Genomic DNA, 60,510 nt, shown 5'->3' with positions numbered 1-60,510 from the left:
ATTACACGTTAACTTACCATTTGTTGTTTTGTTTTGAGAGAGTGTGTGAACTGGGGAGGGGCAGACGGAGAGGGAGAGAGAATCTTAAGCAGGCTCCATGTTCAGCACTGAGCTTGATGCAGGGCTTTAATATCCCATCACCCTGGGATCATGACCTGAGCCAAAATTGAGTGTCCAATACTAAACCAACTGTACCACCAGGGTACCGCTTTTATTTTTTTAAGAGCTTTATTGACGTACAATTTACCATAAAATTCAGCCATTTAATGTGCACAATTTGGGGTGCCTGGATGGCTCAGTCAGTTAAGCATCTGGCTCAATTTCAGCTCAGGTCAGGATCTCACAGTTGGGAGATCAAGCCCAATGTTGGCCTCAGCAGTGGGCATGGAGTTTGCTTAAGAATCACTCTCTCCCTCTCCCTCTGGCCTTCCACCGCACACACATACACACTCTTTCTCTCTCTCAAAAAAAAAAAGTGCATAATTCAGTAATTTTTAGTATATTCAAGAATTGTACAACCATCATCACAGTTAATTTTAGAACATTTTCATCACCCCAAAAAGAAACTCCGTACTCTTTCCTATTATCTGCCAATCCTCCTTACCTCCATCCCTAACCCTAGGCAACCACTAATCTGCCTTCTGACTATATTTGCCTATTTTGGACATTTCATATAAATGGAATTTTATAATATGTAGCCTTTTATGGCTTTCACTCAGCCTGATGTTTTCAAGGTTCATCCATGTTGCAGTACATGTGAGTATTTCATTTCTTATGGCCAAATAATGTTCCATTGTATGGATATATCAATTTTGTTTATTCATTCATCTACTGATGGACATTTGGGTTCTTTGTACCTTTCGGTTATTATGAATAATGCTGCTCTGAACATCGATATACAAGTTTTGTTTGGATGTCTGTTTTTTTTTTTTTCACATATGGTTAGTGGAATTCTTGTGGAATTGCTAGGTCCTATGGTAAATCCATGTTTAACTTAAAAAAAATATTTTTAATTAATGTTTTATTTATTTCTGAGAGAGAGAGAGAGAGACAGATACAGTGTGAGCAAGGGAGGGTCAGAAAGAGAAGGAACTACAGAATTTGGAGCAGGCTCCAGGCTCTGAGCTAGCTGTTAGCACAGAGCCCAACGCAGGGCTCAAACCCACGAACCGTGAGATCATGACCTGAGCTGAAGTTGAACACTTAGCCGACTGAGCCACCCTGCCACCCATGTTTAACTTTTTGAGGAACTGCCAGTTTGTTTTCCAAGGCTGCTGTGCCATTTAATATTCCTATCATTAGTGTATGAGGGTACCAATTTCTATACATCCATGACTTTACTTACTATTAACTATTTTTGATTCTAATCATTCTAGCAGGTGTGGAACGGTATCTCATTGTGTTTTTGGTTTGCATGTCCTTGATGACTAGTGATATTGAGCATTTTTCTTATGCTTATTGGAGAACTGTCCATTCAGATCCTTTCTCTGCTTATTAATTGGGTTTTCTTCTTATTTTTGAGCTATAAGCATTGACTGTTTATATACTCTAGATAGAAGTCCCTTGTCAGACATATGATTTGCAAATATTTTATTCATCTGTGGGTTGTCTTTTTTTTTTTTAAAGCAGGCTTCACACCCAAGGTGAGGCTTGAACTCATGACCTTGAGATCAAGAGTCACATGCTCTACCAAGTGAGGCAGCCATCCCAGGCATTTCATTTTCTCCATAGTGTTCTTTGAAGCACAAAATTTTTTAAATTTTGATGAAGTCCAATTCGTCCTATTTTTCTTTTGCTGACACTTTTGGTGTCAAAAGTAAGAAATCTTGTCTAGTGACACAATTCAGTTATAGAAATTTTTATCACTCCCATAAAGTCCCTATATTTTGTTTACAAGGAATCCCCCATTTCACTGTAGGCCACTGATCTGTTTTCTGTTTTTCTAAATTTGTCTTTTCTGAACATGTGATACAAATGGAATCATCAAATATGTGGTCTTTTGGTCTGGTTTCTTTGATGCATGTATCAGTTTTTGCCACTTTTTATCGCTGAGTCATATTCCATTATATAGCTATGATAAGCCATTGGACATTTGGATTGTTTTTAGTTTTTTTGTTTTTTTTTAGCTATTATGAATATTTTTGTAGCTGTTATTAGCATTTGCATACCAGTCTTGGTGTAGACATAATTTTTTTGTTTTTTGTTTTTCTTTTTAAGAGAGAGAGGGCGCAAGTGAGCAAGGAGCGGAGAGAGGGAGAGAGGGAGAGAGGGAGAGAGAAGCTCACTCGTAGTGGGGCTCAAGTTCACCTGACGCAGGACTTGAACTCATGAATGGTGAGATCATGACCTGAGCTGAAGTCAGATGCTTAACTGACTAAGCCACCCAGGCACCCTTGTTTTTGTTTTTCTTGAGAGGATTCCTTGGAGGGTTATTGCTGTATGATTTACTTTTTTTAGAAATTGCCAAACTATTTTCTAAGGTATCTATAATGTTTTATGCTCCCACTATGTATGAAGGTTTTAGTTTCTCCACATCCTCACCAACAATTGGTATTATCTGTTTTGTTTTGTGGTAGGTTTTTTGTTTGTTTTGTTCTGTTTTTTAAGTAGGCTCCACACCCAATGTAGAGCTGGAACTCAAGACCTTGAGATCAAGAGTTCCATGCTGTACTGACTCAGCCAGCCACACGCCTTTGGTATTCTCTGTTTTTGTTTTTTTTTGTTTTTAATTTTTGTTAATGGTTTATTTTATTTTTGATGAGAGACAGAGTGTGAGCAGGGGAAGGAGAGAGAGAGAGAGAGAGAGAGAGAGAGAATCTGAAGCAGGCTCCAGGCTCTGAGCTGTCAGCACAGAACTAGATGCAGGGCTTGAACCCAGGAACCATAAGACCATGACGGGAGCGGCCAGTGTGTTTTCTTATTGTAACAATGTGTGTATGTGTACAATGGTATCTCAGGATTTTAATTTGCATTTCCTTGATGGCTAATGATGTTGATCATCTTTTTATGTGCTGCTTAGCCATTCATGTATTGTTTTTAAATGCCTATTCATATCTTTCTGTCTTAAAATGGTTTATTTTTATTATCAAGCTTTGAGAGTTATGTATTGTGGATACAGATCTGTTATGAGGTGTATGCTCTGCAAGTAATTTCTCCACTTTATGATTTTTCTTTGAATTATCTTGATGGTGCCTTTTTGTAGCACAAATATTTGTTTTTGTTCTTTTATTTAAGTTTATTTATTTTGAGAAAGAGCGTGCGTGGGTTGGGAGAGGCAGAGAGAAAGAGAAAATATCCATAGCAGGCTCTGCACCAGTAGCCCAGAGCTCTACCCCAGGCTCCATTTCTCCAACCTGAGATCATGACCTGAGCTGAAACTAAGAATCTGACGCTTAACCACTGAGCCACCCAGGCGCCCCAAGAGGTGTGTGTTTGTTTTTGTTTTGCCCCAAGAATTTTTAATGTTAATGAAGTTCTACTTATCCATGTTGAGTTGATTTTATCTATGGTAAGGGTTACAGTTTTGTTTTGTTTTGATATAAGGATATCCAAGTGTCCCGAGTCCATTTGTTGAAAGGATTCGGAGGTACCTTTCAGCAGTGCGGATTGCTCAAGCCCAGGGTCACCGGGGTCAGCAATCAGACTGCACGAGGTTGAGCAGAACGTGGTAGCGTGTTAGTGGAAGGAAGGGCTGGTTACCAAAAGCCTTGGTCTCCTTTCAGTTGCTTTTGGAGATGGCTTTGTGCTCCGTCTGGGCTTTTTGTGGCGGCTTTCGGCTGTACTACGCTTCCCAGCATGCACTGCTTCGGCCTCCCTTCTGCGGGGCGGGCGCAAAGCCAGACAGACCTGGGAGTTTGGCTGCTAGGGAAAGGCTAACCCACGGGTTTTGGTACCGAGATAGATTTCTCTGGGTTTTGGCCTGAGCGAGGGACTGGCCAGCAGAACCTTAAGAAGTACTACTTCCCCTCTCAGATACACCCAATCTTCTGACCCGCCTTAGCCTTTCTCTTGGGTCGGGCCCGGACTCGTTTCTTCCTCAAGTTTCCCGCGGGGACTAACCCTTGAAGACGACCAACCGCAGCCGAGAGTTTTGACCGCCGGGCCAACCAGAAACTAGGGGGAAGAGGCGGGGTGGTAGCCGGCACAGCGTCGGGCAGAGAGTTTTTCCTTTTCCATTTTTCCCGTAAGGGGCGAGTCGCCCCTCCTGGGGCCCTAAGGGGAGCAACGGAGTCACGAGGGGATGCAGAAGCGCACAGACCCTACCCTGCTCCGGTGGGGACCTCGCCGAAGCCGGCCTTACCCTTCAGCAGGCCCCCCCAGGGGTCCGGGCCCGACCTCGGCAACCTCGTCGCATCAGACCCCTCTGAGCTGCTTAGGACCACACGCCAGCTGCCTAGACCTGTGGAGGGAAAAGAATGACCAGCTAGTTCGACAGGCCAAGGTAACGTGGTTGCTGGGACTCTCGTTTTGCAGCCCCAAAACATCAGAAGGAGGGTTTCCCGTGGACTTACTGCAGCTGACGGGGAGGTATAGAGTTTGACCTTCTCCCAGGAGAGGAGCCAGAAATGACTGGAAAAGACAACCCTTGCTACTGTTGAAACGGGAGAAATAAGGATTGATCCTCAGTGATACTCCCCATTCCACATTCGTAGGTGGCTCAGGACTCGCGTCAGTTTCTGAGGCGACAGCAGTTGGCTCAAGATGCGCTGGAAGGATTCAGGGGACTCCTCCATAGCCTGCAGGGTAAGCAGGATCCTCCTCAGGACGGTCAGTTATCCTCCTCTACAGCCAGAGACCAGTTCGGCGTTTCTGGGATTGAGAAAATTACTCAGGGGGGCAGGGGATCCTGTTTAAGGAACAGACAAGACTGAAGTGGAATTCTTTTTGGTACAGGTGAATCTCTGAGCCCTGCCATGCCCCCTCCCTCACTCCCCCCATTCCCACCAGCATTTGAAGAAATGGTCTCCAGAATGGTCCAATCTGAAGAACTTTCTGCCCTTTCCCAACTCTGTACAAAGGGTGATTCTTTATTGAGTCCATTTTGGTTGGGATGATGTGATCTTTGGGTTTGGATCTTATCTGGGGAATCTGATGGGAGAGTGGTCAGTGAGATCAGGATGGGTTTGCTCCAGGTCTCCCTGCAGCTGTTCCTGTTCTCCCCTTGGAATTGACTGTAACCTGCAATTTCATTACTGTGAAGGCAAGTCTGGCCCAGGGTTTCACTGAAGACCAAGCACAGGATATCCAACAGGGCCTGAAGAGAGGTGAGGGCTAGAGATTGCTTTCCATGTCCCTGCCAGCCTGTTAGGGTTTAAGTCCCTGCAAAGGGAATGAGAGGAGCAATAAAATCTGTCACCACCAGGGAGAGAGATGCCCTTTTTTATCCTCCAGGTGCTCCTTAGACCAGGAGCACCTTTGTGACCTCTGGGCTCCTGAAGAAAAAGAAAATCAGAGATCAAGTCCCAACCTCAGCTGTATGTGTGTGTGTGTCTTCTACAGTGCTGGAGACCCAGGAGCAGCTTGGGCCCAGACTGGAATGTGGGTTCAGGGGGCTGTGGGACTCTGTTCTTCATTATTCCTCCGTTCTGCGGGAGCTACTTCCTGCCCTTCACCACCTGGCTGGCCTGCAGGCTGCCCTCTGGCTAAGCACTGACTGTCTTGGGGACCTGACCTTGCTGCTGCAGACCTTGAATGGTAATCAGGTAATGTGGGAAGTAACCTGGATCTAAGGGCCTATTTCCTTCTTTCACCCCTCTCAGCTGCAGTAGCATCATTTTGTCCTGGGAAGGTTGCTAGGTTGGTGGTCAGAAGACCGGGGTTCTCACCGGGACTCTTGGTGACCTTGTTTTGCTTGGTCCCTCATTGGGGGGATTCTCTTTAGTGGTTTTTTAAAATAGCTTAATGACCTTGGATGGGGTTAGGGCTTTTATGACCTTGCTGAAGTCATCACCCAGCCCCAGTCTTCTCATCAATAACCCAAACATGGTCCTTGTCCCATGTCCTCATGGGCTTATACTGATTGAGACGGTGCACTAGAGTAGATCATCTTTGCCCCAAGTTTTTCTTTCTCCCTTTATCTTTACTATCTCTCTCTTAGAGTTGAGGGAACAGGAGTCAGGAGGACCCTTGATTTCAAGGTCCAGCCAGGATAGACTGAGATAGGAGAAGAGGTGGTTATAGGCTTGGAACTTCTCATCACCCTTCTTTCCTCAGAGTGAGGCCTCTGAGGATCTGCTGCACCTTCTGAAAACTTGGAGTCCCCCAGCTGAGGAGTCAGATGCTCCATTGACTCTGCAGGATGCCAGGGGCTTAAGGGATGTCCTTCTTACAGCTTCTGCCTATCGCCAAGGTCAGGTAGCAATCTGACTCATCTCTTCCTCCCCACTCCCTGTCTTGAGGGGTCCTTTGGCTCATGCCTTCTCTGTCATGTCCCATTTAGTTCTGTGCTCTTGTTCCCTATCATGCCCCCTGCCCTGATAGGCTTCTTTAAGTTAATACCCTGATTGCCCTCAGGCCTCCAGGAGTTGATCACAGGAAACCTGCCCATGGCATTGAGCAGCCTGCAAGAAGCAGCCTCAGGTCTGTGCCGAAAGCCTGTGTTGGTCCAGGTGTACACGGCCCTGGGGACCTGTCTCCGCAAAATGGTAAAGACAATCTTAGGGTCGGTTGGGGAAACCATGGGTGTTATGGATAGCTTTCTGCTTTGTGAGGATAGCTAAAGCTTGTGTCCTCTCACCCCTCTAGGGCAATCCACAAAGAGCCCTGTTGTACTTGGTTGCAGCCCTGAAAGGGGGATCACCCTGGGGTCCTCCGCTTCTGGAGGCCTCCAGGCTATATCGGCAACTGGGGAACACAGCAGCAGAGCTGGAGAGTCTGGAGCTGTTGGTTGATGTAAGGAACTGAAGATGTGGGGATGGCTGAGCTGCTTGTATTAGGGAGACTAATCAAGTTGTAAATAAGGAAATATGGCTCCCACTTTTTTCTTTGTGTCCCTTTTAGGCCTTGAGTATCACTCACAGTTCTGAAGCCCCCCATCTTCTAATTGAAGTAGAGTTACTACTCCCCCAACCTGACCCAGCCTTACCCCTTCACTGTGGCACACAGAGCCAGGCCAAGTACCTACTAGCAAGCCGATGCCTACAGATAGGAAGGTGAGGTTCCAGTGCCTTGATCATCTGAGTTCTTCCCATTTCTGATACCTTCCCTGGGATGTGACTCTGTTTCTGTTCTTTCGGGTCAGCAGTATGGACAAGTCAGTGGTAGAACATAGGTTCCCACTCTTCAGCCTCTTGCCTTGCTGCTGGACCTGAACTTAGGACTCTTTACCCAGAACTAACTTCCTATATCTTAAAACTCTGAAATCTCCTCCCAGACCCATTCTGTAAGAAGGGAAGATCCATAGTGAGCTAGGATTAGAGTCCCAAGACCCCACTCTTCCCACTCCCCAGGGTCCTTGAGCATCCTTTTGTTAGCTATGAGCCTTTGGAGGGCCCTGCTAAGGCCCTAAGGTGAAGTTCATGGGCTATGACTTCTTAGGGCAGAAGACGCTGCAGAGCATTACTTGGACTTGCTGGCTCTGTTGCTGGATGACTCTGAGCCAAAGGTGGGTATGTCTTCAAGATTCTCTACAATGGGGTGGGAGGGTTGGAGCCTGACTTTGGAGTAGAGCAGGGCTACTATTTTCTCTTTTTTCTTCTGCTCTTCTGTCTGTCCAAGCTGGAAGGCCAAACTAGGAAGGTTCTCAGAGCAAGGGGTCCAGGGTAGCAAGCAATGGGTGGTCTCTGTGTGGTACCAGAGTCTGGTGAAGAGGTTGGGGATGGTGGCTAATGTCTCTTCAAGACACCGCATCCTCCTCCCACCCCAGTTCTCCCCACCCCCCTCCCCCCCAGGTCCCTGCATGCCTGAGGTGTTCTTGGAGGCGGCAGCAGCACTGATCCAGGCAGGCCAAGCACAAGATGCCTTGACCGTATGTGAGGAGCTGCTCAGCCGCACGTCATCGCTGCTTCCCAAGATGCCCCCGCTGTGGGAAGATGCCAGAAAAGGAACCAAGGAATCACCGCACTGTCCATCCTGGGTCTCTGCCACCTACATGCTTCAGGGTCAAGCCTGGGTGCAGCTGGGGGCCCAAAAAGAAGCAATTAGTGAATTTAGCCGGTGAGCCCAGGAAGCCACCCAGGATCCTAGGGGAAGTGTGGAGGGATAATTTGCTGATTGGGACCCGAGTTGGTAAGCTCCATACTTAACCTACTCATCCCAGAGTTATTGAGGTTGACTCCTCTTCCTACGTGTTCTTTGTCCCGCTTCAGGTGCCTTGAGCTGCTCTTCCGAGCCACACCTAAGGACAAAGAACAAGGTGATCTAGACTCTCGGTTTTCCTCTTTCCTCCTGGAAGTAGGGGTGGTGAATGTGTTGCCCCTCTGCGTCCTAGCCCATTATGAGGTTTAAAAGAAAGGGACTGCAGACACAAGAAGAGAAAGAGGAGTACTCGGGGTTTTGGTGACTGTGTAGCAGGGACACTCTTGACTTTGTGGGTGGTCCCCAGGTCCTGCTTCCAACTGTGAGCAGGGTTGTATGTCAGATGTGGCACTACAACACCTTCGGGTAGCTGCCCTGATAAGTCGTGGACTGCAGTGGGTGGCCAGTGGCCAAGATACTAAAGCCCTACAGGACTTTCTCCTCAGTGTGCAGATGTGCCCAGGTATGTATATTTGCGTGACATCGGTTATGCCCAAATGCACAAGGACAGCAAGGCCCATGGGGGACGTACTTGGGGATTAGTGGAAGAGTGATGTTCCCAGATAGAAGGGAATGAATGAGATTATACTATATAGACCTAGGGATATAGCAGGTTTGAGAACATGTGCAAGTGTGTATGAAGGCCTCTCAGGTGTTCCTCAATCTTCCCAATGTCCTCAGACACAAAAACCAGAACCAGTATGTTAGGGGGTAGCAGGGTCAGTTGAGCCCTTTGTCCTGGGCAGCTGTGCTCAGAGATAGGAATGGTTGGGAATGAACTACTACTGGTTCCATGGGTGAATGTAGACAAGAGTTTCTTGCTTTAGACTTCAGTTTCTCCTTTTATAAAATGATGCTTAAGGATGTGTCAAATTCTAAGACTCCCTACTCTGGGGTGGGGCTACAGGTCATCGAGATGCTTCCTTCCACCTGCTTCAGACTCTAAGGAGGATGGATCGGAGGGATGAGGCTATTGCTCTCTGGTGGAGGCTGGAGGCCCAAGATAAGTTGCCACAGGAGAATGCTGCATGGTGAGGCTGAAGCCTGTGGGCGTGGGGCCCAGGGCATTTGGCATTCTGGAGTACCTGAATCTATGGAGGGTGGTGATGAATGGAAGGGAGGGAATGGCTGCCCAATTTTCTGCCTATCCTTCACCCTTAGACATCATTCTTTTTGCTCTCCAGGTCTCTCCCCCTGTACCTAGAAACCTGTTTGAGCTGGATTCGTTCCCCTGACCATGAAACCCTTCTTGAGGAGTTTCAGACATCTCTGCTGGAACCTTGTGACCCATAGCTGCCATGTTTTAAGAAGTCTGAACTGGGGCCCCTGGGGCCCCTTTCTCCGGGGGAGGGGGGGGCTTTCTGCTTTACCATTTTTGGGGAATGTGGATGAAACTAATCTACCTATATAAGTCTGGTACTTAAGAGGTTGGGAGTAGTCCCGCCAAATTTGGCCTAGTTACTGCCATTCTGGTTCGAGAGGGAGGGGTATGACAGCCTTTTTCCTTTTCTCCTTTTCTTGTGTTGAGTAAAATCTCATATTTATCTCTTGTTTGCCTACTACCTATACTTGAGTAGGAAGGCTCTGAGCTATCATTCAGTTGAGTGCTGGTTGTTTAAGATGCTCTCTCCCAACATCATCTACCTTATGAGATTGAGTTCTGGGTGGAAGAAAGGGCTACAGGAATCCTTGTGGTGGCTTTGGTTCTTTCTGTTGCCTAAAAGCCACGGAGTCCCAAAGCCTAGGATCCTGTGCGAGGTGACAGAATTTCAGCTGGGTCTGGAAGGTGGTCTGGGTGGGCCTCTCAGGACAAGGGCAGGTATTTGATTCTTAAGAGGAAGGACAAGCATACCTCTGAGTCTCTGAGTGACTCCTCCAATCCCACATTCTAGAAATTCTGACAGTCATCTCAGGCAACTGTGTCTGTGGATATGGGATGGAGGATTAGTTAAGTCAGCATATTAACAAAGCTGTTTATTTTATTATTTTTTAAAAGTAGTCTCCACACCCAACCTGGGGCTCAAACTCACCACCTGGAGATCAAGAGTCCCGTGCTCTACCAACTGATCCGGCCAGGTGCACATCCCTGCGCCCCCACCCCCTTTTTCCCCTAAAGCTGCTTATCGAATTTAGTCAGGTCTAGCTTGCATTTGGGGCCCAAGAACTTCAAGTCTCATAATGCAGTTTTCTTGCTGCTTTGGGTTCTGTTGAATCTACTGTGTTCTGTGACTCTGGACTTGAGTGCCCTACCTCCTCTAGCCATTAATATTAATACTCAGTGGTAAGAGGAAGCATATACCTCTAAGCCTGAAGAACTATAAAGCCTATAGGATTGGGGTTACCAGAGGGTGCCACGGCAATACGGTGCAGTGGATTAAGAGTTGGGTGCTATTCAGAGGGTTCAGAATAGGGGTGGCTGGAGTCAGCATTTTGAAGGAGTAAGGAGTGGGGTTAGGGTGGATCCTTAGATTTTGGAAGAAGATGGGTGTGTAGGTTATCACTGCAAATAGGACTAGACTAAAACAAGGGTTCAATCCATTGTGCCAGGTTCTTCAGCAGGGTAAGATCAGGAGCCAATGAACTGGAGCCAAGTGGGAGAGTCCGCCTCCCAGGGATTAAAGGCTCTTTCTCCGGTATATCTGGCCCCATACTTTACGTTGATTGGTCGCGAGTCTCAATCCGTCGAGGAAGCGTACCTCTGCGGCCAATTGACGTGGCGTTACTAGGCGTGTTGCATCCCTGAGGCGGGAGCCAGGCCGCAGGCGAATTTCCTGATTGGCTCTTGTCCGCGGGTTGCTGGGGAGAGGCGCGGAGAGGCGGGCGGGAGTCCCCAGAACAGACGCTGATTGGCTGAGGTGAGAGCACCTCTCCTTCCGATGATTCGGCTCTTCTCGGCTCAGTCTCAGCGCAGCGTCTGCAGCCGTCGTTTGAGTCGTCGCTACCGCTGCCCCCTCGCGGATCAGTAGCCAGTGTACCGTCCGCCCACCGCCCCTGTGCCGCTAGGAGGAAGCGAGAAGGAGGCCGCCTGCGGGTTTGTCGCCGCTGCTCGCCCCCCGCCTGGGAGAGCCGAGCCCCGGCCCAGTCTGTCGCCTGCCACCCTTCGTAGCCGTTACCCTCGGGCCGCCACAGCCGCCGGCTGGAAGAGGCGCGCGCCATGGCCTCTGGAGCTGAGTGAGTGTGTGCGCGCGCCCGCCCGCTCGCTGCGGGTGCGCGCACCTGGGGACTCGCAGTGCTGGGTAGGCCCAGCCCGGCCTGGCCGTGGGCGCGTCTAAGAGGTGGAGACTGGGAAGGAAGGAGAGGAAAGAGGCGAATGAGGGGCCGCGGTCCGGGCTGGGCCTCGCAGCGCAGCCGCGCGCCCCCTAGGCCGGGCTTGTGTGGGGCCTGGGTCGGGGCCTGGGCCAGATCGTGCTGTGTCATGCAGGCCTGGCCGGCCAGACTGGCTCCCTGGGAACAACTCTCCCGTTTTTGTGAGGTCTACGGGCCCACATTGCCGGCGCGGAGCCCCGGGGCCTTGGGGAACCCACCTGCGATCAGGTCTACTATGCGCTGAAAGCGTTTAGTCCCCGGAGAGACCAGGCCCCGCGGGCCTGAAGCCCTAACTGGGCCCGGTGGGCGTGGACTTTGGGCCACGTGAAGGCCTTAGAAGGCCGGAGACTGAGGCGGAGGCTGGAGCCGGGAAGGCTTGGAGAGCTAGGGGAAGCTCACGGCCGCCCTTTTGGAGCCGGGTCGGCCTGGTCCTTGGTTGACATCCTCTCGACCTGAGTAGTGAGAGGATGTTAAGGAGAGGGCGAAACCTACGTTTATGTTTCTGACCTTCGTTCTTTAGGCTTGTTGCTATTCACGTGAGAAAGCTTTAGTCAGTTTTTCTTGATGTTATGAAACGGGAGCCGGGGGAAGGAACTTTTCTCTACTGTTTTGGGCTTTTGCAAAAGTTCCAGTCTCGTTTGGTATTTTACGGGCCTTCCTCGATTTCAGCCTTTATAGTGTGAAGGCTAGAGTTGACCGAACTCTTTGAACACATACTGCTACTTTAACCAAACTGCTGTGTTGAGAAACCTTGGGCCCTCTACCCCTCACTCAGGAAAGCATCAGATAAAACCCGACCACCTCTGCTCGTTAAATTTAGAATCAAAGAGCTTTAGATACTGAAGGGGGAGAAAGAAAAAAAAAAGACAGCCATCCTGTGGAAACTCTTCTATGCAAATCACTTTCCTGACTTGAAGAAAATTTAGTTTTTTGAGGTGTGTTCCTTTTTTTTTCAAGTTTCTAAATCGAGACGCAGTATTACTTTCTAAAAGGATCCCTACTTATTAATACTGATTCTCTTAAGTTAGTTATTTGTTTTCAAGACTAAAAGTAAAAATTCAAAATTCTTGGAACCTGGCATCATAGATGGTTTCTAACCTCTAGGTCATCTTGATGACTCTTACCTGAACTCCCTCCAAGTCCCCTGTTGCCCACTAGAATTCTGGAAGGGGCCTGACTCATGCAGGAGACAATGAGGGATGTCCCCAAAGAGCCTCCAGGTCTGCTATTGGCTCAAGATCAGGCTGAAGATCTCTTTTAGAGGTTACTTCGTTTGATCTCAGTATGTGTGGAAGTAAAGAACTTTAGGGAAGAGCATACTACCCATCTCCATTGCTGGAGTTAGGAATGGTAGGCAGATAGGCAGTTTTCCTAGAATGCAGCTTTTGGGGTAACTATGCTGAGTAGAGACATTTGGCACTTTATTTTTTCTCTAGTCCCAGTCCTATAGATCAGACAGGAGGGTGGTCAGTCCTTGAAAGGTATTTTGATGTGTAGGAGAGAAGGAGAATTGGTGGGTTTAAATTGCCTTCAGCTGCCACATTGACCATGCTTGTTCTCTAGGGTGTTGATAAGCACCCTAGAAGAGTCTGCCTGCTCCGCAGCATTGTGCTCAGAGTGCTACACTTTTATGTTGCAGAGGCAAGGTTAAGCTGAGAAAACACTCCACTCTTGGAAATTAGTTTTTTAAATTTATTTTTAAAGTTTATTTTTGAGAGAGAGACAGAGTATGAGCAGAGGAGGAGCAGAGAAAGAGACACAGAGCTCTCAGTACACTGAGCTGTCAGTACAGAGCCTGACGCCGGGCTCAAACTTCTAAACTGTGAGATTGTGACCTGGGCCGAAGTCTACCGCTTAACCGCCTGAGCCCCCCAGCTGCCCCTCTTGGAAATTAGTTTTAAGGTGATGATTAAAGATACAGCCTATGTGAGAGGATGAGCAGAAAGACTAAAACTTTGTTTAATGAATGGGATTTGTATTTTTGTTGGGTATATCAGGATCAAAAGATGAAAAAGTCCCTAGCTGTTATTCTGGAGCATAGGCATCTGTTTTTCTTTCATTGTAAGTATATATCCAACAGGAATACTATTTTTTGACTGATATATTTTGAGATCATAGGACACTACCCGGCCTCAAATGTATACTTGCTAATTTGTTGAGCGAAGGAATAATTCATGGAAGAGATTACATTTTATTTCTTCACTTTCTCCATTGTCTGGCCTTCCTATATTGGTTAATGTTCAGGTTTTTCTGAGCCTTAGTAAAGGAAATAGCTCTTCAGACAGAGCCCACTGAGGCTAGTTAGTGATGGCTGGAGATGAGCTAGGTAAGAAGTTGGTGACAGATGAATGATCTTCAAGGAAATGATAGAAACTATTTAGACGGTTTAAACTGAGTTTAGACTTGGGCAACCTTAGTTTGGGTAAGGGATTTGGATTTGCTCCTTGTCTCTGCATTTCTTGGTTTTGACTTTTTGAACCAACATTGTGGAATTGTATGTCTTTGCAGAGTTTTGTAAAGCCCCTTTTGAGCTTGAGGTTCTTTTTGAAGGTCCCAGGTCCATCAGTTTAGTTTAGTTTTATCCAAATATCATGGTCTTTATGCTTGGCATTTCTGTGGTATACAGAATGCTCTAACATTCAGTAGGTTTAGCCAGTAAGGATGGTAGCTAATGATTCTGCTTCATTGTCCTCAGGCTTGCTTGATGGGGCCTCCCTGAGCCCTACAAGAAGTTGTCTTGCTCACTTCATTCTCCAAGAAGGTTAGCAAAGAAAGAGCTTATGCTTTGTTCTGCAGTGCAGTCATTATGACCATTAAAACCATGTGCCGGGCATTGTATTGAACATTTTGCATTCATTATTTCACTTAAGACATTAATTTTCTAGGATAGGTACTGTGGTATTTGGTATTCACTCTTCACATGTGAGGACATCAACATCGAGAGAGGTTGAGTAACTTGCCCAAGATCACAATTAAGCAGTGGCAAGGTTGGGATTCAGACCCAGCAGATCTGATAACAGAGATCCTTTTCTTAATTGCTGTTTCATAGTACAACTATTGTCATTTCTCTAATTGTTATTCAACCTCTACTTCTAGTTAGTCTTCTCAAGTCATAGTGTCCTGACTAAGGCAAGATCACTTGGGGCCTTGACAGCTAGGATACCAGTGCTCAGAATACCAGGAGCTGCAGGAATGGGAATTGTGTGTGCTAAATGTTACTCTTCATGACCTTGGCTCAGTATCCTTTATCTGACTTCTCTGGTATAGGACAGTTTCATTTATCCACTATTTCTTCCTTAAGTGTGAGTTTGAAAGACTGGTGGGGCCCTTGGGGCTGGATTATGTATTGGGACTAACTTCATTTTCTCTTCTAGTTCAAAAGGTGATGACTTATCAACAGCCATTCTTAAACAGAAGAACCGTCCCAATCGGTTAATTGTCGATGAAGCCATCAATGAGGACAACAGTGTGGTGTCCTTGTCCCAGGTACGTTGGGTCCAAGGTCCAATCTTTCTTTAATGTACTTAACTGGAGGGCTTGTCCCAGGTTTCTTTCCTCATTTTTTTTTTTGCAGTGACCACAGATAGAGTGGGGTTTACTGGGAATTCCAGCCTCCAGGGCTGCTGCTTACACCATGGCCCAGTGACCCAAAGGCCTTAACCTTCTTTCCTCAGCCCAAGATGGATGAGCTCCAGTTGTTCCGAGGTGACACAGTGTTGCTGAAAGGAAAGAAGAGGCGGGAAGCTGTGTGCATTGTGCTTTCTGATGACACATGTTCCGATGAGAAGATTCGAATGAATAGAGTTGTTCGGAATAACCTTCGTGTACACCTAGGGGATGTCATCAGGTGTGTGTGGGGTTCTTAGCCCCTCAGGGATGGGAAGCCAGAGACAGCCCGAATTATATAAGTCAGGACTCTAACAAAGGCCTTGGCAGCTGCCACTAGCAGAAGCCTCCTAGCCACGGGAGGATAGGGTTGTTTTTAGGTTTTGATTCTGCCTCCTTGGGACTTCAAACTTTACCTCTGCATTACCTTGGTATTTCTGTGATTTTCATGATGCCTTTACTTATTTATTTATTTATTTATTTAGCCAGAGGTATATCTTGGTTTAGGATGCCATTTGAGGGTATTTGTATACCAAATGATCTCACTATTGGGTTGGAATAATGGCTTGTGTTGGGGCTGGAGTGAGGTGGGAGTGTGGGCATAGAAGGTGGACTCCAAGTAGGTTTTTTTTTTTTGTTTTTTTTAAATGTTTTAGAGAGAGAGAGAGGTGCGCACGTGCACAGACACACAAGAAAGGGCATGTGTGTACACAAGCAGGGGAAGGGCAGAAAGAGAGGGAGAGAGAGAATCTTGAGCAGGCAGCGCAGAGCCCAACATGGGGGCTTGAAATCACAAAGCATGAGATCGTGACCTGAGCCAAAATCAAGAGTTGGATACTTAACTGACTTAGCCACCCAGGTGCCCTTCTAAGTAAGCTTTATTTTTTTTTTTTAATTTTTAAAATTTTTATTTATTTATTTATTTATTATTATTTTTTAATATTTTTATTTATTTCTAGAAGAGAGAGAGAGAGACAGCGTGAGCAGGGGAGGGTCAGAGAGAGAGGGAGTCACAGACTGAAACAGGCTCCAGGCTCTGAGACGGCAGTCAGCACAGAGCCCGACGCGGGGCTCGAACCCACGAACCGTGAGATCATGACCCAAGCGAAAGTCGGACACTTAACCGACTAAGCCACCCAGGCGCCCCTATTTATTTATTTTTTTAATGTTTATTATTTTTGAGAGACAGAGAGAGATAGAGCATGAGCAGAGAAGGGGCAGAGAGAGAGGGAGACACAGAATCCAAAGCAGCCTCCAGGCTCTGAGCTGTCAGCACACAGCCCTATGTGGGGCTCGGACCCACGGACCACGAGATCATGACATGAGCCAAAGTTGGAGGCTTAACTGAGCCACCCAGGCACCCATAAATAGTCTTTATTTTTAAGGATCCAATTTAATCTAGGAGACAGGCATAGTTTGAGCCAGATACTGAATAACTTCAATCGGAGTGAAGTCCAAAAGGACTTAACTTTAGGCAAGAGGCTTCCCTAACTTGGAGTCATCACTGGCCACTGCTATCCAACCACCTGTCACCTGGCCAGGAACATCTCAGATTTCCATTTTTCATGGATTCTATGTTTCATGTAGTCTTCTTCGTGGAGGTGCTTAGTCACTTTCTCAAGATGCTCTGACTGCTTGGTTGAGGTGATTCTTTTCTATTCTATTTCTCTGATCTGACACTTGTCTGACTCAGGCCTCCCTTTATAATAGTGGGTTACTGATGTTAGCAAAGGGTCATCTTTGGGTACCTCTCACTGAAGACCCTCCCTCCTCTTTCCTCATTTTGGGGGGTTTAGATGCATGGATCTTCCTTTTGGCTCACTGATTGGGAGTGAGCAGCCCCAGTAGCTTATGTTTTTTTGTTTTGTTTTGTTTTTATTTAAGTAATCTCTATACCCAACATAGGACTCAAACTCACAACCCCAGAGTCACATGCTCTACCAGCTGAGCCAGCCAGGCACCCTTCCTGGTAGCCTCTTCTAATGACTCCAGCTGCTACCCCTCCTGAGTATGATTTGTCTTAGTTCTGCTTGGCTGCTCCTTTGTCCTCACTCCCACAGTACCTTCCTGCCTCTCTTCAGCTAAAGCCATCCCTGCCTTTTCTCTTTCGCTCGCCATCAGCTCTCTGTGCCAGGCCCTTTCGGATGCCCAGTGCTTGGGGCTATAGTGTGGTTGGTAACATGGAGTCTGCTTGTCATCCTCAGCATCCAGCCGTGCCCTGATGTGAAGTACGGCAAACGTATCCATGTGCTACCCATTGATGACACGGTAGAAGGCATCACTGGCAATCTCTTCGAGGTATACCTTAAGCCATACTTCCTGGAAGCTTATCGACCCATCCGGAAAGGTGAGAGATAATTCTAGGGACTGAGCTTAAGCATGGTTATTTGTAGGGGTACCTTGGAATGTCTTTATCCCATTCTCATATTTGTGCTTACACACACATTCTACACATATGTGCATGTGTACTCTCTCCTTCCCACTTCCTCCCTCCCGTTTCCCCATTTCTCTACTACCAGTCCCTGCTCCAGTAGAGTAAGTTATCTTAAATTTTTTTTTAACGGTTATTTATTTTTGAAAGAGAGAGAGCGTGAGTGGAGGAGGTACAGAGAAAGGGAGACACAGACTCTGAAGCATGCTCCAAGCTCTGCGCTGTTAGCACAGAGCCCGACACAGGGCTCAAACCCATGAATTGCAAGATTGTGACCTGAGCTGAAGTCAGATGCTTAACTGACTGAGCCACCCAGGTGTCCCTCTTCTTTTTTTTTTGTCTCTAAAGGAGGACTTGGGCCCTTTTCACTGTGTCAAGTCTAAAGTGTATTTTAATATTTAGCACTGCCTGACCATTGATGGTTGTTGAGAAAGCTTGGGTTATCTATAGCCCAGAAGTCATAGACTTTATGGGCTTCTGGATAAAGACCAAAACCTGATGTGCCAGAATCCCATAAGGTTTTGCTCAGTGCCCTCTTAAATGGCAGAGGGACTCTTCACAGTTCAGCTTTCTCCTCATGCCTCTCCTCTTGCTTAATAATATAGAGGTAGGAAGAGAAAAATGGCAGAGTCTAGTGAATGTGGCATTTTAGACCCCAGGTTCTGATGAGGAATTCCTCACTTGGTTTGGTATTTGACATCTCTGTACTGTACTGATTGCTCATAGGAGACATTTTCCTTGTCCGGGGTGGAATGCGTGCTGTAGAGTTCAAAGTAGTGGAGACAGATCCCAGCCCTTACTGCATTGTTGCTCCAGACACAGTGATCCACTGTGAAGGGGAGCCTATCAAACGAGAGGTGAGTTCTCTCTTTCATGCCAGTACCCAGTTTCATGATTATGAAGTGGCGCAGTCATGAGTTAACTACTAAAACTGTGTACTGTTTGGAACTAAGCTTCTTTCCAGAGATGGGAAATCTCACTTCTAGACCTACATGTTTCTTAGAAGTATGTGATAACCAGTGGTTTTTAAAATCTGGATTGATCTCAGACGATCTAAGTAGTTGGAATAATTTTTGTAGAAGTGGTATTGATGATGGCATTCAGACCTTTGCCTGTTTCCCAGAGTTTCCAGCTTTAGGTATTAGGGGAGCCCTTCCCAGTAATACTAAGGACAGTGTGAAAGGGAAAAGCTATGCTAGAAATCTTTGCTTTGGGATTTTTAGAGTGATTATTTGAGGCAGGATCCCCTTAGAGGGGAGTCTTCTTGTAGAACAGATTTCTCTATACCAGATTGTAAAAGGATTTAGAGAAACTCAACTTTTCTGATATTTAATATTCCTGTTTTCTTTTTTCCTTTGTCTCCTCTACATTCAGGATGAGGAAGAGTCCTTGAATGAAGTAGGCTATGATGACATTGGTGGCTGCAGGAAACAGCTAGCTCAGATAAAGGAGATGGTGGAGCTACCCCTGAGACATCCTGCCCTTTTTAAGGCAATTGGTGTTAAGGTGAGCATCTTGGGCCCAGTGGGAAATAATCTAGGCTGGTGATTAATGAAGGCACAGTATCTAATCCCAGAACCTTTTTTCATATGTATTTTTGCACTATTGCCTTGGAATTAGAGAGGCAGTAATATATTCTTTGTGTGAAGAGACTATAAATTTATTAAGCTACTAGTGGTCTAGAATAGACCAGGTCAATTAAGTTCTTTGTTGCATATCTTTTTTTTTCCTCTCATAACCCTTTAAAAATGGAAAAACCATTTTTATGTCATGGACTCTATAAAAACAGATCTTCATAGTTTGCCAACCTGTCTGTAACAGTGCCATCCAAAAGAATTAGAAGTTTAAGGAAATTTGCAGTTTGAAGGGTCTCGAGTCCAGCATTTGAGAACTGCAGATCTCAATGTAACTTCTTAACCATTTCCATATCCTGGAGCATACTGAAGGTGGAATTTTCCCTTTCTCTATTATGTACCATACAAATAATTTTATCTTCTATGTGGGCATTTCCCATGTGCAGCCTGTGGATGAGGCCACAGAACAGACAGCTTCAAAGAGGAAAACTTGGGGTTGGTGGTAAGGAAAAGCATTCCAATGTGATCATAAATCCTGGAGGGTTGTGATTATTAGAGTGAGTGAGTCTCTGGCAATACTCTTTCTTAGATGGCTAAGCTAGTCCTGGTCCTTGTCTGTCCAAAGTCAAGCTCTTTTGGCCTAATGGCCTCTTGATGTTTCCTAGTCCCAGGATTTTCAGACTTAGCCACACTAGAATTTCTTAGGGTTTCTCTGCTCTTAGTCTCTTATGTAGCTTGTAATCATAAGTGTCAGCTTTCTAAGCATATTTTCTCTAATAAGAGGAGTGAATATGGTCTGCAGTAAACTGTCTTCCAGCAGCTAATGCTAAGGACTCCTTACTGATGTCAGGGTTAAGCTCTGATTCTCACCCTCTTTAGATAGAGCCATAGTCAAATCATTTTAGAGTGGGTGGGGTTGGGAGAAGGTGGGAGTCTGAACCTAACCATTCCCTCTGTACTGGTTCTCAGCCTCCTCGGGGAATCCTGCTCTATGGACCTCCCGGAACTGGGAAGACCCTAATTGCCAGAGCTGTGGCAAATGAGACTGGAGCCTTCTTCTTCTTGATCAATGGTAGGAGACTTGGTTCACCTTGTGTTTGGCTGGACCTTATTCTGAGCTGAGCACAATCATCAGTCTCATGAGCTGAAAATTCATGGACACGTATATTTGCACACATACCCTCATGTATATTTCATCACCTTTCTTCTGCCGGGGCACATTATAGACAGATAAGCAATAAGGGGAAGGTATTGTACTCTGGTGCCCCCTGCTTTATCTACCCCTCCTCCCCCCTTTAGGAAAGATTGTAGTAAGGCTGAAGATACTTAGGGGGAGCAAGTTAGAATAAGAACTTAAAATTTTTGTTTGCTAATTTATTTGAGAAGGTTTAGGGGAGTATTGGCTGAGATCAACTGGCTCTTTGAGAACGATAGAGTCCAACTGGTATGTTGCTGCTTCTTCTCTGGCCAGAGGTCCGAGAGCATGTGCTGTCATTTTGACACTTAGAGCTTGACTGTGAGATAGTCCTGAGCTTGGATGATAGTCTGAGTACTTGGCTTCTCTCTAGCCTAATCTGATGGCTACTCTGGGATAGTGCCTGGTAGACTTTATGAGAAAGTAGACAGAAGTTAGCACATTTTTGTACAGCATTTGTCTCTGGGCTGGGCATATAAGGGATATGATTTCTTTTGGGATTGAGGAAAGATATAGATTTGTCATTGTTTCTATTCCATATCCTTTCAGGTCCTGAGATCATGAGCAAGTTGGCTGGTGAGTCTGAGAGCAACCTTCGTAAAGCCTTTGAGGAGGCTGAGAAGAATGCTCCTGCCATCATCTTCATTGATGAGCTAGATGCCATCGCTCCTAAAAGAGAGAAAGTAGGAACCTACCCAAGGGGATAATGGGGGTTGAAAGGTCCTCACTTCACTTCTGACCAGACATCCTGTCCTAACAGACCCATGGGGAGGTGGAGCGGCGTATCGTATCACAGTTGTTGACTCTCATGGATGGTCTAAAGCAGAGAGCACATGTAATCGTCATGGCAGCAACCAACAGACCCAATAGCATTGACCCAGCCCTTCGACGATTTGGTAAGGACCCCAAATTTCTTTCAACCCTGTTCTGAGAGATTATAGCTCTACTGACCTTAATCTTTTTGATTCCGTGTCTGTCCTTCTTCTAAGTCATCTAATCCAGAGGATTCCTTTTTTTTTTTTTTTTAGTGTTTATTTATTTATTTTACTTCTGATAGAGCATGAGCAGGGGAGGGCAGAGAGAAGGAGACAGAGGATCCAAAGTGGGCTCTGCACTGACACACTTTGAGCCCGATGTGGGCTCAAACTCACGATCCGTGAGATCATGACCTGAGCCAAAGTTGGACACTGAACTGACTGAGCCACCCAGGTGCCCCAAATCCTGAGGATTTCTTAAAGCTCCTTGGAATGATAGGGCCCAGGGGTCCTTTCCCTTACCCCATGTCCTATCTAGGGTGACCAACCATCCTGGTTTGCCTGAAACTGAGGGGTTTCCCAGGACATGGAACTTTCAGTGCTAACACCAGGACAGTCCTGGGCAGACTAGGATGGTGGTCACCTTAGACCTGTCCCTTTCTCCCTCTGGACGAAAAATGAGCCCTGTCTGTGTTCATACACTGTCCTGCAGGTCGCTTTGACAGGGAGGTAGATATTGGAATCCCTGATGCTACAGGACGCTTGGAAATTCTTCAGATCCATACCAAGAACATGAAATTGGCAGACGATGTGGACCTGGAACAGGTGCAGTGACAATGAGGGCTGGCCCAGAGTTAGGATATCTGTTTCTAGGCAGTTGAAGGGAACTGGCTAGGGACACAAGCTCAAGATGTAAAGAGACTGATTTTGATTCCTGGGTGGGGGGAAGGGAAGTGATTTGAGATTGAATCCAGGAAACTGGAGTTGGTGTGTTCTCGGTTGACACCACATTAGAGTAAACCAGAACTTTGGGGTCAGCTTTATTTCTAGGCCCCAAGTCCAGGCTTGACTACTTAAAACCCAGCCAGCAAAAGAATTGCTAGTATGTGTTCAGGGAAATGGGAGGACCCAAAGATAGGAGTCAGGGGAAGAGGCCAGGATTTTGTTGTCTCTGAGCCTCCAAAGTAGTTAGGTCTTTAGACACAGAGTAGTGAGTAGCTCTTCTCTCTGCAGGTAGCCAATGAGACTCATGGGCATGTGGGCGCTGACTTAGCAGCCCTGTGCTCTGAGGCTGCTCTTCAGGCTATCCGCAAGAAGATGGACCTCATTGACCTAGAGGATGAGACCATTGATGCTGAAGTCATGAACTCTCTGGCAGTTACTATGGATGACTTCCGGGTAAGGCCTGCACCCCTATCTCAGGTACACAAACCTGCACATTTTGACCTCTCCCCTGGCAAGTCTTATCCCCAGTTTTGTTTTTTTTCTTCTTTTTAGTGGGCCCTGAGCCAGAGCAACCCATCAGCACTGCGGGAAACTGTGGTGGAGGTACCACAGGTAACCTGGGAGGATATCGGGGGCCTGGAGGATGTCAAACGTGAGCTTCAGGAGCTGGTCCAGGTAGGGTAACTTGGTCCAGGGTAAGTTACTGCTTCAGAACATTGTAATTGAGTTTAGATGGTCTTAGGGTGTTGGTAGTTATTACAGGAATTCTGAGAACATAATTCATGAACCTGTTTTTTCTCATTTTGGAGACACTAAGGAGCCTGCTCCTAGAGAACCTGATCTTATACCATGGTGTGGTTGGGAGGGATACTACTATTCATTAGGTTTGTTTCAAACTGGGGTAGGGGCTGTGGAGTATCCTGAACCCTCTTTCCTTTTCTTCTTAGTATCCTGTGGAACACCCAGACAAATTCCTCAAATTTGGCATGACACCCTCTAAGGGAGTACTCTTCTATGGACCTCCTGGCTGTGGGAAAACCTTGCTGGCCAAAGCCATTGCTAATGAGTGCCAGGCCAACTTCATCTCTATCAAGGGTCCTGAGCTGCTCACCATGTGGTTTGGGGAGTCTGAAGCCAACGTCAGAGAAATCTTTGACAAGGTGAGTTACAAGCAACTGATTTATCTGTTAACTTGCTTGGCAGCAAGGTAGCTATTTCTTTGGGAGAATTGAAGTAATCTTGTTCTGGAAGCTCAGCTGGGGCAGTAAAGGTCACTTTAGTTTCTTTTCCTTCTCAGGTCTGAGAGACCCAATTGTGCTAATGCTTGAGTCCATTTGTCTCTCCCATAGGCTCGCCAAGCTGCCCCCTGTGTACTATTCTTTGATGAGCTGGATTCAATTGCCAAGGCCCGTGGTGGTAACATTGGAGATGGTGGTGGAGCTGCAGACCGAGTCATCAACCAGATCCTGACAGAAATGGATGGCATGTCTACAAAAAAGAATGTGTTTATTATTGGCGCTACCAATAGGCCTGATATCATTGATCCTGCTATCCTGAGACCTGGCCGTCTTGATCAGCTCATCTATATCCCACTTCCTGATGAGAAGTCCCGTGTTGCCATCCTCAAGGCCAACCTGCGCAAGTCCCCAGTTGCCAAGGCAGGTGCAAGGCTGTTGGTGATGTGGACTTCTATGAGTGCTCAGCCTAGTATGCAGTTTTGTTCCTGGAAAAGATTCCATTGGGGATTTCTGGGGTTAGCGTTGTAAAGGGAGGATGGAAGATTTGACGAAAGATGGGACAAACTAAAATTAGGAGTGCTTGGGTGGCTCAGAGATCAATGTATTACAGGGGAGGTGAGGCTAAATGCTAAGGTAGTTCTATTTCTTTTAGGATGTAGATTTGGAGTTCCTGGCCAAGATGACTAATGGCTTCTCTGGAGCTGACCTGACAGAGATATGCCAACGAGCTTGCAAGCTGGCCATCCGTGAATCCATCGAGAGTGAGATTAGGCGAGAACGGGAGAGGCAGACCAATCCATCTGCCATGGTGAGTCTGCAACTTTTTCCCATATGTGCCTGTCATCAAAGAGAATGAATACTGAGGGTTAATCTCTTCAGTCTGAAATTATAAAGGCTGAAAAGAGATAAGTAGTCTATATATATTCACTTTGAAGTAAGCTCTATGAAGGAAATCAAAACATGATTGTGCAGGTAAACAAATAGAGCAGGGTTTAGAACCTGGGATCCATAGACCTGTCCTTCTTTGGTGATCCATGGATCTCCTAAAATTAAATGCAGAATTTGGGGTGTGTGTGTGTGTGTGTGTGTGTGTGTGTGTGTGTGAGTGTGTGTATGTAAGCTTTATAAAGTAAGGAATCTATATTATCCTGCATATTTCCCACTGTACCTTGGCACCATGATAGAAACTTAATGAATGAATGAATAAATACAGGAATGAAAGGCTTCTTTACCTTTTGTAGGGGTTCTGAGATATCCCGTTTTCTTCCCATAAAAGGTTAGAATGTATTGATATGGTTAATGCTATGGCACACTCTCATAAATCACAGCAATTGGAGTGGCTCCTCAGTGAAAGATAGGGTTTGAGCCAGGTTATGAAGGGAGGGTGTAAAGGCTAAGGAAATAAGTAGCCCAAATAACTGGCTCAAGAAATGGGATTGCAGGAATTGGGGAAAACCAGGGTAGATTTAAGAGGAGCTATGTTACTGGAAGTAAGGCCACTAGGTAAGGCGTAACCTGGGTATGGTAAGCACTTTTTTACGTTTTTAAAATTTACTTTTTTCTTGTTGTTAGAAATTGCTTATTTTTAAGAGTTTATTTATTTTGAGAGAGAGGGTGAGTGCACAAGTGGGGGAAGGGGAATCCCAGGCAGGCTCCGTGCTGCCAGTGTAAAGCCCACCGTGGAGCTCGAGCTCATGAACTGTGAGATCATGACCTGAGCTGAAATCAAGAGTCAGATGCTTAACCAACTGAGCCAGCCAGGTGCTCCTGTTTATTTTTGAAATTTGGGTTTATTGAGATGTAATTCACACATAGTAAAATTTACCCTTTTAACATATGTTGTGTCTGTGCATCTTAACAGATGTATTTTTAAGTTCTATAACTGCTACCACAGTTAGGTTAAATTTCTGTCATCCCAGAAATTTCCTCCTGTCACTTTTTAGTCACTTCTTTTTTCTAGCCTGAGCCCCTGGCAACCTCTCATGTGGTTTTTGTCCATACAGTTTTGCCTTTTCCAGAATGCATTGACAGGTTTTTAAACAGGGCACTGATGCAATTTTATGAAGATTGGCCTTACAACTTACTCAGGTTGGATTAGAGAGACCGGGGACCAATAAACTGCTACAGTAATGGGGGGGTGCGGGGGGGGGTGAGGAAGGCCAGGGAAGGAATCCAGGCCAGACTTTAGCTCGGTGGTCTGTGTTTACCAACCCTACAGGAGGTAGAAGAAGACGATCCAGTGCCTGAGATCCGCCGAGATCACTTTGAAGAAGCCATGCGCTTCGCCCGCCGTTCTGTCAGTGACAATGACATCCGGAAGTATGAGATGTTTGCTCAGACCCTTCAGCAGAGCCGGGGCTTTGGCAGCTTCAGGTAATTATGTTGCAGTGGGCAGTACTTAAGTTGTCTTAGGAAACTGTTCAACCAAGGTTGTGGGAGTCCTAAGGAGGCTAGAGGGTTAATTGTGAAAATTCTGTACAGGTCCTGTCCTAACCCTCTTTTTTGGCTCTGCTCTTGTGCATACAGATTCCCATCAGGAAACCAGGGTGGAGCTGGCCCCAGTCAGGGCAGTGGAGGCGGCACAGGTGGCAGTGTGTACACGGAAGACAATGATGATGACCTGTATGGCTAAGTGGTGGTGGCCAGCATGCAGCGAGCTGGCCTGGCTGGACCTTGTTCCCTGAGGGTGGGGGCGCTCGCCCAGGAGGGACCAGGGGTGTGCCCATGGCCTGCTCCATTCCTCAGTCTGAACAGTTCAGCTACAGTCAGACTCTGGACAGGGGGTTTCTGTTGCAAAAAAATACAAAACAAAAGTGATAAAATAAAAGTGATTTTCATTTGGGAGGTGGAGAGTGAATTACCAACAGGGAATTGGGCCTTGGGCCTACGCCATTTCTGTTGTAGTTTGGGGCAGTGCAGGAGACCTGTGTGGGTGTGAACCAAGGCACCACAGCCGCTCCCCACAGTAAAGCATCTGCACTTCACTCAGATGCTACACAAGCCGTCCCTTCTTCCCTCTACCCAACCTGGGCAGGAGGATGAAGGGCCACAGTTGCTGGGTGTTTATATAGAGAGTAGGTTGATTTTATTTTACATGCTTTTGAGTTAATGTTGGAAAACTAATCACAAGCAGTTTCTAAACCAAAAATGACATGTTGTAAAAGGACAATAAACGTTGGGTCAAAATGGAGCCTGAGTCCTGGCCCCTGTGCCTGCTTCTTTTCCTGGGAAGGGCCTTGGGCTACCCCTTACTATCAAGGCACTCTACAAATGTGAAATCCTGAAAGTAAGATTGCACCCTCTTCCCCTTCTGAAAACAGTGGTATGAACTGCTGCCTTGTCCCATGTATGCATTATCACTGTATAGGGGACAGCAGTGGAGGGGGGTGCAGCCTGAAGGAGCTCTTGTTGTGGAGAATATGGCATTCTCCACCTGTGTTTGATGTGGATGGTAAGGCTAAGCCTGCGGAGCTCTCTTTTCCTGACCAAGGACTGAATTGGGATGCCCTCCCCAAATCTTAAGGTTGCAGAAAGAATTTCTGTCTGCGGTGGATGTTCTTTTGGGCATCTGAAAATCCTAAAAGCTCATGCTCTGGTTGAGGATCACGTACAATTATGTCCACTTTATGTAATTTGTGTTATAAAAAATAGTTTTTTTCTAATATAAAATTCTAGTATTGGATATGTTTTTTTCTAACCTTAACATCCTCTGCTGCTCATAGTTTTTCAGATGATTGCTTGCATAGTTTTGTCCACTGCCAGGTATAGAATATCCTTTTTGTACAACAGGTACCAGCATAATCACTTAGTGCTTTTGGGATCAATACTGTGATACTGTAATGCCTTACCCAGAGAGGAGTATGGTGCAGAGAAAATAATCCTGAGTCAAAATTTTATTGATCATTCTAGTACTTAACACCAGTGTCAGGTATGGGTTAGATAATCTACAAGGACACGAAATCATTATATTGGCTGATGAAATGGGCCATTTTGAATTCATATGCTGTGAAATAGAGATTTTTGCACATTGGAGATTTGGGTTGACTTTCCCTTGTTTTCCATGACACTTTCTCTACCACATTCCATCTTTGGTCCTCTTCTGGTTTTCCCACCATTTAGGTGTCCTGATGGCCAGCCTTCAGTCCTGTTTCCACTTTGAACATTGTCATTCTGTCTCATCCATGTGGCTTATCCCTGTGGGATGGCAACCTAACCTCATTGTGGGTCAAAGACAAGATCTTTTGGGGGAGAGACATTTGGTTGGTACCTCTGCATCAAGTTGTAGGAACAGAATAGAAGGCAAGTGCTATTACCCCTTCAAAATATGAGAGATACTGGTTGATATGTGAGAAATTTGTGTTGAAATGATTGGTTTGCTTTTACATGTCACACAAAGCATGTCTATTGAAGACAGAGCTCTGTAGACTCTTTAGGAAAAACCAAGAGCAGACTTGAAGTGAGAGGCCTAGTTTTAATTCTGGCACTTGTGTTTATAGCTGTGTAGCTTTGAACAAGGCACTTAGTTCTTATGGAGCCTCTGATAAAGTGATGAACAGTGCTTTGTAAACTGTAGAAAGCAGTGTGGGACACTGTCAACTTAACACCTGCAGATGCCTGTGTGCTTAAACCAAGAGGCAGGTCATATAGGCAGTCCATCTTTTCCCTTGCAGTGTTCCTAGAAAGAAATTGATTTTGTAACTTTACTGTAGCTAGTAATTTCTTCCATAGGACAGATGCTACAATTTGAAGGTGGATTTCTTTTTTTTAACGTTTGTTTATTTTGAGACAGTGCGAGTTGAGAGAAGTTGGAGGTGGTGGAGGGAGACAGAGAAGCCCAACCAGGCTCCACACCATCAGCACAGCCTGATACGGGGCTTGATCCCAAGAACTATGAGATCATGACCTGAGCTGAAATCAGGAGTTGGACACTTAAGTGACTGGGCCAGCCAGGCACCCCTTGAAGGTGGATTTCTAACAAAGAATATGGCATGAAACATTATAGAGTAACAACAGTATATCACAGAGGTAAAAGCAAAGATGGAATTATAAATCTGACATCTTCAGATACATTTGGATCCAAGATACTGATGTACAAGTTGCTCTGAGAGGCTACAGTCATGCAGTGCCCATGGGGAACACAGGCCTGCCAATCATTAATTAGACTGAACTGAGTTATTATTGTCCAGCCATATAACCTACTGAAGGCTTAATTAAAAAGACTTACATAGCACTTGGATTTTTCATAGAACTACCCAGATATGTATAGACTCATGAAATGTCCCTGTGTCAAGTAGAAATTTAGAATTGCATTGTCTTTGGGGCGATGGCTGGCTCAGTTGGTGGAGCATGCAGCTCTTGGTCTCAGGGTTGTGAGTTTGAGGCCTACGTTGGGTGTGGAGCCTACTTAAAAACTTTTTAAAAAATTGCATTGTTGAGACTATTTTGGGGGGATGGTGAGATAGGTAGGAAGAAAATACCTTCAGTTCCACTCCTGGCCAGCAGGTGGTGAGTTTTAGACTTAGACTCTGTAGACAGGTTTGGGCTAAATAAAGCTTTGGAACAAAAAAGAGTGACAGGAAGCAGAAGGACAGCATGTACCTTCTGTTTTTCTCAACTAAATATATACAGTAGAGGGAATATTGTAGACTGGAAAGAGCACTAGATTGGGAATGTGGATTTGATCTCCTAGAACCTTACCTTTTTTTTTTTTTTTTTTTGAGGGGCTTGAGTGCCATACTATCAGGGAATTGGTGTGGTCAACAAAGTACAAATTATGGGCCTGCAAGGAATTTGAAACCATACCGAGGCAGGAGAATCAGAAGGCTCTGGAGGTTAGTCTGAGCTGGGCATTAAAGGAAGGTGGGAGACTTGATATGGAGAAGTAGGGGAGAGCAGTGTGAACAAAAAGTACAGAGCATGCATAAGAAGCATCAGGTTGACTAGCAAGAGAGTGTATTTGGAGAGGTCAGCCACCTCATGAAGAATCTTAAATTCCAGGAGTGAAGTTTATTTTTTTTTAAAGATTTCAATTTTGAGGCAACTGGGTTGCTCAGTCCATTGAGTGTCTGACTCTTGGTTTCAGCTCAGGTCATGATCTCACACTTTTCAAGACTGAACCCCGTGTGAGGCTTGTCAGCTCAGAGCCTGCTTCCTCTCTCTGCACTTCCCCTGCTCATGCACATGTTTTCTCAAAATAAATAAACTTAAAAAAAATTTTAAGTAATCTCTACACTGATTGTGAGGCTTAAAGTTACAACCCCAAGATCAAGAGTCACATGCTCCACTGACTGAGCCAGTCAGGCACCTTAAGTGAAGTTTATTAATTTTTTTTGGTGTTTATTTATTTTTATTTTTTTAATGTTTTTTGTTTATTTTTGAGAGACAGAGACAGCACAAGCAGGGAGGGTCAGAGAGAGAGGGAGACAGAATCTAAAGACAGGCTCCAGGCTCTGAGCTGTCAGCACAGATCCCGATGTGGGGCTTGAACCCACAAACTGTGAGATCATGACCTGAGTTGAAATCGGACGCCTAACTGACTGAGCCACCTAGGTGCCCCAAGTGAAGTTTATTTTAAAGATGTGGCTTTCTGTGCAGTTTAGGGAAGTGACAAATTTCAGTGCTAGACAGTTCACTTTTTTTTTTTTTTGATTGTGGCAAATAAAAACCCAACACATACCTATCCAACAATTTCCAAGTGTATAGAGTATTGTCAGCCATATGTGCATTGTGGATGGGCAAAATTTTTTTTAAAGTAATCTTCAGCCCAACACGGGGCTCCAGTTTACCACACAGAGATCAAGAGTTGCACCACCCTCCTGACTGAGCCACCTAGGCACCCTGAAAATTCACTTTTTATGGAAGTAGTAATGTGCATTGTAGAAATTAAGAAATATATAAGCAAATTTTTAAAATTAGTATTCCCAGAGATCATGTTAATGACTTTAGTTCGTATCTTTTGGTGCATGTATATACATGGCATTGTTTTTTGTAGGAGAATGATGGATAAGATGGGGTCTTTTTTTTTTAAGATGGATTCTTATAATACTTTCTTTAAAATGTTCATAAAATCACATGCTTCCATGTCATGGAATCATTGAATTATATTTCAAGAAAGCATTTAGTAATTATACCATGACAGAACAAACAAATTTATTTAACAAATGGAATCTCAGATACTATATTCTAAAATAAATCTACTTCATCTGTTTCTTTAATACCTAGTCTTCACTGTTAACAGTTTCAACCGTTAACTAGAACAATCATTATAACAAAAAATTTTGAAATTAGGGATGACATAGGAGATTTCATGACTGTCGTTAGCATATATTTAACCAAAACTGTATTTAGGTTTATAACAGATGGGGCGTGCAATCTCTTCTGCTATAGGAACTTGGCCCCACTTGACTGGCGTTTGTTCATTGAACCCTTATGGTCTATGTGTGGTTTTTTAAAAATCAGAATGAGATCATACTGCTTTATATATGTATTTTAAGTCAGTCTCCACCATTTCTTTCTTTTGAGCAAACTTAATTTAATCTGATACTCATACCATATTCAGTTTCCTAAATGATCTATGTATGTCATTCATATATGTATGCGTGTGTGCACACACGCACACAAAAGGAATTTAATCTTCCTTTTAAGCACTCTTATTGGTGGGTTTTGTCATTCCCACTTCTTGACCAAACCAATATCCAGTCTAGGATCATAGGTTGCATCCGTTATGTTCCTTTATTCAAACCTGTATGACACTTGTTGAAGAGATTGGGTTGGTCAACCTCCAGACAATTTTAACCATGTGGAGGATGGATTAGAAAGAAAAGATAGGGCAACCAATCTGGTGAGAAATGACTGAACTAAGACAGTGATGGTGAAATTGGAGAGGTAGAAATAGATTTGAAATGCATTTCATAGGTATCATTGACAAGGTTATAGTTGACTAGATTAGGAAGTAAGGTAAAGGGAGAAGTCAGAGATGATAGTCTTCGGACTTCACTATTGGGATGGATGTGATACCCTTCAATAGGAATGGGCACATTGGAGGAAAAGGTTAAAGGGGAAATGAATTTTGGACAAGTTAAATATGAGATAATATTTAGTTGGCCACTGGATATGTGGATCTGAAGCCTAGATAGAGATGCTTTAAAAATGACCCATGTTTTGAAATATGGCACTTAATGGGATGAGTTCAGGACATTTTTTAAAAAATGATATTGGTAAAAATGGACCTGTATTTTGAGGTGGGGGTGGTTAGATTCTCACATCATACTCAGAAAATGACAATCTAAACATAAATATGTAAAACTGTAAAGGTGCCAGAAGAAAATATTTTAGAAGTCATGAGAATGTTGGTCGATTTAATTACTTAAAACTTTGGTACAGTAAAAGTCACCTTAAACAAAATTAGAAAATAAGCCACAGATTGGGAGAAAATATTTGCGGTATACATCATAGGTTGATACCCTGGTAAGCAGTAATATTCCTTCCAAGATGTTCACGTCCTAATCCCTGGAACCTGTGAATATATTATTTTACAAGGCAAAGAAATTAAAAATTGCAGATGGAATTAAGATTGCTAACCTTAAAATAGGGGACTTTAAGATAGGAGGAGTATCCTGAATTATTCAGATGGACCCAAAGTAATTACAAGCGTCTTTAAAAGTGTAAGAGGGAGGCAGAAGAAAGTGATGTGATAGGAACTTGACTTGCCTTTGCTAACTTTGAAGATGAAGAGGGCCAGTATCCAATGAATATGGGCAGCCTCTAGAAAGTGGAAAAGACAAGGAATGGATCTTACTCAGTACCTACAGTAAAGAATGCAGCCCTGCCAACCTTGGTTTCAGCTAAATGGGACATGTCAGACTTCTGACAGATTTGTGTTGTTTTGTGGTAATTTGTTATGGCAGCAGTAGAAAGATGGGTAAAGAATATGAACAGGCAATTATAGAAGAAATCCGGATGGCCACTAAACATGTGAAAAGGCACTTGTTTTTGTAGTCCTGTGAATGGATGAATGACCCAGGGAGAGAAAGCAGAGGTTTGAGAAGAAATGATCAGATGCGTAGAGAACTTATGGAACAAATGGGTAAAGAAGGGGACTGGATCAAGAACAGCTGCCTAGACTCAGACTAGTTGTGTTCATGTGAATGGATGTATTTTTTTCTGTTGACTTGATGTGCAAGTTTTTCTCAAGTGCAACATTGGACTGTGTTCCCCTGGTCTTACAGCCTCACCCTGTAGAATAGGGATATGTGGACTCCAGGATGATATCTCTGAAGGGCTTGAAAAGTTACACCTGCAGAATCCTAAGGGAATATAGCTATAGCAGAAGTTAATAGGGAACTAACATTCCCAGTACCCCAAACTCCAAAGAAGACATGAGTGGAATTTATCTAGTTCAGCGAGTTTATTAGGATTTCCTGTTTGTCTCCCTACTCCACAACTGGTTTGACTTCAGGTTTTGGGGTATTGGGTGCCAGTGCTACCAGCCTTTCCTTTGCTTATTGGATTTGGTGGGCAGCGGCCATGGTTACTCAGAAACTTGGCTAACATTCTTTGGAGACCCCTAGTAAGGGGAACGTGAGGTATGGGGGAGGAGAGATGTTTTTCCATGTGGGCCCAGGGGCAGTGCTTAGAGTGTTGAGGAGTCAAGATGTCACCAGCTCCCAGCCCTGCCTTGTGATAAATTTGGGGACCTGCTGTCTTTGAGTGAAGCTGCTGAGGGAGAGCAGTGTGTTGAGAGTTCTGGTCCTCGTGCTGAGATCTTTGGGAAAGTCTGCTTAAAGAGGTTTCCATTACTCTTCCAGTCTGAGCTGGGTGGCTCTTCCCTGTTACTGTGCGTGACCCCAGTCTTACATCCCCTCCTCTGTGGTCTCTTGCTTTGGGTTTCCTGGGGCTCTCTTTCTTCTTGGCTGAAGATAGGGCTGAAGCCTTGTGTCTTTTGCCTGAGGCTGGGACCTCAGGGTTTGAGGGCTTGCCCAGGCCTGGGCTGTTCTCACTAGCCTCCATGTGAATACATGGCTCTTGGGATGAGATCTGGGCCACCATCTTCACCTTCATTCTTTCATCTCTCTGAGACCCTTTTTCTGCCCTGCTAGACCCTTGTGGCTGAGGCTGGGATGAAGAATGGGAGTGATAACAGTAGGAGACCTGGATAGGCTGAGTTACTGTGCTCTGAACTTTTGGGGGATGATAGCTTGAAGAGTGGGGACACAAATTAAAGGGATGAATCTGCTGTGGTGGGAAAGAAGAGAGTCTCCAGCTATCTGGAGTTGTGGAGCTCAGGGCAGGGGAGCTACCAGATGAATGACTTGGGTCAGGGGATCTGGAAGCAGGGCTCTGCTGTAGTTTTTTCAGCCTGAGTTCCAATTCTCTACTCCACTGCCAGACCTGGATCCCAGAGTGGGTGGGCACCTCTGAGACAGCGTCTCCCTGGGAGGATGGAGTCTCTACTTTAGCCCCTGGGAAGAACTCTTTCTTGGGTAGGCCAGGCTGGTTGGGCTCAATTTTCAGAGCTTTAGCTAAGGTGGAAGGCCAGGGTATTGGCTGCAGGGGATCCACTGCTGGAGGGCTGGAGCCCTGGGGGATCCCTCTTGGTTGCACATTCCTCCACACAAACTCAACGTCAGTATGTGGGTCTGGTGAGGGAGCAGAGACTGAGTTGGCGGTTGGGACTGGGAGCTCATTGGCCCAGCAGTTGTCTCTCTGCTCCACTGCTTCCTCTTTAGGCTTACAGGTACATTGGTCTCCAGTAGGCTCACTTGTGGAAGACTTTGACATAGAGTTTGGAGGTGGGCTGGGACCCCCTAGTGGGGACAAAGGAACACAACAAATATCTTTCTGCTCCTTATCCCCCACAATAGGCTCAGAGTCAGACAGGGCTCCCAAGAATTTGACTCCATTTGGGTCTTGAGGTAAGCTGCGAGCTGGGAGTTTAGAGGCCCGGGAGTTCTTTCGCCTTTTTATGTCCCCACATGTAGCCTCAGAATCAAACAGGACCGCCATGGGGCTACCTCTGAGGGGTTCCACTGTAAGAGCTGGAGGTGAGCTGAGGGCCAGAGATGGGAGCTCAGAAGCCCTGGAATTCCTAGAATGCTCAATGTCTTTCCATGCAGCTTCTGATCTAGTGAGGCCTCCCCTAGGACTGACTCTGTGGAGTTCTAGAATGGGAGCTAGAGATAGGCTGTGGGCAGGGGCTGGGGACTCAGAGGTCCAAAGGTTCTCTCTCTGTCCCATGGTCTCCCACATAGCTTTGGACTCAAACAAGACTCTTTGGGGACTCAGAGAGGATGAGGGAAGATTGGGAGAAGAAATTGGATCTGCAGAGACCCAAAGATTTTCTCTACTCTGGCTGCCCTTCCATGGAGCCTGAGATCTTGGTGGGACACATGCAGGGCTAGTTTCATAGAGCTGCGGGTTGAGGTTGAAGGCTGGAGACTTACAGGCCCAAGAGTTTCTTGAATTTTCTCTGTGTCCTCGTTGGAACTTATATCCAGATAGATCTCCCAGAGAACTGCTTCCCTGGAGTTCTGGCAGAGGATCTAGGGGAGGACAGGGGCATGGCATTGGAAACCTAGAGGTCTGAGGGCTCTCTCTGTGACTCATGGTTCCCCAGAAGTCCTTAGGTGCAGAAAGTCCTCCTTCAGGGATGACTTTCTGGAATTCTGACAGAGAATCTGGAGGTTGGCAGGGAGCTGGCATTGGAGGCTCAAAGTCTTGAGGACTGTCTATATGTCCTATGGTTCTCCACTGAGTCTTATATCCAAGTGGAACTCCCAGGGGGCTGGTTTCTTGAGGCTCTGTCATGGGGTCTACAGATTGGCAAGGGACCAGGATTGAAGGCTCAGAAATCTTAGGATACTCTCTTTGCCTTGTGGTTTCCCAGAGGGCCTTAGATTCAGACAGGCCTTCTATAGGACTGACTGCTTGGAGTTCCGGCAGGGAGGGTGGAGTTGGGCTGGGAGCTGGCATTGCTGGCACAGAGGCTTTGGGGGCCTCATTTTGCCCCATAGTCCTCCATGGGGACCCAAGCCTTGTCAGGACTGCCAGAAAGCCAGAAGGATACAGCGGAGAGGCAGAGACTGAATCTAGAATGTGTTGTTGGAGGCTGGGATCCTGTGGTACACTCCACCAGACCTCAGATAAAGGGGAGAGCTTGGAGGAGCTGGTTCTTTGGAGTTTAGGCTGTAGGTGCAGGGCTTTATCCTCAGAGACCCAAGGGCCCTCACTCTGCTGCATAAACCACTGCGGATATTCCTTAGCACCAGGTAGGACTCCCTTGTGGTCCATAGGAAAGGACTTAAGATGGAGGGGTGATGATGGGACAGAAGGGGATGATGGGGGAGGACGTTGCTGGGGATTGAGGGCCATTCCTTCCAGATCTTCTCTAGTATGGATTTCATGAGTAGGAGGCTGAGCTAGGGAGCAATATTGGGGAAGCAGCAGGTTGGATCTAGGCAGGAAGGCAAGCTGGTTGAAGAAAACAGATGGACCAACAGACAACTTAAGGGGAGAGGGGCCAACTGAGCTCAGGAGGATGGTGTCCAAGGACTCACTGTGCAGAGAGGGGAGACCCCAGAAGAGCTGGCTTTTTCTCTGATGTAGACAGCTTCCTGTTGCTGTTTTGTGCTTCACAGGCAAGTTGGTCAGGACCTGAAATGTGAGGAAGGATCTGGAAGGGCTTGGGGTCTGTGTATGTACTTGATTTGGTGTCTCTGTGGCTTTGTGGAGGTCTTCAGGACTACAGGATGGTTGAGATGGGGCTGTGGTGGCTTGCCCTCCAGTAGGAGCTTCTTTGGGAAGAGAACATGGCTTCAGTGGATCCAGAGATGCCTCCTCTTCTTCCTCCTCTTCCTCCTCTTCTTCTTCCTCCTCCTCTTCTTCTTCCTCTGACTTCTGCTTCCACAGGTGATCAAGGCAAGGCAGACGGTACAGATATGGTTGGCTCTGAGGAGTGGAGAAAGATACTTTAGGCATGAAGCCTTTTCAGAAACACAAGGCTCTGGCTTCAGGCCTGAAGCCCTCAGTCTCTGTTCCACATCCAGAGGGAAGTTACTTATTTGGCCCCACATCTGTGGTCAATAGTCACCTACCTATCTAGTGTAATGGCCATTACCCAGCCCATGTTTGGAGATCAGCATTCCCTTATGTAACTGTAAATCTAGGGTCGGTACACCTACCTGGCTTTCAAATCAGGTGTTAATGATCACTCATCCAACCTCACGTTTAAAGTTTATAGTCATTCACTTGGGCTTACATCTATGTCAGTGATTTTTCACCTGAACTCACATGTGGTGTCAAGAGTCATTCTCCCAACTGCACATCCATGTCACCCACCTTGCCTTGCATCATGTCCCCAGAGTACCACGGTTGAAGCTGTCGCCACCTCCCAAGCTGCCACCATTTCCGGATCTGCCAAACCATGAACAAGAACAGTGTCACCAGATTCCCTGGGCTCTGGAGGCAGTTGCTGCCACAGTGTCTGCAGGCCAGGGCATGGGTCAACTGGCCCCAGAGAAGCTCCGAGTCCTCTTCAGCCCCAAGCAGGCCTTCTATCCGCCATTCCATTTTCCTCAGCCTAGTGGCAGTTTACCCCGAGGTCACCAGTGCATCACAGAACAAAGAACTCCCATCCCCCTCCCCCCCATGCCTAACAGACTTTTCCCTGAATTTAGAGCCAAAAAATTACTTCTGCCAGGCAGCCAATTGTCACTTCCGCAACAGTGAAACCTTGAATGATTCCTTTTTGTCTTGATTGCCAAGGCCAAAATTATGCTTCAGGCATTGTCATTAAGGACATGGATTCTAGCATCAAACTGCCTTATTCAAATCCTAGTTCTGCCACTTCTTATTTGTGAAATCTCAAGCTATTTAATCTTCTAGTGCCTCAGTTTTCTCACCTATAAAATGGGGATGATGTTATTACTTACCACATAGGGTTGTCTTGAAGATTAAATGAATAAATTCATATGATTAGGATAGTACATACTATATGCGATATTAAAAATTCTTTTAAAGTTTCTGATTACAAGCCTTGTTCTATCTTTGATATTTCAAGTCTGTTCCCCGTCCCCTGCCTCACTCTTAAATCTTGTCAGCTATGAACTGTCTTACTTAAGGTTGTTTGAGATCTTTTTGGTAAGCATTGATGTTAAGGATGCCAGATCAAATGCTCTTGACCATTTTTCTTCATTTGCCCCTTTTTTCCTTAAAACCACTACTCTTTGCCACATCAACTCTTTCTTTTATTTTTTATTAAAAAAATTTTTAAGCTTATCTATTTATTTTGTGGGAGAAAGCAAGCAGGGGAAGGGCAGAGAGAGAGAGAGGGAGGGAGAGAATCCTAAGCAGATTGCACACTGTCAGCCTAGAGGCCGATGGCAGGGCTTGTTTTCATGAACCGTGAGATCATGACCTGAGCTGAAATCAAGAGTCAGATGCTTAACTGACTGTGCCACCCAGGCACCCCATATATCATTTCTTTCTTTTAGGGCCAAACTTTAATCTCTGCCTTCCCAGTACAATTTAATGCCTCTTTTCTCACGCCACCCCCATCAAAGGCCAGCTTAGTCTGAAAGAAAGAGCATGGAGCTGAAATTAAGAAGACTTGGGTTCTCTAAAATACTCACGGATAGGCTATGTGATTTTGGACAAGAAAGATTTCTTCCATACATATCATGAGTTGGACTAGATTCATTCATTCATTCATTTGTTCAACATATATTTATTGAGTGCTTACTATAGACCAGGTATTGTGTTCAGTCCTGAGATAGAAATAAGACTGAGTCTCTGCACTAAAGTAGGTCCCATTTCAGTGTATGCATGTGTGTGTGTGGCAAACAGTCAAGTAATAAACAATTAAAATAGAAATATGCACAGAGTACTGTGGAGGCAGTGGACGATATGTAACCAGCCTGGGGAAGGAGGTTGCTTGTCAGGGGCTGCTTCCCAGAAGAGGTGATTAATACTTGGTTTGAGGAATCAAGAAAATGAAAGTATATGGAACAAGAGAAGGACAATTCAAGCCGGAGGAACAGCCTGTGTACATGTGCTAGGGCAGAGAAAGCATGTATCATTAGGGAAATTGAAGGTATTCCCATGTATGGAGGTTGGTGAAGCAGTAAGAGATGGACATGGAAAGACAAGATCATAAAGGGGCCTCAATATCAGTCTAAAAAACTGAAATCTATCCTGAGGATGATGGGAAATCACTGACTGAAAAGATTTGAGCAGGAAAGTGACAAGATCAAGTTTGTGTCTTGGAAAGAATACTAGCTCTAGTGAGGGCAAAGAGATTGAGGCAAGAGATTAATTAGGGAACTTTTGCTTTAGTTTAGGCAAACATAAGATGAAGTCTAAATCAAAGTAGTGAAGGTAAGAATGGAGTATAATGAATTCAAGTAGAATTCCAAAGATATAATTGATTAGACTTCATTACCAATGGGATGGGGTGGAGGAGAGTGGGAATTGAGAATGACTCTAGGTTTCTAACTTGGAAAACTGAGTGTGTATGTTAGTGCCATTTTACTGTGATAGAGACAACAGACTTTGGAATCAATTTAGGGCTGGTGGGGAGGGTGATGGACTCCATTTAGACATTTGACTGTGACAAGGAAAAACTAGGAAGGAGGCAATTAGATACATAGATCTGAAGCTTGGAAGAGCAGCCCATGGTGGAGATGTAAAATTTGATAGCAAGCAGCATATATGTAGCAGCTGAAACAAAAGGCTTAAAAATGACCTACTGATATGTAACATTTGGCTCAATGTGGACAGCATTAAAAACTGGAGTAGTTAACACTGTAAAACAAGTAGATTGTATGTAATAATCAGTATTTCAAGTTTAAAATACAACACTAGACTCTCATTTCTTCAAAGTAAAGACCATTTAGAGCTAAGTAACAGTGGCTTCCTTTGGAGTGTACATGTGTTCTTCAGTTCACCATGTTCTTATTGTTAATGCCCAGGCTAAGGGCTAGTTGCTTTTTTTTGCATTGTGCCTATGATTTTGTTTTCTTATATTTATCCATTTTTACTCATTTGTACTATCTGCCTGGTATTTGAGTTTGCTACCTCTGGATGAAGAAGGTGAGTTGAGCCTAATGGGAAACAGAGAAAGTAATATTGAATACTTATTCTGTGCTAGCTAATTTACATTTATAGCAGGACAGTTTACCAAGTTATTAATTGTTTCCTTGCTCCATGCCAAAGGAGACATCCAGTAGGATAAAAAGGTAACTTTGCTCACCTCTCTTCCAGGAATTCTAGGTTTCTTTCTCATGGAATTGGTAATAGATTTTATGTTTTCTAGACCCAAACCAAAGTCTACAACCTTATCCAGGCTCTTGTGTGGGAAGGGAATTTAAGTTAGCTGAGTATTCTTGAGAAGGAGAAGATGGAGGATGATTGAAAGAAGAAGAATTGCCCAAGGATAGAAGTGTATTCAGGAATTTGAGAAAAGAGATGCAGTGATGGGTTCCATGAGTGACAAGGTCTATATAGAAGTCCAGTAGGAGACAGCAGGACTTCGGATGGGAAAAGCTGATTTTATGGTTAGGGCACTAAACATCTAGAACCTAGTCTTGGGAACTGCAGCAAAAGATGGTAGTTTGTATACCTGGCAGAGATGCTATGGAGCCACTTGCCTCTGAATGTGCCATATGGGTTTATACAATACACATCCAACTATTATAGAGTCAAGACTTGAGTCTCTTTTCTAAGTGTTTCTTTTTTTTTTTTTTAAGGGAGATTGTTTTCTTGGCCAATATATACCATACTAAAGAGTAAAAAAGCTCTCCCCCCATCATGATTTAATGTTGGATGTCTTCTGACTCTAGCAAATGAGATTTTTGAACTAGATCTAACTTTGAAAAATTAAGTAATGTGATATTTCCTCCTCCTTAGTGTTGTGAAACAAATTTACTTTCTAACATTTATTACTCCATTTAATATTTACAACTCTTTTTTAAATCTTTACAATTCTTTGAAGTAGGTATTGCTATCTTTTTTCACATAAACAGAAACTGAGGCACAGAGAAGTTATATATTAACTATATAACATACACAGATGAATTAACTAATAAAGATAGAGCCTAAGTTTGAGAATTCCCTTGTATTGTGAGGAATCATTTGGATATTAATGACAAAATAAAATCCAATAGGTGTAAGCAAAATGGGAATATATTGACTCATAACCCATCCAGGATTAGGGCTGGCCAGTTTTAGGTAGTAGGGTTGATGCGGGGATTCAATGCAATGTTATCAGGATTCATTTTCCACTTCTTGGCTCTCTGTCTTCTGTGCTGACTTTATTCTCTGGTTTTGTGTCATAGCAGGTTCAAGTGAAGCTGACAATGTGTGGTATTGTTCTGACAGCATTGTGCCTATGGGTTCCAGTTGGTCATGTGTCTGTCCCCAAGCTACTCACTGAACTGCTCACAGGGAAACAGAATGCTTCTGACAGGTCAGAGTCACACTCTACCTGCACATGGACTGAGGCTGAAGAAGCAGGGATATGGTAGTTCCTACAAAGGAAACAGACATACTGTTTTCAGAAAAGTGTGTGCATGCTGGTATCAAAACAAAATAAAACAGATGTCCACTACAGCCCTCTCTAACTTCCCCATACTGTTTTCTGGCTCAACCATGCCATTATCCCTTTAGGATCTAAGGCTTAAGTTGAAGTGTGAATGCAGATCCTCTGAAGATTGGGGAGGGGCGGGATGGAGCCCAGGGTGGGATCTTGAGGAGGAGGAATCTATGGGAGACCCAAACATTTGTGTGGATAGATCATTTAATGACTCTCAATTCCTAGCCCTTTTCACCTTTATTTACCTCTGCTCCAATCCATCTGTGGCCATATCTGAAGCCTCATCGTTAGTAACTGTTCTGCCTTCTGAAATAGTTTGGTATCCTCTGATTTCAAACTCTAGATTTGTACTAAAGCTGCAAATTCTGCAACCCTGTCAGGACATCCATTCCACTTTTTCCTTGTCCATCAACAACCTCTTGCCTTCATTTCCTCCCTCTCTATGATAGACTTCATGGTCCATCACTTAATCATATCCTAAATGCTTCTCAGTTCTTCCTTTCATATTTTACTGGGCAAAATCCCAATTCTGCCTCTGCCAGACCGGCCCCTTAGGAAGCAGCTTAGCCCTATTGGATAAAATCATACATGTGAGTCAGTTGGTATCACCGTAAATTCATGGTCTACAACTAATGGTCAGCTCCACTATCACTTGAAAAGCATTTATTCATGCCTTCCATTTATTAAGTGCCTAATGTGCACTAGGTATTTTTCTAAGTACTTGAGATACATCAGTAATCAAAACAGGTAAAATTCCCTGCTCATGGATCTTACTTCATTTATTCCTTAAAAACTCTCCTGTCCTACTGAAAATCAGCTCAAACTGTCTTCACTTTCTTCAACTTCTCTTGTCTGGGCTCCTAGGACATGTGCCAGATTTCCACTTTTCAAAGGAAGCAGAGGCCATCATATGGGAACTTTCATCATTAAAAACTGTTGTAATTAATCTCCTTCCTTCCTGCTGCAGTGAAAGGTTTCCCTCTGGGGACATTCTCCCAAGCTAGGATGAGTGCCCTTATCCTCTCCTCCCTCACTAGCACTTTTGACACTAGATTGTAACTTGTGTTTTAATTGTCTGAGAGCAGAGACCTTGTCTACCCAGCCCACTTCTTTGACCCCAGTATCTGCCTAGTAGTATTTGGTTAGAGCTCAGTACCTAGAATGAGCGATGGGTGGGATTTCTTGGAGAGGACCCCTTATGGCCTTCTTCAGAGCTTCAGAATTCTTTCCTCAGGCTTCCTAGCGGCCACTGCTTGAGGCATCACCTTTGGCACCAAAGTTAGCCTCCCTGGCTTCCTTGAGATATGGGCTGGGCAGTTAAGCTCACAGCTGAGATTCGGGCGGGGCTTTTCTAAAGACCTAGGTTGAGGCCTCTAGTTGGGGAGGCTGATCCAGGGACCGCAGGGAGACTCTCCGCACCACCACAGAGATTCTGAGCATGGTTTTCTTCTTTACTGCCTAACTCACTAGTCGTTCTTCTGCCTTTCCCTCTGCCTCTCTCTCCCTTCCCCTTCCCTTCTCCTCGCCTCCTGCATATGAATGTCTCATTAAAGGCCCCACCAGCACCCCAGCCCTACTTGCCAGAGAGACATGGCTTTGTTCAGTGTCCCTGATAGGCCTGATGTCCTGAAAATGTCTGGACTGATCAGAGGACAGTGGGACCTCACAGAGCCACTCCTCTGGGAGGTCAGTTTCTCAGATTCTCCTTCCTTCAAACTCATCTATAGGAGGAATGATGCCCACCAGGAAGTTGTTTCCAAGGAGATAAAAGGAACTGTGAGGCTGAGGGGCACCAGTGGGAAAGGTGGGAGGAGGCTCAGCACAGGCCCATTACAGCAGTGTCTATGGGCTGAGGTAAAGCTGACTCCTGAGAGGAGGCTAACCCTCGTGAGGCCTCTAGTAGACAGGCCAGACCCAAAGGTTTTATTTTTTTATTTTTAAATTATTTTTCAAATTTTTATTTAAATTGTAGTTAGTTAACATACAGTGCAATATTGGTTTCAGGAGTAGAATTCAGTGATTCATTACTTACCTGTAACACTCTGTTCATCATAACAAGTGCCCTCCTTAATACCCATCAACCATTTAGCCAGTCTCTCACTTACCTCCATCAACCCTTAGTTCTCTATTGTTAAGAGTCTCTTGGGATCCCAGGGTGGTTCAGTCACTTAAACCCCTGACTCTTGATTTCAGCTTAGGTCATGATCTCACGGTGGTGGGCAGGCCTGCATGGGTCTCCACACCAAGCACAGAGACTGCTTGGGATTCTCTCTCTCTCTGTCTCTCTCTGTCTCTCTCTCTCTCTCTCTCCCCCCCCCCCATCTCTCCCCTGCTTGTGCTCTTTCTCTCAAAACAAACAAACATTTTAAAAGTCTCTTGCTGTTTGTTTCCCCCTCTCTTTATTTCCCCTCCCATATGTTCATCTATTTTGTTTCTTAAATTCCACATGTGAGTGAAATCGTATGGTATTTGTCTTTCTCTGGCCGACTTATTTTGCTTACCATAATACACTTTAACTCCATCCGCATTGTTGCAAATGGGAAGGCATTTCCATTCTTTTGATGACTAAGTAATATTCCACTGTACATATATACCACATCTTCTTTACCCATTCATCAGTCAGTGGACATTTGGGCTTTCTCCAAAGTTTGGCTATTATTGATAATGCTGCTATAAACATTGGGTGCATGTACCCCTTATAATCTGTATTTTTGTATCCTTTGGGTAAATAACTAGTAGTGCAATTGCTGGATCATAGGGTAGTTCTATTTGTGACTTTTTGAGGAACCTACATATTGTTCTCCAGAGTGGCTGTAATAGTTTGCATTCCCACCAATAGTGCAGGAGGGTTCCCCTTTATCCACACCTGCAGCAACGTCTGTTGTTTCTTGTGTTGTTAAGTTCAGCCATTTTGATAGGTGTGAGGTGGCATTTCATGGTTTTGATTTGTATCTCCCAGATGATGAGTGACATTGAGCATCTTTTCATGTGTCTGTTAGCCATCTGGATGTCTTCTTTGGGAAAGTGTCTACTCATGGCTTCTGCCCATTTCTTCACTGGATTATTTGGTTTTTGGGTGTTGAGTTTGATAAGTTCTTTATTGAGTTTGGATACTAACCCTTTATCCAATATGTTGTTTGCAAATATCTTCTCCCATTCCATAGGCTGCCTTTTAGTTTTGTTGATTGTTTCCTTGGCAGTAGAGAAGCTTTTTATCTTGATGAGGTCCCAACAGTTCATTTTTGCTTTTGTTTCTCATGCCTCTGATGAAGTGTCTAGTAAGAAGTTGCTCTGGCCCAGGTCAAGGAGGTTGCTGCCTGTGTTCTCCCCTGGGATATTGATGGTTTCCTGTATCACATTTAGGTCTTTCATCCATTTTGAGTTTATTTTTGTGTGTGGTGTAAGAATGTGGTCCAGTTTCATTCTTCTGCATGTTGCCATTCAGTTTTCCCAAAACCATTTCTTGAAGAGACTATCATTTTTCCATTGGATATTCTTTTCTTTCCTGCTTTGTTAAAGATGAGTTGACCATATAGTTGTGAGTCCCATTTCTGGGTTTTCTATTCTGTTCCATTGATAAGTGTGTCTGTTTTTGTACCAGTACCATACTGTCTTGAGGATTACAGTTTTATAATAATGTTTGAAATTCGGAATCGTGATTCCTCCAGTTTTGTGTTTCTTTTTCAGGATTGGTTTCACTATCTGAGGTCTTTTGTGGTTCCATACAAATTTTAGGATTGTTTGTTCTAGCTCTGTGAAAAATACTGGTAGCATTTTGATGGGGATTGCATTAAATGTGTAGATTGCTTTAGGTAGTATACTCTTTTTTCTTCCAATCCACGAGCATGGAATGCTTTTCCATTTCTTTGTGTCTTCTTCAGTCTTTCATAAGTGTTCTATAGTTTTTAGAATTCAGATCTTTTACCTCTTTAGTTAGGTTTATTCCTATGTATCTTTTCTTTTTTTGAAAGAGAGAGAGAAAGCGAGAGTGGGGGAGAGGAGCGGAGGGAGGGAGGGAGAGAGAGAGAAAGAGATTGAGAGATTTCCAAGAAGGCTCCAGGAATCCCAATAGGGGACTCAATCCCATGATCCTAGGATCATGACCTGAGCAGAAATGAAGAATTGGATGATCGACCCACTGAGCCACCCAGGCACCCCAGTATTTAATTGTTTTTGGTGCAGTTGAAAATGGGATTGATTCCTTGATTTCTTTTTCTGTTGCTTTGTTATTGGTGTATAGAAATGCAACAGATTTCTGTATGTGCATTTTATATCCTGTGACTTTGCTGAATTCATGTGTTCTAGCAGGGGTTTTTTTGTTTTTTTTTTTTTGGTTGAGTCTTTCAGGTTTTCTACATAGAGTATCAAATCGTCTGCAAATAGTGAAAGTTTGACTTCTTCCTTTCTGATTTGGATGCCTTTATTTCTTTTTGTTGTCTTATTGCTGAGGCTAAGACTTCCAATACTTACGTTGAATAACAGTGGTGAGAGTGGACATCCCTGTCTTGTTCCTGACCTTAGGGGGAAAGCTCTCTGTTTTTCCCCATTGAGGATGATATTATCATTGAGTCTTTCATATATGGCCTTTATGATGTTGAGATATGTTCCATCAATCCCTACTTTGTTGAGGGTTTGTTATCAAGAAAGGATGCTGTATTTTGTCAAATATTTTTTCTGCATCTATTGACAGGATCATATGGTTCTTAATCCTTTCTCTTATTAATGTGGTGTATCATGTTGATTGATTTGTAAATATTGAACAGCCCTGCAGCCAAGGAATAAATCCTACTTGATTGTGGTGAATAATTCTTTTAATGTACTACTGGATTTGATTTGCTAGTATCTTGTTAAGAGTTTTTGCATCCATGTTTATCAGGGATATTGGCCTATAATTGTTCTTTTTAGTGAGGTCTTTGACTGGTTTTGGAATCAAGGTAATACTGGCCTCAAAAAATGAGTTTGGAAGTTTTCCTTACATTTCTAATTTTTGGAACAGTTTGAGAAGAATAGGTATTAATTTTTCTTTAAATGTCTGGTAGAATTCCCCTGGGAAGCCACCTGGCCCTGGACTTTTATTTGCTGGGAGATTTTTTTATTAGTGTTTCAGTGTCTTTGCTGGTTATGAGTTTGTTCATATTTTCTATTTCTTCCTGTCTCAGTTTTGGTAGTTTGCAAGTTTCTAGGAATTTATCCATTTCTTCCAGATTGCCCAGTTTGTTGGTGTATAATTTTTCATAATATTCTCTTAAAATTATTTGTATTTCTGTGGTGTTGGTTGTGAACTCTTTTCTTTCATTTGTGATTTTATTTATTTGGGTCCTTTCTCTCTTCTTTTTGATAAGACTGGCTAGGGGTTTATCAAGTTTATTCTTTCAAAGAACCAGCTCATAGTTTCATTGATCTGTTCTACTGTTTTTTTTTTTTAATGTTTGTTTGTTTCTGTAATGTTTATTTCTGCTGTAGTCTATATTATTTCCCTTCTTCTGCTGGCTTTAGGTTTTATTTGCTGTTTCTTTTCTTTTCTTTCTTTCTTTTTTTTTTTACAAATAGTTTATTGTCAAGTTGGTTTTCATATAACACCCGGTGCTCATCCCCACAAGTGCCCTCCTCCATGCCCATCTCCCCCCTCCTCTCCCACACCCATGAGTCCTCAGTTTGTTCTCAGCATTCAAGAGTCTCTTGTGGTTTGCCTGTCTCCCTCTCCCCCACCATTTCCCCCCTTCTTCTCCCCCATGGTCCTCCATTAAGTTCCTCCTAATCCTCCTATACGTGCAAACATATGATATTTGTCCTTCTCTGCCTGACTTATTTTGCTCAGCGTAACACCCTCAAGGTCCATCCATGTTGCTACACATGGCCAGATTTCATTTTTTCTCATTGCCATGTAGTATTCCATTGTATAGATAAACCACATCTTCTTGATCCATTCGTCTGTCGATGGACACTTAGGCTCTTTCCATGTTTTAGTTATTGTTGAGAGTGCTGCTATGAACATTGGGGTACATGTGCTCCTATACGTCTTGCTGTTTCTTTTCTAAAGCTTGTAATCTGTAGATTGCTTCCTGCCTTCACCCTGTCTGTGTGTGAGCTGTCTATCTGCTAGGTGGCGCCACCCTACTGGGTTGTAGCTCAGGTATGAATGTTTCAAAACCCCACATTTCAGAAACCCCCACGGCTCAGATGCTGATCCTCTGGGGGAGCATCTCACTGCCCTGTGGCTGGTGCCACTTGTCCTAGGCAATAGTTGGGTGAGTGCACAGTGGCAGTGGCTTGGATTTTATGGTAAATCGCAATATACCACTGGCACCTGGCCTCAGCCAGTGTCTTTGTACCTATATTGGTGAATGGGGTAGTTCAATGGTAACTGCCAGGTCTTTTCCCCAGGCGAGGCTGCATTGCTTCTACCAAATGCACTCCAAGGAGGAGTACGGCTTTTCTTGAGTGGCCCAGGGGATTCTCAAACCTCACTGCCCCTTCTCTGGCTCCACCCTACTTCCTCATTGGAGTACCACCAGGTGCAGACCTCTAAAACTTAAGGCTCTGCACTTCACTATTTATAAAACAGTGATAGCATTGAAACCCTCTCCTTTTTCCCTGTCAGTGATTTTGGGGAATGGTTTTCTTGTACAGTCCCCTGTGCATGTTTTCACTTTTTGTGATTCACTCTTAGCTCACCCCTTCACAATTAGGGATCCCTCCCCACTATAGTGCCTGTGGCTCTTTTCTCCCACAAATCAACACTCTGCAGTTTCCACCTTCTATGGTTTTGTTTTGTTTTGTTTTGTTTTGTTTTGTTTTTTTCTGTTTGTAAACGTGCAGTTTTGTTCTCTAAAACTTCTGATCAATTTCTTGGGAGTTCAGATTGATTTGATATTTATCTAGCTTTAGGTGTCTGTGAATCTGTCTATAAGAACACTGGCCAAAGGCTTTTCGAACATAGCAAAAGCTGGGGTGCCTGGCTGTCTCGATTGTTAGAGCTTATGACTCTTGATTTTGGGGTCAGGAGTTCTAGCCCCTCATTGGGTGTGGAGATTACTAAATTAAATAAAATTTTAAAAAGAAGAAGATAGGAAAACCTGAGGCCTTCAAATCTCAGGTTTTGGTACTTTAATGCATTTATTGAGGGGCTATTGTGTGTAAGGTCCTGGGTTTGATAGGAACTTTAACTATGTGCCACTAGAAGTAGGAAGAAATACAGTGTTTTTTAAAAAAAGTTTTTCTCATTATGATAGTATTGTATACCAAATTTAGAAAATCTGAAAAGCTAGAATCCCATAAACTTCCAATCTCAAAGTAATTTCCATAGCATTTTTACATATTTCTTTCCAGACTTTGCTATTCATATTTTTATACTGATTAAATAAATGTAGGTTTTTGTAAGGTAGGAAAGCAGATAATATTTTAGTGTAAACCTTTTCTACACACTGTAGATTCTTCCTAACCTTTGTATTTAATGACTATATTATTCTCTAAAGGAGATTCTCTTAGGTAGTGAGTTAGCCACTCATGTGGTTAGTTATTTCAGCACTGACTTCTATCGGCTTCAGTTTCACAAATTCCAGCTGCTTGCTAAACATCCCTGAGCTTAATTTCCCACAGGGACCCCGGGCCTATCATCATCATAACTTAGGCCATTTTCTTCTTCTGTCTCAATCTGCTCTTCCTGTTATATTCCCCACAGCAAGTAGTATCACCTAATCATCCTGGCAAGAAACAGGAGCCATTCTACACTGTTCCCCCTTCATTTTTCCCATAAGTAATCACAAACTTTGCTAATTTTATCTACTCTTTCTTTTATTTTTTACTGTTTGTTTATTTTTGAGAGAGAGAGAGAGAGAGAGAGCACGCAAGTGGGGGAGGAGCAGAGAGAGAGGGAGACACAACCTGAAGCAGGTTCCAGTCTCTGAGTTGTCAGCACAGAGCATGATGTAGGGCTCGAACTCATGAACCAAGAGACCATGGCCTGAGCCAAAGTCGGACGCTTAACCGCTTAAATGACTGAGCCACACAGGCACCTCTATCTGCCGTTTCTTAAATCTGTCTCTCTTCCCCATTCTTACTGTTACCCTGGTAGTTCAGGCCCTCATCATTTCTCCCAAACTGTGCAGTTGCTTCATAGCTGATCTCCATTCCTCCACTTTATCCATCTTAAATCTCCCCTCACTACTGCCAAAGCGATCTACCTAAACAAAAATAACCTCGGTACTATCCTCTTTAAAACCCTTCAGTGAGGGCATACTTAACACATGATACAGAGAACTCTCTACCTACAGATCTCCCTCTACTTCTTTAGCTTACCTTGCCGTTAATTGCTTGCATTTGTTGCTCTAATAATAGAGGAATGTTTGTAGTTTTCCCAGACATCCCACCCCCCGTCCCATGCTCTTCATTGCTTTCATATCTTTGTCCATAATGATTCCATAATGATTCACTGTCTAGAATGTCCTCACCACTTTTTTCTACCTGGCTAATTCTTAAATGTCCTTCTATCCAATTCATCTTCTTAGTTAACCTATGCTGAAGGTCCAGGTTGGGCTAAATGTCCCTTTTTTCTGTTCTACATAGTGATGCTCTCTGTCTTTTCAGTTAAAACATCCTTAAAACACTTTAAATCTATTTACTTCGTGTACTTTTTCTTATTTAAAAAAATTTTTTTAAGTTGCATTTATTTTTGAGAGAGAGAGAGAGAGACAGCATGAGCAGGGGAGAGTCAGAGAGAGAGGGAGGCACAGAATCAGAAACAGGCTCCAGGCTCTGAGCTGTCAACACAGAGCCTGACACGGGACTCAAACCCATGAACTATGAGATCATGACCTGAGCCAAAGTCAGATGCTTAACCAACTGAGCCACCCAGGTGCCCCTAAAAGTTTTTTGAATGTTTTACATTTTTTTGAGAGAGAGGTACACACACAAAGCACAAGTGGTAGAGGGGCAGAGAGAGAGGGAGACACAAAATCTGAAGCAGGCTCTAGGCTCCTGAGTTGTCAGCACAGAGCCCCACATGGGGCTTGAACTCACGAACTTCAAGATCATGACCTGAGCCAAAGTCAGACGCTCAACTGACTGAGCCACCCAGTTGCCCTGTGTACTTTTTCTTACAATTTCAGTGTCTGCAGTCTAGACTTTTGCTTATGGAATTCTAATTCCTCATATGTTTGATATGTATATTATTAGGAGCTCATATTTGGTTAAGTTTTAACTTTGTGAATCTTGAAGGACCAACTGGGATGATTTGTTTGGTTTCTCCTGGGTGTTATAGCACAATACCAAGCTGAAACTATTTCTATTTTTTTCTTGTATTGGACTTTCTCAGACTGTGAGTATGGTATATATTCAAATCCCAGGATTGTATGAGACTAGGACTATGCTTATAAATTATTAGGGAAAGTTATTAGCATCAATGTTGTTAGTCTTTCCACTCCATTTTGCAAATTTTGTCTATTTCTCAAATTGATCTCTCTTCCCCATTCTTAGTGTCACCAGAGACAGATTGGTTTTCTTGTTGGTTCTTGTTGTCAGTATGTAGATTTTTCTGTACACATCTTTAGGATATACCCCTTTCAGGTGCTTGGCTTTAGGTGCTGTTCTTAGATTCAGCTTCCCTACTTTGTTAAATCTAAATACTATTCCTCAGTGGGGTGATAACCAGCAAAGCTTTGGGTTTCTATTTTGGGCATGTTTTTAAGGCAGCCCTGGTATCTGTGTTGGCTTTCCATCTAATTTTGGCTCTAGAATTTTATTCTTCCTTCTTACTTTCCACCCTCCCTCCATCATTCCTTCCTTCCTTCCTTCCTTCCCTCCTTCCTTCCTTCCTTCCTTCCTTCCTTCCTTCCTTCCTTCCTTCCTTCCTTCCTTCCTTCCTTCCTTCCTTTTATTCCTTTCTTTCTTCTCTCTCTCTTTTAAAAAGACTTTATTTTTATGTTATCTCTATACCCAAGGTGGGGTTCGAACTTACAACCCCAAGATCAAGAGTCATATGCTCCACAGACTGAGCCAGCCAGGCCCCTCCACTCTCTTTTCTTTCTTTTGCTTTCTTCTTCTTTGTTTATTGGAAACTTCCCTTTCTTATGAGCTCAGCAATGCATTTAAAAGTGTATTTGCTCTAATTTATCAGCACTTGGTTGTTTTGCAGTAGAAGGGCATTTCATAATATCTAGCCTAGCTATTTGCCAGAAATGGAAATCTGATAGCCTTCATTTTTTATTGTTTTTAATTTTTTAAGTTTATTTATTTTGAGAGCGAAAAAAGAGAGTGCATGCATGCACGTGGGGGACAGGCAGAGAGAGAGAGAGACAGAGAGATAGAGAGAGAAAGAATTCCAAGAAGGCTCTGCACTGTCAGCACAGAACTGGACACAGGGCTTGATCTTACTAACTGTGAGATCATGACCTGAGCCGAAATCAAGAGTTGGTGCTTAACCGACTGAACCACCCAAGCACCCCTAGTCTCCATTCTAAAAACTGGATTTTTTTCAGGCTTACTTGGAGATTTTTAAATGGAATCTTTGTCAAACACTTGTTTGCTTTTTTCTCAGTTGAAATTAGGTGTCTTTTTTTTTTTTTTTAAATCAGAGTAATATATGCACATTATTTTAAAAGTCAGATAGCAATGTAAGTCTTTTAACAAAAGCAGACTCTTTTCTCCCACTTCTACCACAAGTCTTCCTTACCAGATGCAGTCACTCAGAGTTCTCTTGGCTGTTTTTCTATTGTTAACCTTCTACTTTTTATGTAATATACTTTTACCACTGTTTCTTGATTTATTAATTTTAGACATTATGTGTTGATTTCTAACTATGGAAGATGAAGATTAGGCTTTCACAACCATCCCCATTTTCCTTCTTCCAAACTCTTACATTATAATTTTTAGTTAGGAGCATCTGGGTGGCTCAGTTGGTTAAGTGTCCGACTCTTGATTTTAGCTCAGGTCATGATCTCATGGTTGGTGAGTCAAGCCCCAGCTGACAGCACAGAGCCTGCTTGGGATTCTGTCCCTCTATCTCTGCCCCTCCCCCACACGAGGGCACACACTATCTCTCTCTCTCAAAAATAAATAAATAAACTAAAAAAAAAAAAAAGTAGGAACAATTCTTTTAAAAATAATTGTTTTGGGTGCCCGGGTAGCTCAGTTAAGCATCTGACTTCGGCTCAGGTCATGATCTTGCTGTTCACGAGTTCGAGCCCGAGCCCTGCCTTGGGCTCTGTGCTGGCAGCTCAGAGCCTGGAGCCTGCTTCAGATTCAGATTCTCTCTCTCTGCCCCTCCCTTGCTCACATTCTGTCTCTCTCTCTCAAAAATAAATAAACATTAAAAATTTTTTAAAAATACTTTTTGGTTAAATGTCTTAGTATTTATATTAAATAGACTACATAAATATTGCTTACTGTTTTGTTAATGAATATACTAATTATGTTTCCTTTTTTTATACAAATTTTGTTTTCCTAGTACTCAGTTTTCTCATTATCTGGTTTTATATATACCAATAGTCTCTCAAGCATACTTACCACAAAGTCAGAAATCATCAATCATTTGCAATTCTTTGCACCATGCCCCACCCCCACTTTCTGGGCGTACTAAAGTTGGTGGGGTGAATTGGCTTACTTCCTCTGTCCTCTTCTCTCAGTGCTTAAGTTGGGTGTTACTTCTGCTCTGCTATGTCAGCTACCAGTCCTCCATTTGATTTGTCAGCTAGAAACTTGTTGATACCTTGTATGCATTGCCTCTCATTCTTGTCATCTTCAATAGTTTAATTTCTTTTTCTTTTAATGAAACTTTAGGTTAGAGAGAAGATAAACAAGTATTTTGATCCACCATGTTTAACTGGAAACCCAAAACCTTAATTTTAAACGTATGATAGGATATGGTCCGTTCTGTCATTAATATTTGCAGGTATTTATATGAAGATCTCAAGCTATTTTTTAAAATATTTTATTTATTTCTGAGAGAGAAAGAGAGAGAGACAGCATGAGCAGGGGATGGTCAGAGAGAGAGGGAGATACAGAATCTGAAACAGGCTCCAGGCTCTGAGCTGGCAGTCAGCACAGAGCCCAACCTGGGGCTCAAACCCATGAACCATGGGATCATGAGGTCAGACACTTAACTGACTGAGCCACCCAGGCGTCCTGAAGATCTCCAGTTTTTAACAGCATATATAGTTGTTTCTTGACTATTGGTCCATATTGTGAGTAAATTGTGCACTGAAATTGCCTTTGTCAGATGATTTCCTTTATTTTGTGTGGAGGAAATTCGCTAGAATGAGTCCTAGAAGTTGACTACAGAATGAGGCAGAACTCATTCCAAAATTCAATGAAGGTTATCAGCAATGCTACATAAATCTTTTGTGAAAAAGTGTGTTTCTTGAGTGATAAACACCAAAAGAATGCTCCACAGCAGAGAAAAATGAAAATGCTGTTGGTGGTGTAAAAAAAAAAAAAAATCAGTTAGTAAAATGGATAATAACAGGAGATTTTTAGCAAATATATAGCAAATTTGATAAGTTTCCTTTCAAAAGTCATTTCAACATATAAACAGTATAAACAAATTATTATTTTTTTCTTTTGTTCTTTTATAGTTTATTGTCAAGTTGGTTTATATATAACACCCAGTGATCATCCCCACAAGTGCCTTCCTCCATACCCATCACCCCCCTTCCTCTCTCCCCCACCCCTCTTCAGCCCTCAGTTTGTTCTCAGCATTCAAGAGTCTCTAATCGTTTGCCTCTCTCCCTCTCCCCAACTATTTTTCCCCTTCTTCTCCCCCGTGGTCCTCTGTTAACATCCTCCTAATCCACCTACATGTGCAAACATATGGTACTTGACCTTCTCTGCCTGACTTATTTTGCTCAGCATAATACCCTCTAGTTCCATCTATGTTAAACAAATTATTAATGAGACATATTTCACCCTTTTTTGGTACTGTCTTCAAAATCCACTGTATATTTTACACTTATAGCACATCTGAATTCAGACTAGCCACATTCCAGAGTGCTCAGTAGCCACATGTGGCTAGTGATTACCATATGGGACAACACAGAACTAAATTATGAAGATGGTTGCAAATACTGTAGGAGAACAAAATTCCTCAACATACATTCAATAGTCACATTATCTTCTCAGATGGCTCTGGGTCAAGCATTTCCTTCCTTTATGATTGAGGTGACCTGGAGAGCAGCTTGAGATGATAGAATTTAAATCTACCCAGGGTCAAAATCCATACATGCTCCTGTTGGTCTGAGATTATTCCCTTTTCAGTAAGGACTACTGACTAAAAATCAACTGAGGAACACATTTACTTGACATTTTTAAAGAAGAAAATATAGAAAATATTGTAATTTCTGGATACACAAAATTCATTAATTTAATATGGAAAATCATATTATTCATATATAATGTCTGCAACTTGCCTAAAGAGGGGAGAATAACAATTGAGTCCAGGCCCCTTATTCATCTCTTCTCTTTCAGCATCAGTGCAGAGGGAAGAAAGAGGAGCAGAGAACATTTGCAGCCAAGAGGAAGCATTTGCCTGTTTAGTCCAGAGTTCTCAAGAGTTAAACTTAGCCTCTCCTTTCCATGAGACTCATTCAGGTCTACAATCTCTGAAGATTTCAGCTGCTACAGCCCATCTCTCTCTGAAAACAAAGCTTTCAGCAGGGAAACTCATAGGAAGGAGTCAACCTAGAATGTTTTGGGGTTCTCCAATAGACCCACCCAAGGGAATGAAAGAGAGAGCTGGCCAGTGAGTCTGACCCACTAGGTGGCGGTGTGAGGTTCAGTCTGGAGGATTGCCTTTTAGGTCCTGATTTGGGACAAATTGTTTAACTTTCCTAAGGCTCATATTCCTTGTGGAGATACACTTGGCCTGCATCCTTCACAGCATGGTTGTGAGGATCTGATGGGATAAAGTATAAAGCACTATTCCATACTGGGGGCTGTCCATTTTCACTGACTGATCTTGTATACTAATGCTTGGGGCTCTCAGAGTCTAGTGTCCCAAGAGCTTCCTCCAAAGGACCATTTTACTCAGCCTCCTAGAAGATCCCTTTGTTCCTTCACCAAATGTGATCAATTTTCCTGGTGTCCCAGGTTGGACAGCTTGTCAGAAAGGAGCTCATATGACATGGGACCTGCTTGTTTCTTGGAAAAGCAGGTACTGATGAATCTTCTTTTCTCCTGTACCTCTGTTCCTAGCATGGCCTATGTGATTCCAGGGCCCCAGTGCAGCTGAACTTGCATGGGAGGGTAAACCTATAGGGAATGGAATATGAAAGAAAACCCTTGGTTGAGAAATGAAAGAAGTGTTGGAAAGCCTGTGTTGTAGGGGAATGTGATTCCTCCAGGCCTGCTGGGCCACCAGTCCCTATTCTGCTCTCAGATGCAACTTGTACTTCTTGTCTTGTGTGGCCATCTGGGCTAACTTCTTTTTATTTTTTTTTTATTTTTAATTAAAAAAATTTTTTTTGAGAGAGTGCACAAGAGTACCAGTGGACGAAAGGAAGAAGGAGAGGGAGAAAGTAAGTATCTTAAGCAGGTTTCACACCCAACCCAGGTTTTGATTTCATAACAGTGAGATCATGACCTGACCTGAAATCAAGAGTTGGACCCTTAACTGACTAAGCCACCCAAGTGCCCCCCACCCAAAAACAGGCTAATTTCTTAATGAGGTGGCAAGATTCCTGCTGGGAGGGTCATGATAGAGTAACTGTAGAAGCTGATCTTCTGATGTTTAGGGAGATTGGGGAGGAGGCTGCTCCTTCTGTGTGACTTTGGCCTCCACAAATCCTCTGTCTGAACTCCATCTCTCTCTTTGGCCCTCACTCTCTCACCAGACCCCTTAGAAAAACCAGTTGAGAGCCCCTCTGTGTGAGCCCTCTCACACTGTCTTATTTATCATCCTTTCATCCTGAGCATTCTACAGAGGCTCATCTTCCCATAGTGTACACCATTGTAGCCTTCTTCATTGTCTCCCTTCCTTTTTTTTTTTTATTTTTTTTTCTTTCTTTTTTTTTTTTTTTTTTTTTTTTTACAAATAGTTTATTGTCAAATTAGTTTCTACATAACACTCAGTGCTCATCCCCAAAGTGCCCTCCTCCATGCCCTCCCCCGCCCCCCCACATCCATCAGTCCTCTGTTTTTGTCAGCATTCAAGAGTCTCTCATGGTTTGCCTCTCTCCCTTTCCCCCACCATTTCCGCCCTTCTTCTCCCCCTTGTTCCTCCGTCAAGTTCCTCCTAATCCTCCTATACGTGCAAACATATGATATTTGTCCTTCTCTGCCTGACTTATTTCGCTCAGCATAACACCCTCAAGGTCCATCCATGTTGCTACACATGGCCAGATTTCATTGTTTCTCATTGCCATGTAGTATTCCATGGTATAGATAAACCACATCTTCTTGATCCATTCATCTGTTGATTGTCTCCCTTCCTTTTTTAAAAAAAATTTTTAATAGTTTATTTTTGAGACAGAGAGAGACAGAGCATAAGTGGGAGAGGGGCAGAGAGATAGGGAGACACAGAATCTGAAACAGGCTCCAGGCTCTGAGCTGACAACACAGACCCTGAACACGAGGCTTGAACCCACAAACTGTGAGATCTGACCTGAGCCAAATCGGACAATTAACTGACTGAGCCACCCAGGCGCCCCTGTCTCCCTTCCTTTAATTGTACTCCAACTTCCCAGTGGGCCCTGGGCTTATATCACTCTTTTCATTCTCATCACTGGTCTTTATGCAATTAGAGAACACTCTGGCATTTGCATCCATATTTTCACTGACTTATTTTACTCATTCACTGATATCTTTACCTGCTCCATCTTTGGAGGTCTCCTTGCCTTTTTATTCATCATGCCTTTTTAAAAATTTGAAATCCTTTTATTATTTTATTTTTTAAATTTAATTTATTTTAAAAATTTACATCTAAGTTAGCCTATAGTACAATCTATTTCAAAGAATAGATTGCTTAATGCCCCTTGCTCATTTAGGCCATCCCCCTCCCACGACCCCTCCAGTAACCCTCTGTTCTCCATATTTAAAAGTCTCTTATGTTTTGTCCCCCTCCCTCTTTTTATATTATTTTTGCCTCCCTTCCCATATGTTTATGTGTTTTGTATCTTAAACTCCTCATATGAGTGAAGTCATATGATATTTGTTTTTCTCTGACTGAGTAACTTCACTTAATATAATACCCTCTAGTTCCATCCACGTATTTGCAAATGACAAGGTTTCATTCTTTTTGATTGCCATGTAATACTCCATTTTTTATATATACCACATCTTCTTTATCCATTCATCCATCAATGGACATTTGGGCTCTTTCCATACTTCGGCTATTGTTGATGGTGCTGCTGTAAATATTGGGGTGCATGTACCCCTTTGAAACAGCACACCTGTATCCCTTGGATAAATACTCAGTAGTGCAATTCCTGGGTCATAGAGTAGTTCTATTTTTAATTTTTTGAGGAACCTCCGTACTGTTTCCCAGACTGGCTACACCAGTTTGCATTCCCACCAGCAGTGCAAAAGAGATCCTCTTTCTCCGCATCCTTGACAACATCTGTTGTTGCCTGAGTTGTTAATGTTAGCCATTCTGATGGGTGTGAGGTGGTATCTCATTGTGGTTTTGGTTTGTATTTCCCTGATGATGAGTGATGTTGAGCATGGCTTCATGTGTCGGTTGGCTATCTGGAGGTCTTCTTTGGAGAAGTGTCTATTCGTGTCTTTTGCCCATTTTACTGGATTATTTGTTTTTTGGGTGCTGAGTTTGATAAGTTCTTTATAGATTTTGGATGCTAACCCTTTATCTGATATGTCATTTGTAAATATCTTCTCCCATTCCATTGGTTGCCTTTTAGTTTTGCTGATTGTTTCCTTTGCTGTGCAGAAGCTTTTTATTTTGATGAGGTCCCATAGTTCATTTTTGCTTTTGTTTCCCTTGCATCCGGAGACATGTTGAGTAAGAAGTTGCTGCAGCCAAGGTCAAAGAGGTTTTTGCCTGCTTTCTCCTCGAGGATTTTGATGGCTTCCTGTCTTACATTTAGGTCTTTCATTCATTTCAATTTTATTTTTGTGTGTGGTGTAAGTAAGTGGTCCAGGTTCATTTTTCTGCATGTCACTGTCTCATTTTCCCAGCGCCACTTGCTGAAGAGACTGTCGTTATTCCATTGGATATTCTTTGCTGCTTTGTCAAAGATTAGTTGGCTATACATTTGTGGGTCCATTTCTGGGTTCTCTATTCTGTTCCACTGATCTGATTGTCTGTTTTTGTGCCAGTACCATACTGTCTTGATGATTACAGCTTTGTAATACAGCTTGAAGTCCAGGATTGTGATGCCTCCTGCTTTGGTTTTCTTTTTCAAGATTGCTTTGGCTATTCAGGGTCTTTTCTGGTTCCATATAAATTTAAGGATTGTTTGTTCTAGCTCTGTGAAGAATGCTGGTGTTATTTTGATAGGTATTGCATTGAATATGTAGATGGCTTTGGGTAGTATTGACATTTTAACAATACTTGTTCTTCCTATCCAGGAACAGGGAATATTTTTTCATTTTTTTTTTATGTCTTCTTCAATTTCTTTCATAAACTTTCTATTTTCAGTGTATAAATTTTTCACCTCTTTGGTTAGATTTATTCTTAGGTATTTTATGGTTTTTGGTGCAATTGTAAATGGGACCAATTCCTTGATTTCTCTTTCTCTTGCTTCATTGTTGCTGTATAGGAATGCAACCAATTTCTGTGCATTGATTTGATATCCTGCAACTTTGCAGAATTCATGGATCAGTTCTAGAAGTTTATTGTGGAATCATTTGGGTTTTCCATATGGAGTATCATGTCATCTACAAAGAGGCAAGTTTGACCTCCTGGATGATTTGGATGCCTTTTATTTCTTTGTGTTGTCTGATTGCTGAGGCTAAGACTTCCAAAACTATTTTAAATAACAGTGGCAAGAGTGGACATTCCTGTCTTGTTCCAACCTTAGGGGGAAAGCTCTCAGTTTTTCCCCATTGAGGATGATATTAGCATTGAATCTTTCATATATGGCTTTTATGATCTCAAGTTATGATCTTTCTATCCCTGCTTTCTTGAGGGTTTTTGTCAAGAAAGGATACTGTATTTTGTTAAATGCATCTATTGAGAGGATTATATGGTTCTTGTCCTTTCTTTTATTGATGTGATGAATCACATTGATTGTCTTGATGGATTTTGAACCAGCCCTGCATCTAGGTATAAATTCCACTTGGTCATGGTGAATAATTTTTTTAATGTATTGTTGGATCCAGTTGGCTAATATCTTGTTGAGGATTTTTGCATCCATGTTCATCATGGAAATTGATCTATAGTTCTCCTTTTTAGTGGGGTCTTTGTCTGGTTTTGGAATCAAGATAATGCTGACTTCATAGAAAGAGTTTGGAAGTTTTCCTTCCATTTATTTATTTATTTTTTGGAACAGCTTCAAGAGAATAGGTTTTAACTCTTCCTTAAATGTTAGGTAGAATTCCCCTGGAAAGCCATCTGGCCCTGGGCTCTTGTTTTTTGGGAGATTTTTGATTACTAATTCGATTTCTTTACTGGTTACAGGTCTGTTCAAATTTCCTATTTCTTCCTGTTTCAGTTTTGGTAGTTTATATGTTTCTAGGAATTTGTCCATTTCTTCCGGATTGCCCATTTTATTGGCGTATAATTGCTCATAATATTCTCTTATTTTTTAAAAACATTTTTTAATGTTTTTATTTTTGAGAGAGAGAGAGACAGCATGAGCAGAGGATGGTCAGAGAGAGGGAGACAGAGAATCTGAAGACAGGCTCAAATTCTGAGCTGACAGCTCAGAGCCTGACATGGGGCTCGATCCCACAAATGGTGAGATCATGACCTGAGCCGAAGTCGGACGCTTATCTGACTGAGCCACCCAGGTGCCCCAATATTCTCTTATTATTGTTTCTATTTCTGCTGTGTTGGTTGTGATCTCTCCTCTTTCATTCTTGATTTTATTTATTTGGATCCTTTCCTTTTTCTTTTTGATCAAACTGGCTAGAGGCTTATCAATTTTGTTAATTATTTCAAAGAACCAGCTTCTTGTTTCATTGATCTGTTCTACTGGGGTTTTTTTCTTTTGTTTGTTTTTTTTGTTTTGATTTCTGCTCTAATCTTCATTATTTCGTGTCTTTCGCTGTTTCTGGGTTTTATTTGCTGTTCTTTTTCCAGCTCTTTAAAGTGTAAGGTTAGGTTGTGTATCTGAGACCTTTCTTCCTTCTTTAGGAAGGTCTGGATTGCTATATACTTTCCTCTTATATCTGCCTTTGCTGCATCCCAGAGGTTTTGGGCTGTGGTGTTATCATTTTCATTGGCTTCCATGCACTTTTTAATTTCCTCTTTAACTTGGTCAGCCTATTCATTCTTCAGTAGGATGTTCTTTAGTCTCCAAGTATTTGTTATCTTTCCAAATTTTTTCTGGTGGTTGATTTCAAGTTTCATAGCATTGTGGTCAGAAAATATGCACAGTATTATCTTGATCTTTTTGTACTTGTTAAGAACTGATTTGTGTCCCAGTATGTCTTCTATTCTGGAGAACATTCCATGTGCACTGGAGAAGAATGTATATTCCAGTGCTTTAGGATGAAATGTTCTGAATATATCTGTTAAATCCATTTGAT

General features: G+C 43.4%; 3 protein-coding genes across 4 annotated transcripts; 2 read left to right on the top strand and 1 right to left on the bottom strand.

Annotated features, from left to right (window-relative positions):
- Positions 1-3,457: 3,457 nt before the first annotated feature.
- On the top strand, positions 3,458-9,785 carry FANCG (FA complementation group G). Of its 2 annotated transcripts, XM_039218612.1 has the most exons (14): positions 3,458-4,441; positions 4,653-4,743; positions 5,133-5,264; positions 5,500-5,702; positions 6,214-6,349; positions 6,514-6,644; positions 6,745-6,891; positions 7,000-7,151; positions 7,537-7,603; positions 7,865-8,154; positions 8,307-8,353; positions 8,543-8,698; positions 9,143-9,266; positions 9,420-9,785. In XM_039218612.1, the coding sequence occupies exons 1-14, from the start codon at positions 4,241-4,243 to the stop codon at positions 9,526-9,528; spliced, it is 1,986 nt and encodes a 661-aa protein (XP_039074543.1). In that variant the 5' UTR covers positions 3,458-4,240; the 3' UTR covers positions 9,529-9,785. The 2 variants fall into 2 exon arrangements, with proteins under 2 accessions (XP_039074543.1, XP_039074544.1); XM_039218613.1 differs by lacking the exon at positions 5,133-5,264.
- Positions 9,786-11,118: 1,333 nt separating this feature from the next.
- On the top strand, positions 11,119-26,481 carry LOC120221298 (valosin containing protein). Its single transcript, XM_039218611.1, has 17 exons — positions 11,119-11,406; positions 14,916-15,027; positions 15,216-15,388; positions 17,352-17,494; positions 18,305-18,435; positions 18,953-19,084; positions 20,122-20,224; positions 20,897-21,030; positions 21,108-21,243; positions 21,815-21,927; positions 22,336-22,500; positions 22,600-22,722; positions 22,995-23,207; positions 23,397-23,705; positions 23,938-24,093; positions 25,504-25,658; positions 25,812-26,481. The coding sequence occupies exons 1-17, from the start codon at positions 11,390-11,392 to the stop codon at positions 25,915-25,917; spliced, it is 2,421 nt and encodes an 806-aa protein (XP_039074542.1). The 5' UTR covers positions 11,119-11,389; the 3' UTR covers positions 25,918-26,481.
- A 6,191-nt stretch (positions 26,482-32,672) lies between these two features.
- CUNH9orf131 (chromosome unknown C9orf131 homolog) lies at positions 32,673-36,879 on the bottom strand. Its single transcript, XM_039218546.1, is given in 3 exon segments — positions 32,673-32,810; positions 32,813-36,230; positions 36,621-36,879. Coding segments are annotated over 3 exon segments (3,693 nt in total). The 5' UTR covers positions 36,852-36,879; the 3' UTR covers positions 32,673-32,766.
- Between the last annotated feature and the right edge of the window lie 23,631 nt (positions 36,880-60,510).

The sequence above is a fragment of the Hyaena hyaena genome, unplaced genomic scaffold (genome assembly GCF_003009895.1).
Source record: "Hyaena hyaena isolate Hyena2069 unplaced genomic scaffold, ASM300989v1 scaffold_769, whole genome shotgun sequence".
NCBI lineage: Eukaryota > Metazoa > Chordata > Mammalia > Carnivora > Hyaenidae > Hyaena > Hyaena hyaena.
This window is presented reverse-complemented; position numbering and strand designations above follow the sequence as displayed.

Excerpts from the sequence above, each read along its gene's own strand:
- FANCG (XM_039218612.1), top strand. The coding sequence starts at position 4,241 with ATGCAGAAGCGCACAGACCCTACCCTGCTCCGGTGGGGACCTCGCCGA. Across the intron at positions 4,442-4,652 it reads AGCTAGTTCGACAGGCCAAG|GTGGCTCAGGACTCGCGTCA; the intron begins GTAACGTGGTTG and ends CCACATTCGTAG. Across the intron at positions 7,152-7,536 it reads CGATGCCTACAGATAGGAAG|GGCAGAAGACGCTGCAGAGC; the intron begins GTGAGGTTCCAG and ends ATGACTTCTTAG.
- LOC120221298 (XM_039218611.1), top strand. Across the intron at positions 19,085-20,121 it reads TTAAGGCAATTGGTGTTAAG|CCTCCTCGGGGAATCCTGCT; the intron begins GTGAGCATCTTG and ends ACTGGTTCTCAG. Across the intron at positions 20,225-20,896 it reads CTTCTTCTTCTTGATCAATG|GTCCTGAGATCATGAGCAAG; the intron begins GTAGGAGACTTG and ends ATATCCTTTCAG.